The following is a 64,463-nucleotide window of genomic DNA, read 5'->3' as shown; positions in this document are numbered from 1 at the left end:
TATGTATTTTAAATATTTTTAGATTAAATAAATAGGAAGTCATAATTGTGAACCTCCCTAAAAGCAATTTACCTATCCTTAGGTTTTGTCAAAGTGATGGTGTGAAGGCATGCTGGTAGAACAAGAGACCATGTTTGAGGCACGTTACAAAGTGTTTGAGGACTTTGTCACACATTACTTTCTGAGACCTGTAGATTCATGTTGGAAAGAACACGTGTACGTATTGAATGGTGGCTTGGGTGCTGTTTTTTCCGTCTACGCTGCATGCGTAGGGAAGGTGATACATCATCTGGCAGCTAGCTTCATAACGTGAGAATGAAAAACATTTGGATCACCATTCACTTCTTTACTTTTCTCACTATTGAGACCACTTCATATATTACTTTTTCATACACAGAAATTTAATCTTTGTATAGGAAAAAGTATTTTGTAAAATGTGAAGGACAGTGGCTGCCCAGTCAGTATAAGCACTGTACAAGATCTACTCAGCCACTGTAATTACCTTTTTGTTTTGAGTGCCCTTTTGTCTGGGTCTTGGTTCAGGTGTGTATCCAACTTTGATGTGCTTATGGAAGGGGTATGCAAGTAGTGCCCCCCCAAGTGTGGAGGCTTGGACAAAGGTTGTGTTATGGAAAACCCAAGTCTGTGTGAAAGTACATATTTGGGAATGCCATCAGTGTAATCCTAAACACACTTAATAAATAATATCGAACTTGCATGTCACAAAATATATTACGGTCATGTCCATAAGCACCAGGAGGGTAGTCACCCAGGGGATCTTAGTCCCTCTGCTGTTTTGGAAGCAGGGTCCCTATGTCTCCAAGCATCCTACAGTCAGCATGAAAAGGGAGTGTGTTAGTCACTGAGAAGAGTCTTCTAATAGGCTTCCTTGCCTTTCCTGCTGATTGGAGCCAATCAGAGTGAAAGGAGGTGAGTCAGCCACTGAGAAGACTCTTCTCAATTGCTAACGCTCTCCACTTACATGCTGATTGGCTCCTAGAGAGGTTTGTTGTTGTGAGAGAATGCATTAACAAAGATCTCATTCTTAATCCAAGAGTAAAAAAGGGTGTATGTGGCTGCAACTATCATGAAGGGACTCTGCACTTCTGAATTTTCTACTAAACAACTGATAAATACCTATGTAACTTTGTGTCTGGAGACTTATTATTAAGAATCACTTTCCATAACTGTAAGGAGGTATGTCCACACGCATGCATCCCAGGCACCTAAATGAGGGGTGAGAGCAGCATAGGGACATAAGCAGATGTCTTACACCAGGGGTTCCCAAACTTTTCTTCATAGAATCATAGAGTTGGAAGGGGCCTTTTAGGCCATCGAGTCCAACCCCCTGCTCACAGCAGGAAATCCACAGCTACAGCATCTCCCGCAGATAGCTGTCCAGCCTCTGCTTGAAGACCTCCAGCGAAGGGGATCCCACCACCTCCCTAGGCAGTCGGTTCCATCGGTTCCATAGACCACTTGAAAATTGCTGAGGGTCTGAAAGTATCTGAAAATTTACTGTGGGCATATGCAAGATAATTAACTCCCATTAGTGATAAGAGCAAGAATTTGGGCTGTGCGTATGATATTGTAATTTAAAGGTGTAATTTTAATTTTGCTCGTTGTTTATGTCACTACTATTGCCATTACATTCAGTGATATACGGGAATTACGATTTATAAGTAACATTAGTACAAAAACATTACTAAGGATTCTGTATGGTCTGGGACGGGAGGAGTTCCATGGGGGTGACACCATGAGTTACCGCACCAGGTGACCCCAACCCTAGTGACGCCACTGGTACCTGCTCTAGATCTAGCTCTGTCAAATTGAAATCTGAAAAGAGGCTGTTCATCACTCTGTTCTAAGGTCCATAGAATCTATTACCCCCAAGGCCCTTTTCATACAAATATTGTTCTGCAGCCTCTGTCCTCCAGGTCCGCCATTTGTCTTCTAAGGGCCTGCTGTTCATTTGAAAAGCCATGGATTGTGACTTGGATTGATCCTTGGTTTCTTGAGCAGTCTGAGCTATCGCTTTGACCTGACTTGTGACTTCACTTTGCAGCGGCTGTAGAGATCTCACCCAGTCCTCAGCCATAGCTGCTCCAAATTTAGCTAGGAATCAGCCATTATTTCTTCATTGGTTTTTCTGCTTTCAGCATCATCCTTGAGTAGCACAACTGGAGGCCAGCAGTAGCCTCAGAAGCAACGGCAGCAGCAGGAAACCTCACACTGATGTGGTCCCTGCCTGTCCCAAGTCTCTCAGGCCAAGCTCTCAGCTGCAGCGGGGTCATTTCTGTCCCAGTTCTTCTTTCGGACTTGTTACAAGAAGTTACCTCATCCTGCCAGTGTTGTCTCCCAAATGGATTAGTTGCCCGGTGCGCAGTACAGCCAAATGACCACACCCAGGTTGAAGGGTCCAACAAGCTGTATTTCGTTCTGGCCAGATGAGGTGCAAGGCGATAATTCGCAAAACAAGCACAACCCTTATGGGGGGGGTGCTACACTTTTATACAATGCAAGCAAAAATTCATGACACATTCTAATTGGCCCCCTAATGCCATCCTGCCACCTTTCCATTGGTCCTTCTTCTAACTTATGCGTGCCCATCATTTCTTATGCACCCGGCACACTAATTCGCCGGGACTTAGACTCCAATATTATGGCAGTGGGATCTAATGAAGCATCCAGAACACGGTCTTGTCCTTGTTTATTGGATGAGTTTCAGTCTGTACAGCTTGAGGATGTTGACAAGATCCTTGGACTGGTGCGGGTGACCACATCTGTGCTGGACCCTTGCCCCTCTTGGCTGGTGAAAGCTGGCAGGACCGTAACCGCTGGCTGGGCCAAGGAGATAATAAACGCCTCTCTGAGAGAGGGAGTGGTCCCTGACTGCCTAAAAGAGGTGGTTGTGAGACTGCTCCTGAAGAAACCCTCTTTGGGCCCAGATAACCTGAACAACTATAGACCCGTGGCGAATGTTCCGTTCCTGGGCAAGATCCTGGAGCGGGTGGTTGCCGGCCAGCTCCAGGGGCTCTTGGATGACACTGATTATCTTGATCCATTTCAATCCGGTTTCAGGCCCGGTTTTGGCACCGAAACAGCCTTGGTCGCCCTGTACGATGACCTTTGTCGGGAGAGGGACAGGGGGAGTGTGACTCTGTTGATTCTCCTTGATCTCTCAGCTGCTTTTGATACCATCGACCATGGTATCCTTCTGGGGAGACTCGCGGAGTTGGGAGCTGGGGGCACTGCTTGGCAGCGGTTCTGCTCCTACTTAGCGGATCGTCGCCAGAGGGTAGTGCTTGGGGAACATTGCTCGACACCCTGGACTCTCCATTGTGGAGTCCCACAGGGATCGGTAGTGTCCCCCATGCTTTTCAACATCTACATGAAGCCGCTGGGTGTGGTCATCAGGAGTTTTGGGGAGCGTTGCCATCAGTACACTGATGACATGCAGCTCTATTTCTCCTTTTCATCCTCTTCAGGTGAGGCTGTTAACGTGCTAAACCGCTGCCTGGCCGCGATAATGGACTGGATGGGAGCTAACAGACTGAAGCTCAATCCAGACAAGACCGAGACGCTCTTGGTGAGTGCCTTCTCTGCCCAGATGGTGGATGTTCATCCTGTTCTTGATGGGGTTACACTCCCCTTGAAGGAACAGGTGCGTAGCTTGGGGGTTCTTTTTGATCCTTCCTTGTCACTTGAGGCCCAGGTGGCCTCGGTGGCACGGAATGCTTTCTACCATCTTCGCCTGGTAGCACAGCTACGTCCCTATCTGGACAGTGACGACCTCGCCTCAGTTGTTCATGCTCTGGTAACTTCTAGACTGGACTACTGCAATGCGCTCTACGTTGGGCTGCCCTTGAAGACTGTTCGGAAACTACAACTAGTCCAGAATGCAGCGGCCAGATTGCTGACGCGGACCAGAAGGTCCGCTCATATAACACCTGTTCTGGCCCGTCTGCATTGGCTTCCTGTTTGTTTCCGGGCTAGATTCAAAGTGCTGGTTTTGACCTATAAAGCCCTACACGGCATGGGACCGCAATACCTGGTGGACCGCCTCTCCCAATATGAACCTACCCGGACACTACGCTCAACATCTAAGGCCCTCCTCCGAGTGCCATCCCATCGAGAAGCTCGGAGGGTGGTGACTAGAACCAGGGCCTTTTCCGTGGTGGCCCCCGAACTGTGGAATAGCCTCCCCAATGAGGTGCAGCTGGCGCCGACGCTACTATCTTTTCGGCACCAGGTGAAAACCTTTTTATACTCCCAGGCATTTTAAAGTGTGTTTTAATAGCATTTTCATTATTATTTGTATTTTGGATGTTGTTTGGTTCTTTTATTGTTTGTTTGTTTTGTTTTCTTGATTTATTGTATTTATTGTATTTATACATTGCTTGTTTTTTATCTTTTTGTACACCGCCCAGAGAGCCTTCGGGCTTAGGGCGGTATATAAATAAATAAAATAAATAAATAAATAAATAAATAATTTCTCCACCCATATCTGCATTCCAAGCTAGCCATCACACAACAGCTTCCCAGCACGTATTCTTGCTGATAAGCTTCAGCAGGGCATGTAACTTCTCTAGGCCTTGTAACATTTAGTTTCTCTTCTGTGAGTTTTTCTTAAAAACGCTGGCTCTTGAGTCATCATGTCCCCCCTTTGAGACTCGAGTCCATTATTTAATGGATTCGCAGTTCTCGCTTATCTGGCCCATTCGTAAGAATGCTTCAGCTTCTTTATGATTTCTTTCCACTGGACCTTCCCGCTTGCAAACAAAACACGCTAGTATTCAAAACATTCTTTGCTAAAAACATCCATACATTCTGGTATTGTTCATAGGGAGTATAAAAGTACCCCATAACTTTCCCCAAACCAGTCCCAAAAAGACAACATACTGAAACCTTCAGCTCATGCTTGTTTTTTAAACAGGAACTTTAAGTCCTCCACAGGCTCTACTGTCCACCGCTGTCCTTTTTGGGACGGCTTCCAGTGCGTCACTCTCAGGGGGTCCTTCTCGTTCGGGTGGAGCTGCCTTCACTCGGGTGTAGTGGATCCACGGCTTGACACCTTGTACATTCACCGGTGCATAAGTGGCGAGTAAAACCATCACTGGTCCCCTCCACTTTGGCTTTAATGGCTCGTCTTTCCACGTCCTGATATACACCTGGTCTCCTGGCTGAAAAGAATGGACTGGCACCTCCAATGGCAACGGCAAACGGTCTTGAACGCATCTGTGGAGAGAAGATAACACAGCAGACAGAGAAGACAAATACTGCTGTACCCACAACCCCCCTGTTACATGCATTTGGGTACCCTGCATCACTATTGGATTTCTTGGATATGGTTTGCCATATAACAGCTCAAATGGGCTAACTGCTAACCTGGCCCTTGGTGACACCCTAACTCTCAACAATGCTAAAGGCAATGCATCTGGCCACTTCAAATTCCCTTCCTGACAAATCTTTGCCAATTGTCTTTTCAAAGTTTGGTTCATTTTTTCCACTTGCCCGCTGGATTGGGGTCTCCATGACGTGTGTAAATCCCATCTCAGCCCCAAAGCTTTGACTAGAGAGGTTGTAACTCCTGCTACAAAATGAGGTCCTCGGTCTGAGGTGAGTCCTTCTGGCACTCCAAATCTGGGAATTATTTCCTTCATCATCCATTTGACTACTTCTCTGGCTTGGTTAGTTCTACAAGGAAAAGCTTCTGGCCATCCTGTCAAGGTGTCCACGAATACCAATAGGTACTTGTACCGTTGAAATCTTGGTAATTCTGAAAAATCTACTTGCCAATATTCTCCAGCTGATGTTCCATGTCATCCTGTCCCCAGTGAAGGCTTAGGCTGTATCTTTGGATTGTTCTGACAGCATATCAGACACCTACGAGAAGCTTGCTCTGCCAAAGTTCACATTTTAGGTCCTACCAAGATCCTCTGTAAATTCTGAGTCATTGCATCAGCTCCCATGTGAGCGTCATTATGGTACTGATTAATCAAATGGACTAGAATTGTCTTTGGTACTAATATCTGTCCAGTAGGGACCCTCCACCATCCATCAACTTTCTCTTTAGCTCCTAATCTAGATGCCAATGTTTCTTCCTTCTCGGTATATTTTGGAGTTTCTGATGGTAACTTCACTTGTGGGACAAGAGCCATCTGCTTTCCGATTTCCTTTCACCACATCCTGATCTCCCTTCTGGTGGGCACGACAATGCATTACTGCCACTTCTGTAGGGTTGTTTACTGCTTCCAGAAGCTTAAAAACCTCCATTCCATGCTTTATTGGACTACCTGCAGAGGTTAACAAACCCCTCTCTTTCCATATAGCTCCATGGGGCTGCAACACTCCAAAAACAAATTTTGAGTCTGTATAAATATTAACCCTTTGTCCTTTTGCAAGCTCCAAGGCTCTAGTGAGGGCAATCAGCTCTGCCTTCTGAGCTGATGTATTGCTCAGCAAGGCTTTAGCCTCCAGCGCGGTCTATAAAGCAACCACTGCATAACCAGCCTTTCGCACTCCGTTCTCAATAAAACTGCTTCCATCTGTGTACAGTTCCAAGTCTGCATTTGCTAGAGGTTGATCCTTCAGGTCTGCTCTGCTCGAATAAACGCTTTCAATTGTAGCAAGGCAATCATGAACAAGTCCTTCCTCCTGTTCTATAGGCATCAGAGTAGCAGGGTTAAACACATTTGTTGTAACCAACTTCACATCCCCTTGGTTGAGAAGCAGGGCCTGATACTTTGTCAATCGACTGGCTGGAAGCCATGACCCTCCCTTAGCATCCATCACCGTCAGAACTGAATGCGGGGTATAAACAGTCAGATTGTCCCAAAGTCAGCTTCTTTGCCTCTTCCACCAGCAGAGCTGTTGCTGCTACTGCTCTTAGACATGCTGGCCATCCCTTGCTGGTCTAATCCAACTGCTTGGAAAAATATGCCACTGGACGTCGCTGTGTACCCAATGGCTGAGTCAGTACTCCACTTGCTACTCCTTGTCTCTCATGTATGAACAGATCAAACTGTTTTTCCAAATCCGGCAGTGGCAACTCCAGGTAAGGCTGGGAATATCCCCTGCCTGAAATCCTGGAGAGCTGCTGCCAGTCAGTGCAGACAATAACAAAATGGACCAATGGTTAGACTCAATGTGAGTCAACTTTCTCTCAAGGCCAGAGTTGGGAGCAAGAGCTTAACTTTCTCTCCCTCCCTCTCTTTCTCTCTGTCTCACTTTCGGACGGTCCTTTGTCCTCTTACCCCTCCCTGTTCTACCAAAGCTACTGCCAGCAAAGACGCCTTTGTTCTCATCTTCTCTTTTTGATCTTTTTTTCTTTCTTTTTTGCCTGGTCTCTGTTTGTGTATACTTTGTAAGCAATCTCAATCAACTAACTGATTGACATAGCCCCAGCCCCGTCCACCTTTTGCAACTTTCGTCTAATGTTTGCTGATGACACTAAATTGTTCAGGGTCGTTAAAACAAAAAGGGATTGCGAAGAGCTCCAAAAAGACCTCTCCAAACTGAGTGAATGGGCAGAAAAATGGCAAATGCAATTCAATATAAACAAGTGTAAAATTATGCATATTGGAGCAAAAAATCTGAATTTCACATATACGCTCATGGGGTCTGAACTGGCGGTGACCGACCAGGAGAGAGACCTCGGGGTTGTAGTGGACAGCACGATGAAAATGTCGACCCAGTGTGCGGCAGCTGTGAAAAAGGCAAATTCCATGCTAGCAATAATTAGGAAAGGTATTGAAAATAAAACAGCTGATATCATAATGCTGTTGTATAAATCTATGGTGCGGCCGCATTTGGAATACTGTATACAGTTCTGGTCGCCTCATCTCCAAAAGGATATTATAGAGTTGGAAAAGGTTCAGAAGAGGGCAACCAGAATGATCAAGGGGATGGAGCGACTCCCTTACGAAGAAAGGTTGCAGCATTTGGGGCTTATTAGTTTAGAGAAAAGGCGGGTCAGAGGAGACATGATAGAAGTGTATAAAATTATGCATGGCATTGAGAAAGTGGACAGAGAAAAGTTCTTCTCCCTCTCTCATAATACTAGAACTCGTGGACATTCAAAGAAGCTGAATGTTGGAAGATTCAGGACAGACAAAAGGAAGTACTTCTTTACTCAGCGCATAGTTAAACTATGGAATTTGCTCCCACAAGATGCAGTAATGGCCACCAGCTTGGATGGCTTTAAAAGAAGATTAGACAAATTCATGGAGGACAGGCCTATCAATGGCTACTAGCCGTGATGGCTGTGCTCTGCCACCCTAGTCAGAGGCAGCATGCTTCTGAAAACCAGTTGCCGGAAGCCTCAGGAGGGGAGAGTGTTCTTGCACTCGGGTTCTGCTTGCAGGCTTCCCCCAGGCACCTGGTTGGCCACTGTGAGAACAGGATGCTGGACTAGATGGGCCACTGGCCTGATCCAGCAGGCTCTTCTTATGTTCTTATGTTCTTATGACTTTGAGGGCAATGACCTGTTTACATATTTATTGAATTTGATCAACCTATCGTCACCCCAAACGGTTCAAAAGCACCTCTGATCAGTTCCATGATCAACAGTTGAAGGGCATAGATAATCAGGGTATCTAGAAATTTTCACCTCTTTGTCATGGCAGAAACATGCCTGCACTGTGTCTATGTGAGGGTAGCTGAAGTCACCTATTACTACAGCATTCCTCTTTTGGATGCCTCCTTGATCTCATTCTCCATCTCAAGAACTCCTTGAGCATTTTGGTCAGGGAAGGATGGCCTGTCTCCAGTACTATTGGAGCCCAGTATCACCAACTCACATCGGTTCTGTGATGGAGCCTCCCTATGGAGGAATTCTAGTTCGTTGGACTGTATGTCCTCATCATATGACATTTTAAAGACAAAAGAGGAAATGTGTTTGAGAAGTGCGTGAGCAGAAAAAAAGATTGCATTTTGCATGAAAGCACAAGAACGGGGATAAAAAACAAACTAATGGAACTTGCTACATAGCAATGTAAGAGTTTTAATGCAGCTATGCAAAGATCCTCTGTGGCGCAGAGTGGTAAGTGCGGTAACGCAGCTGAAGCTCTGCTCATGGCCGAAGTTCAATTCCAATGGTAGGAGGAAGTCGAATCTCCTGTAAGAGAAGTCGAGGTCCACTCAGCCTTCCATCCATCCGTGGTCAGTAAAATGAGTACCCGGCATATGCTGGGGGGTAAAGAAAGGCCGGGGAAGGAACTGGCAATCCCACCCCATATATATGGTCTGCCTAATAAACATCGCAAGACGTCACCCTGAGAGTCGGAAACGACTCGCACTATAAGTGCGGGGATACTTTTACCTTCATGCAAAGAAAGAGAAAATGGGGTGAGGGTAAAACCATTTGTGACATGTGGTCACAAATCCAAAGAACGTGAAACAGATCTGAGAATGAGCAAAGCACACTTTTTCAGAAACCAGCTTTAGCATGCTCATCATGGGTTGAAGACCAGTTCTGCTGCACAAATGCATGATCTCCACCCCCTTCTCTGAGAACTATGTGTGGAATATTTTATTTATTTATTTATCATTTGATTTATATCCCGCCCTTCCTCCCAGCAGGAGCCCAGGGCACCAAACAAAAGGACGAAAAACACTTTAAACATCATAAAAACAGACTTTAAAATACATTAAAACAAAACATCTTTAAAAACATTATTTAAAACGCTTTCAAGACTTTTTTTTAAAAAAAGGTTAAAAACATTGGTTTACATGTTTTTTAAAAAACATATTGAAAAGCAACACAGAAGCAGACTGGGATAAGGTCTCAACTTAAAAGGCTTGTGGAAAGAGGAAGGTCTTCAATAGGCTCCCAAAAGATAACAGAGATGGCATCTGTCTAATATTTAAGGGGAGGGAATTGCACAGGGTAGGTGCCATCACACTAAAGGTCCGTTTCCTATGTTGTACAGAATGGACTTCCTGATAAGATGGTATCTGCAGGAGGCCCTCACCTGCAGAGCACAGTGATCGACTGGGTATATAAGGGGTAAGACAATCTTTCAGGTATCCTGGTCCCAAGCTGTATAAAGCTTTGTATAGCAAAACTAGAACCTTGAACTTGGCCTGGGAGCAAATATGAGTTATAAACACTGGGAATCTCGCTGTGATAAAATGATGCATATAAATCTTGAACACCGAAGGACCTGTAATCATTCCAGGGTCACTAGACATTCCATCATTCATGACTACTTTCTTTCATAACTGAGTGCAAAAAGAGATCGGGTACATTTGCAGCATCTAAGGAGCTACATTCCAAAGAAAAGCACAAAGGTTTCATTACAGCTCTGCTGCACATTAGTAGTCAAAATATAAGATTATAGTTTAAGAATCAGATACCACCTTTCGTTTTTGTTGTTAAATGCTCCTTCATATTCAGGTCAGGTCTGAGTACAATAATATAGCATTTGGGGAGGAAGATGCAGCCCAGAAGGCCAGCGCTGGAGGCCAAGATAGAGAAGACCTGCACGGCTACCATGTATTTCCCCTTTGTGCTCAGGTAGGTGGGCACAAAGGAGATCCAAACACTGCAGAAGACCAGCATGCTGAAGGTGATCAGCTTGGCTTCATTGAAGGCCCCAGGCAGTTTCCTGGCTAGGAAAGCCACTGTGAAGCAAATAGCAGCCAGGAAGCCCATGTAGCCAAGGGCACCATAAAACATGGCAACCGACCCTTCATTGCATTGCAGGATGATGTGTCCAGGCTGGGAGTGCATGTCAGAGTCTGGGAATGGTGGAGAGACACCCAGCCAGATGGTGCAGATGACAACTTGGACACTGGAACAGGAAATGACAATGGAGTTGGACAAACCCTTCCCCAGCCATTTTCTCATTCTGTTCCCTGGTTTTGTGGCCAGGAAGGCCAGCACCACAGTGATGGTTTTGGCCAAGACAGAAGACACAGCGACTGAAAAGATGATGCTGAAGGCCATTTGTTGGAGAAGGCAGGTCACTTTCCTGGGCCGGCCGATGAACAGAAAGGGAGACAAAAAGCAAAGCAAGAGAGAGACAAGGAGGATGAATGATAGGTCCCGGTTGTTGGCTTTGACGATTGGAGTTTCTAGGTATTTAATGAAGATTCCTAACACAAAACCTGTTATTAAACACGAGAAGAGGGCAAAGGCAGCCACGATGATCCCCAAAGATTCTTCATGGGAGAAGTAGGTGACATTCTTGGAGATACATTGATCTCGGTCTTTGTTGGGATGTTGATCCTCTGGACATATGGTGCAATGCTCTGCATCTGAGAAGGAAAATGACTTCAGTATCATTCACAACACCCTTTCATGCATACTTGTTTATGTCGTAATCAGAGCTTGGAAATGTTACCTTTTTGAACTATAACTCCCATCAGCCCCAGCCAGTGACCACTGGATTGGGATGATGGGAGTTGGAGTTCAAAAAAGTAACTTTTCCAAGCTCTGGTCCTGATATGAGGATGAGTGAGCAGGACAAGGCAGTTTCTGATGGCACTGGAATGACATCACTGCTGTTTGCTGAACCTCCCAGGGGAGCCTAGTCACCAACAACCTCATTTTAGGTAGAAGGGCAATGGCAGAGAGCCTTCACTTATGAATGTTGCAGGAAGCCTCAAATATTTGTCCCATCCCCCTGCGGGCAGTTGCAGACTTTCCATAGCAGCATTGGGCTGACCACTGTGGGAACAAATACCAGACTAGGTAGACCTTTGCCCATATCCAGCAGCCAGGCTGTTCTTTCCTCTGGAGTCACCCACCTTCCTGAGTGGAGATGGTCCCTTCTGCACACGGAGCACAAGCATAGCAGCAAACCGGCTGGCCTTCCTGAATCTCCTTGGCATATCCAGGGCGACAGCTTTCAGTGCACCTTGAACGAGGCACAGTCTGAAAACAAAGATAAGGGGCATCAACAGCAATGCATTACAAGCATTTGCATCCAGGGAATTCATGCCTAGAGTCTTAGGCAACATCCTATATTCCTACCTTGTTAAACTTCCTGGGCCACACAATGGCTTCTGGGCTAATGGTGAACTTGATGTCGGAGGATGTCCGTCCCTCAATGCTCCCAACTTTCACAATGCCATGAGATTTATTGGGAAATAGGACCCAGTTCATGATATCAAAGTTGCCTATCAGCTCTCCTTTCTCTTCAAAATCCAATCCCCCCATGGAAGAATTTGAAGCACGAATTTGTCTTAAGAAAGTGTGAAACTAGAGTGACAGAGAGAAAGCCAGCATTTAGAAAACTTGATGATAGGGTTGCATAAAAATCCTGTCCTTTTGCACTCCACAGAGCACCACCACCACTCACACTGAGGGCACAATATAAACAAGGTGTGGGGCAACTCCGGCCCAGTGGCAAAAGGAGCATGCAACTCAAATGTGGAGATTTGAGACTTTGACACCAGGAAAAATTAACAAAGGGCAGGGATTGGTTACCTCTGGCCTCCAGGCCAACTATGGCCCTTCAAGGAGTCCCATATGGCCCTGAGGCCATTTTCACCCTTGTGACATCAGCAGTTGGGCAAGTGAAGAGGGTTTAGCAACTTGTACGCATATGCTACTTTGAAGAGGCTTTTCAAAGCGTTTAAGAGAGCTCCTGCACTCCTGTTTGCTCAAATGTGAGAGCGGTGTGTGTGTGTCTTAAAGCCTTTCCAATGTCTCCCTGCATGTTCCTTTTAATTCTCCACGATAGAAGACTTCAAGGGGGAGGGGGGAGAGATTTGGAAGAGGTTTTTCCAAGTTTGCCCCTCTTCAAGTCTGTCATCATGAAGACTTAAGAGGTGCTCAAGGGACTAGAAATCTTTTGACGCACACACACACACACCTCTGAGTCCAAATGGAAATGTGGAGGGACACTGAGAGCAGTGAAACTGACCTCCTTGGGAATTTATTCTGTCTAGTCTACGCAGAGTGCTGGCACGGAGGTACATTAGACTTTAATGGGAGGGAATTTGCATTTCTCTTCTAAGGCAAATGTTAGGTTGCAGCATCCTTCTGGTACAGAGACCCATACCCGCCCTGGCATGTGGACTTGGTTTCACATTCAGATGTGAATGTGATCTCTTTGACATGTAATCTTTCCCACGCTTGCAATGGATGGATGGATGGATGGATGGATGGATGGATGGATGGATGGATGGATGGATGGATGGATGGATGGATGGATGGATGGATGGATGGATGGATGGATGGGTGCATGGATGGATGGATGGGTGCATGGGTGCATGGGTGCATGGGTGCATGGGTGGGTGGGTGGGTCGATGGATGGATGGATGGATGGATGGATGGATGGATGGATGGATGGATGGATGGATGGATGGATGGATTAGAAAGTTAAGCTGCCACCTTGGGCCAAGTTGGAGAATAATTTCAACATGTGTATGTTATGTACCTTCAAGCTGATCATGACTTATGGCAACCCTATGAACCAGTAACCTTCAATTTCTTCAAACCACCCTGTTCAGATCTTGTAAGTTCAGGTCTGTGGCTTCCTTTATGGAATCAATCCATCTCTTGTTTGGTCTTCCTCTTTTTCTACTCCCTTCTGCTTTTCCCAGCATTATTGTCTTTTCTAGTAAATGGTGTCTTCTCATTATGAAAACCTATATATTGATCGTGTATTAATATGGGACTTTCCAAACCATGCACAGGAATAGCAGGCAGATTGGAACAAACATACTGTAAACCGCCCAGAGAGCTTCGGCTATGGGGCGGTATACAAGTATAATAAATAAATAAATAAACATCACTAGCAGTTCAATCTACATAAGATTAAACCACTTTTTTAAAAAAGCAAAATCCAGTGTCAAAATAAGTTTGGCCCCTTGGACAGCTCCCAGAGCAGATTCCACTGCCCCACTGACATGCAGCCACCAGCCATCACAGTACCACAGAGGACCCTCATAGTGTCTGCAGCTGCAGGTGAGCTAGAAGGATGAAAGTGACAGAAAGAGCCACTGAGATCTCCCCTGCCTAAAAGAACACATGTGAGCATGCAGCCTACCTCTCTTCGGGGGAGGGGTAGAAAAGAACCTTTGGAATTGGAACCACTGGAAATCACAAATGGGGAGAGTGTCATTGCACTCAGGTTCTGCTTAGGACCTCTAGAGGCATCTGGTTGGCCACAGTGAGAAGAGACTGGACTACATGGGCTTGTGATCTAATTCAGCAGGGTCTTCTTATATTCTACTGTCTCGAGGACTGAGGCTGCAATCCAATACCCACAGAAACTGCAGGAGGAGAGAGGGCTGTTGTACTCCGATCCTGCTTGCGGGCTTCCCATCGCGGCATCTTGTTGATCTGTGAGGAGAGGAGGCTGCTCTAGATCAGCCTTTGGCCAAATGCGGCAGCCAGGCTCTTCTTATGACCCAGCAGAGACAGAGTGGGTGTGAGCAGAGCTTGGAAAAGTTACTTTTTAAAACTACAACTCCTATCAGGCCCAGCCAGCATGGCCACTGGATTGGGCTGATGGGAGTTGTAGTTCAAAAAAAGTAACTTTTCTAAGCTCTGGTGATGAGGAAGTCCAACTTTAGCTAAGGCACCTGAATCTCTCTGAGAATATGGGGGAACAACCATTGGACAGCACTACATGTCCCCATGGCTGGGGGAGCCATGCTTGGTGACACCACCAAGAGCCTCACAAATTGGATTTGTATCAGGAAGAGGGAAAATTTCACCTCACTACTGGATCCAGGATAAGGGCTGAGTCTGGATCTAGGATAAGGATTTTCAAGTAGTATTGTTATTATTATTATTATTTGTTGTTGTTATGTGCCTTCAAGTCAATTACGACTTATGGCGACCCTTTGAATCAGTGACCTCCAAGAGCATCTGTCATGAACCACCCTGCTCAGATCTTGTAAGTCCAGGTCTGTGGCTTCCTTTATGGAATCAATCCATCTCTTATGATTTATAAATGGCTTCTACATTCATAGTTACTGAAGATAAAATGAGATAAAATATAATCCCATACTGGCTCTAAAAAGGATTCCAGATTGCAGTGGTGTTGCAAAAGACCAAAAAGGAAATACCTGCCATGGCTGTAACCTTTGAAGTCCCAACCCACTTTCTTCACCTGCTGTCAAAATCCGTTTTGATCTGGATGAATATGCAGCACTTAAGGCCTGAGCCACGAGGTGGACACTCTTGTAAGTGCTGTAGCTGTCTTCAGACCAGACCCTCTCAAGCTCCTCTTGGGGTAAAGTCTCTAGGTTCTCCTTCTCTGTACATCTTGTCCAACCTTCCTCAGGCATCACATCTTTTGAACATGAACATTTGAATGCTTTCCTCCAGAACTGCAGAGAAGCAAATGAGCCATACTTGTCATGTTTTCTCCTTTGGGGAGTCTTCATCACAAAGGACAAAGAACCATGGATATCCAGAAAGTCCTTAGTATCAACAAACAAGGTAGTGTGGATGCCCTGAAAAAATGTTGTGACCCAGACTTTTGCCCCAGTTTGTATCTTTCCAAGCATTCTTTGTATCGTGTGGATTGGACCAAAGTGGTATTCAGAGTCCCCATAGTAAACAAATGCATTGGCTTTTCTCCACGTGGCAGGTGGTTCACCCTGTAAAGACATTCTGTACAGAGTCTCTCGTTCTACTCTTTCTGAGAAGGCAACACAGATCCCACTGCTAATCATCAGAGATGTGAAGGCTGCCATGAACTTCTCTCCATTATCATTGTCTGGAGCAAAGAGGCCAATCCACGTCCATCCAAAATGCAGGAGCAACTTGATAATCCCCAAGTACTGGGTTCCTTCCTTCGGGACCATCCGGTAGACAAAAGGGAACTGGGTTTGATCACTAAGAGTATCAAAACCAAAACTGACCTGGTGAGCAAAGGAAGAGATTGGTTGTGGCTGTCTGTCTGCCTGCCTGTCTATGTTTCATGTTTTGGGGAAAAAAGATTTCTGTGACCTCTGTTCATGTCAGAGTGTGTCAAAGTCTGAAACCTTGTTCGGTTACTGTGTTTAGCAGGCGTGTCTAGTAGCAGCTATGTAGAGACAAGCTCTGAACGTGGGGAGATGGAGAGAAGGGACATTGTTTTGAGTAAGTATAGATGGGGCATGAATCTGGTAAAATTATTATGATTGTAGTGGGAAATTCATTCTGATTAATCTGGAGTTTCTAGTCAGTGCAGTAAGGGTAAGAAAGATGACAATCAGTTGGGAGAAATAACTGTTAGTTGGGAAAGTACTCTTGCATGAAATGATTATATCTGCCCATTCCAATCTGGGTTAGGGCCTGATTATGGGACTGAATCGGCCTTGATTGTCCTGTTTGATGACGTTTATTGAGAGAAGGACAGGGGGAGTGTGACCCTGTTATTCTTACTTGATCTCTCAATGGCTTTTGATACCATTCACCTGTCGGTGCGTGCGTATAGAGATCATACAAGGAAGAAATCCAAGTGTCGCATAGAACAGTAAATAAGCCAGGCCAGGCAAGTTTCTTGTAAGAGTCTTTACTTAGCAAAAGACATTAGACACAGTTCTCTCCACAAACGACTTTTCCCCCACACAGAGCTTCTGCAAGAGTCCCTTCTTATCTGCTTGCCAGCCAGCTGCTGACCTTGGCAAACCTGGCGCTCTGTTCTTCCAGCTTAACCCTTCTGCTTCAGGTTTTCCTTTCTCTGCTAAAAACCCTGTCTGTGAGTCTCACAGCATGCTTCACTAACCAACAGCCCCCACCTGAGACTCACAGATTACAAAACTTCATTGTTCATCATTACATTTCTACAATATTAACTTTTTCATTTCAATACATATCAGTACATGGTTTGTTTCCTTACAGTTTCTATTTACATTTTTAGTTCAGTTCTTGTTTCTTTGTTCCTTTATTCACACAAGTTTCAGAGAGTCATTTTGTTCACTTTTATTTGATAACACATTTATATTTCATTCTTCAATACAAAACTTCCACATGAGATCCATTGTTTCTTTATCTATTGGCCCTTCTTTTTCCCATTCTACAGGATATTCATCTGTCTCATCATTCTGTTGTGTGACATTAAATGTGAATCTCTGAGGTGGTTGTCCTTTCGTTTTTCTTTCTGATCTTCTAACAGTATCTATTTCCATTTCTTCCTCACTCTCAATTTTACTTGGACCTGCACCTGTGTGCACTTGTTCCTGCACTAGTACCTTGCACTTCTGTATCTTGCATTGCCATGTCTTCACTCCTCAATCTTTTTACAGTACGTTTGCCTCTGTGAATTAGATCAGTCAATGCAGTTCTTAATGGAATTTGATGCCCAAAAGGAACATCTGCTGCTTCCTGCTTGCTTGCACCTTCAAGGATAACTGTTTGACTGTCTCTCCAAGGTTTATCTATCACCTTTATGCTTCTGCTTAAAACTAATTGTTGTTTCTCAGGCAACCAAATTCTATAATATGAATTCTGAAATCCCAAAATGCGTCCTGCCTGAGCTCTTGAGCCTAATTTACCATGCCTTTTCTGTTTTGCAACATGTACCCAGCATTTTGCCCCAAAACGTTCTATGTGTTTCACCCTGGGCTTTCTTCCAGTCAACTTCTCATATGGAGACATGCCTATCACTCTGTGCACAAGACGGTTCTGAATGTATGTAGTGTACAGAATACATTCACCCCAATAGGTGTTATTCATATCTGCATCTGCTAGCATGGCTCTCATTGAATCCTGCAGTGACCGGTTCCTCCTCTCTGCAGTTCCGTTGGAGGATGGGCTGAAGGGTGCAGTGAGACTTTGTATTATTCCCTTCTTTTCCAAATATGTTTTAAATGAATTACTGGTAAATTCCCCACCTTGATCTGATTTGATATTTTTGATAACAACCCCATATTGTGTCTCTGTCCTCTGTATAAATGCCTTTAATTTCTCTTCTGCTTCACTTTTCTTTTTCAATAAGAATACATGTGTGAATCTGGAAAAATCATCCACAATCACTAAATAAAACCTTGCTCCACCTTTTGAGCACTGGAAAGGTCCAGCCAAATCCACATGTATGAGCTGATAGGGTTTAGTGGTCGTGCTTGCACAGCTCTTATTTACCGGAGTCACAGTCATTTTTGTTTTATAGCATACCTCACATTCATCTACATGCTCACAATGTGTTAATTCCAAATCTTGACTATGCTTTGGAGTATTTTTCACTTTTTCAAAATGTGCGTGTCCCAATTTTCTGTGCCATTCATGTATACAATTTTCATGTTTATTTTTATTTACTCCTATCCAGGCACACGTGGGTTTATCAAGCTTGCACTCAACCATAAACATTTGGTTCTGTAATTTCCCTTGCATACAGATTTCACCATCCTTTCTCACAAAACATCTATCCCCTTCAAATGTAATTTTGCAACCTATTTGAGCCAATTTTCTCACTGATAGAATGTTATATTTTAAACCAGAAACTAATAACACATTGTCAATATAGTTCCCAAATTACTCAACCTGAGCGTGCCTCTTGCAATTGCGTCCTGAGTCGATCCATCAGCCAGATAAATCTTCTCCTGCACTGGCTTTGAAGTGTAAAATAAACTAGAGTCTGTGATTAGGCAATTAGACGCTCCGCTGTCGAGAAGCCACTTAGAGTTAATTAGTTTATTGTCCTCCTTAGTAACAAAGTTCACGCTTGTTCTCTGACGTCCAAAGTCCCTGTTATTTCTCTTCTTACTTAAACAATGTCTCTGTATATGTCCTCGGGACCCACAAAAATAACATATTTTATTCTCTTGCCTGTTTCTTTGATATTGTTGTTGATGTACAGCCACAGTCTCTTTTAACTCAGTTTTCTTATTCTCTTGTCTTCTATTCCACTCTTGTTGAAGTTTCTGTTCTACAAAGTCCAGAGATAAAGTTCCGTCTGGTAAAGTCTCCAAACTAGAGACCAGTACATCCCATTTTTGATCAAATGCAGATAACAGTATATAGACCATCACTATGATGCACTCCTCTATCTTGCAGCTCAGCATTTAATCTACGAAATTCAGCCAGATGCTCTGTCATAGTCACTTCATCTGTAAAACGCATCTGATAAAGTTTCCGTGCTAAGCACAGCCTGCTCCCTGCAGTTTGCTGCACATGAGCGGCTCTTACCTTCTCCCACATCTGATTAACTGTCGGCTCATTACTCACCAGCAACAGTTGTGAATCAGACAGCCCCAGAGTAATAAAAGCCTTCGCTTTCTCATCTTTCTTCAACCACGCTGCTGAAGGAGCTGCCGGAGGGGGGTTTTCTACAACTTCATTCAAATCTTCTTTAATCAGAACTGCTCTCATTCTCCATTTCCAGCTGGAGTAGTTTACCGCATTCAGTCTCTCCATCGGCATCCCGGATGACAGGTTTACAGCCATGTTGTCCACTCTTACTTGCCTCTTTCTTGCACTTTCTTTTCTCTCTGCAACAACGTCACGTCAACGACTCTCGAACCCTTTACCTTGTATGATAAGCTGGGCCCATAACCCCTGTCGGTGCGTGCGTATAGAGATCATACAAGGAAGAAATCCAAGTGTCGCATAGAACAGTAAATAAGCCAGGCCAGGCAAGTTTCTTGTAAGAGTCTTTACTTAGCAAAAGACATTAGACACAGTTCTCTCCACAAATGACTTTTCCCCCACACAGAGCTTCTGCAAGAGTCCCTTCTTATCTGCTTGCCAGCCAGCTGCTGACCTTGGCAAACCTGGTGCTCTGTTCTTCCAGCTTAACCCTTCTGCTTCAGGTTTTCCTTTCTCTGCTAAAAACCCTGTCTGTGAGTCTCACAGCATGCTTCACTAACCAACATCACCATGGTATCTCTCTGGGCCAACTTGGTGAGATGGGTATTGGAGGCACTGTTTTACTGTGGTTCCAATCCTATCTTCAGGGTCATTTTCAGAGAATAGCATCGGGTGACTGTCTTTCAGCCTCCTGGCAGTTGTGCTGTGTGGTGCTGCAGGGTACCATCTTGTCCCCCATGCTGTTAAACATCTATATGAAGCCCTTGGGAGCAGTCATCAGGAGATTTGGGGTGAGGTGTCAGCAATACACTGATGATACCTAACTCTATTTCTCTATAACATCTGAATCGGGAGAGGCCATGCAAGCCCTGGACCAGTGCCTGGATGGTGGTGGGCTCAATGATGGCCAATAAACTGAGTCTGAATCCTAGCAAGACATAGGGTTGGTGGTTCCCGAGTTCAGATACTTGATCAGTTGACTGCTTTGGATAGGGTTGTACTCCCTCTGAAACAGCAGGGTCATAGTCTGGGGGTGCTCCTGGACCCATCTTTGTCGCTAGAGGCCCAGGTGACCTCAGTGCCTAGGAGTGCCTTTTACCAGCTTCGGCTGGTAAGACAGCTGCAGCTGTTTCTGGACTGGGAGAGCCTGACCACAGTTGTCCATGCACTGGTAACCTCTAGGCTAGATTACTGTAATGCACTCTATGTGGAGCTGTCCTTGAGGTTGGTCTGGAAGCTGCAGCTGGTGCCAAATGCAGGGGTGCAATTGCTTCACCACTGCTGAAAGAATTGCACTGGCTGCCCATTAGCTATTGGGTCAGGTTCAAGGTTTTGGATTTGGTGTACAAAGCTCTATGCAGCTTGGGACCAGAATATCTGAATACCTGAAAGATCATCTTACCTCTTATATACCCAGTCAATATCATCTTACCCCTTAGATACCCAGTCAATCATTGCTCTCTGCAGGTGAGGACTCCTGCAGATACCATCTTATCAGGATGTCCACTCTGCACAGCATAGGAAGCGGACCTTCAGTGTAGTGGCTCCTACCCTTTGGAATTCCCTCCGCTTAAATATTAGACAGGCACCATCTCTTTTGTCTTTTCGGCACCTAGTGAAGCAAGTCTGTCCTTTTTCAACAAGCCTTTTAAGTAGAGACATTATCCCAGTCTGTGTCTATGATGGAATTGCTTTTAAGATGTTTTTAAAGCTTTTATTAAAATATGTTTTTAAAGCTTTTTTTAAAAGATGCTTTTAAAGCTGTTTTGATTTATTTATATATTTATTTTAATATATTTTAAGATGTTTTAGTGTTTTTAGTGTTTTTGTTTGCCACCCTGGGTTCCTACTGGGAGGAAGGGTTGGATATAATACTAATACAAATACTAATAATCAGCAAGAAAAAGAAGAAGTTGATGAGAGAGATGTGGGGCAAAGGCCAGAGTAAACTCGGGGTGGAGTGGACACCCAAGACCTGAATATTAAGCCATTCATTCCCAGTGTCTTAATTTGTAGGGAAGATCAGAAAAATGGAGCCACTGGTTGAGTAGTTCTGAAAGGTTGCTGTGTATAAAGGCCTTACCAGAAGGAGGTTGCACATTTTTAAAATCAACTGGACTGCCCAAAGATTCAGAGATTCAACTGGAGAAGCTTTGAGGCCTGAAACAGATTGTCTCCAGGACCTGGACTGGGTTGGGAGGTGAATTTGGCCAGGGTGGAGGTTGAGGGAATTTGGCCTAAGGAAACAGCCACTTAAGGAGAGGCTGGAGTTAGCAATAGCATCTCTTGAGTCCTTAGAAACTGTCATCAAGGCACATTTAAGACCCCAAAGCAAATATCAATATCTCCTTCTGTACAAGATAGCTAATAATAGATCCTATCTCCAGTGTTGGTGTCCCTCTCATCCCTAATCCCATTCTACGAAGCTATTAGAAGGCTGTAAAGGCATTTTAAGGGAATAGGTGGCAACAGAAAAGGGTCACATTGAGAAGCTTTGAATTATTGTGGCAGGGAGTTCCATAGTACCTGACGTATAACAAATAGAGAAGCACCAATACCTGAACTTGTGTTTATAAAAGATGAGTCTGAGGAAAAGACTGGGCCAGCCCTGCCATGAGGCAAGGTGAGATCTCTGATGGAGGGTTTGAGGGGAGCAGCATATCGAGCCCTTGCACCCCCACTGCTGATGTCTGACATTGCCAAGGGGGGTGCCACAGTTACTGCCACAGCTAGAGCTGCACCTTGAAGGAGGAGAGAGAGGTGGAAAGACAGTGGTGGTAGCCCACACACCTCCCTCATGGGCCTGGCAGACTCTCACTGGAGAGCCTGCGCAAGAGGGGAAGGGAAGGCAAAAGCTCCAGTCCCCGGAGCTCATTCCCATTATCTGTTAACTACAAAGTCTTCCTTTCCCTGCTTCTCTCTCATTCCCTATTCTCGTCTGCCCTGTTTCTGGGGTCCTAAAGACCCATTTCCTTTCCCCTCATTTCCTTCCTCCCTTTGAGTGTTGCTCATCGGGAGAACATCTGGTGGTGGTAAGGTTCCATTTACAGGGATCTGGAGAACATCTTAGATTGCTCTTAGATGGGCCAGATTGGTCCATAATGACTTGATCCACAGAATATCTCATCCTAAGGATATCACTCTACTTGTGGGCATTGTTCTTGTTGCCAAGGGAGCTTATAGTTAAAGAATTCATAAAACTTGTTGATAACAATAAATATGTTTTCAGTTCATTTACTAACTGTAATTCAGAACATGCATATATATCATCATGTGCTATGCCCTAAACTGTATGTGCGGCATACCTCTCGAGCCCTGAGACTATGACTATGCATTTCATTCACCACCACCATTCCCTAGATGCTTTAAGATTTTTTGCACAAGAGCATATATAATGAGTTCCTTTTACAAGCAATTATTTTAACTGACTTAATGTTAAAAAGATTGCCAGGATATCATTGAGTTTCCTACTTAATCTTTTGGACCTATTTCTCAAGAAGTTGTTTGATATGTTACATTCCTTGATCTATTGTCTGTTATCAGCATAATAAGATTATGTGCAGTTTGACTCCTCTCCCCTCCTATTCCTACCTGTGGGATTTTGTAAACGCCAGACATGACTGAAATCTGGTTGGAAATTTCAGAATTCGTTCCTTCAAGGACTGCCAACAGGTTATTCCATCTTCCACAACGGTAGTTTGGAATGTTGTTTTCTCCACCAGCAAAGAAGTCTAGCATGGCATCGGAGGTCATCCTTGCATTGAAATAGGTCTCATAGATGTTGTAACCGAGGGTAATGTTGGGTAGGATCCTGGGATCCTGGTTGATCTCCTGGATGGCAAACAAGAAGGACAGGATCTGCCAGTAGTGCTTCGAACTCCACCTGCAAACAAAGAAACAAACAAACAGGGGTTTCCGGCTGCCTTCCTCCATTTAATGAAAACAATGTGTCACATTTTTAAGGACCATTCCTGGGCAGCTTCAATCAGAAGAGCTGATATCCATGATATCTTTATGTTTCTATGGGGTAGGGTGGGAAGAGACCAACCTTTGTTGCAAGATAAATATCTGTGTGTCACTTCAGAACAAAAATTGGGAGATGTGGGCTCCATTTCTATTTCCAATGCTATTTTAAATTAGAGTCATTTTTAATTATGTCTACAATTTTTAATTATATTTGTCTATATTTATCATTTATGTATTATATGCATTTAACTTTGGTAGGTTTTTAATTATTATTATTTCTGGAAAGGAGAAGCACACAATCTTTAAAGAACATTGTATTGAAAGGTTTGTGGAATATTGGCAAATAGCTGCCAAGGTTGCAGCAGCTTTGGTGGTCCTGGCAGCTTGAAAAAACGTGTGGAGCCCCTGGGCTGCTCCTGAGCACTCAGCCTCTTACACTGGAAGCAGAATAATTTAGGCTGCGATTCTAACCCCACTTACCTGAGAGTGTTGGGGGTAAAACTATGGCACCTTCCAAGTGTGAAAACTGTGTTTCATGATCATGAAAATGCCTAAACATTGGATAACTTTAGAGGAAGATACTTTGGGTTGAGGCCAATTGTGGGCACTGCCTTTTGGTCATATTTCAGTGTCATTACTGAACAAAGAGAAAAATCTATTTACTTCTAGCACATTTCAAGTCTGGAAGCACTGGCAACGCATGGTTGTAGCAACACAGGGGCAAATGAGGGCATTGCCCCTCAAATGATAATTCTGCCCCCCAGTTGAAATTTTCGTTCAGTCCCCAAATTTCTAGCATTGCAGTACTTAAAACTTCAGGTGAGCTTTTAGAAATACAATTTAGGCATCCAAAGAGAGGGGAGGGCAAAGTTACCAAGGGAAAGCCAACACAGCAAATATAAGAGTTAAAGATGTGAAAGAAGTGAGTACAAATCTTGATGGATGGGGGAGGGAGCTGACAAGGCTCAGGGTTTGCAATGGAAGAAGAAAAGGCAGGAAGGACAGTATTGTGATGCATTGCAGAACATCTCCCCCTCCCATGTAGTGCTCAGCCAGCCTCTGTGTTATGATTGCATCTGGCAGATGTGCCTAACCTTTTGGGCCTAAACATTGCAGCAATCTAGTCTAATCCTGGGCAGAACATGAGGAGAAGCAGAAAGGCAAGTGAGCTGGCTCTCCAAGGCCCAGGAAGCCTAATGAGACACCAGCCCCCAGCACAGCTCCGACCACCCCCACTCCAAAGTGGCCTTGGCTGTCAGCGCAGACATAACCTGAGGAAGGAGGGGGAGCCTCCTGAGGGGATCCATGGGAGTCACGGCCTGTGAATGGGCAGAGAGTCACATTCCTCACACACCCTTATTGGCTTTGGCCAGGCTCCGTGGCCTTGAGAGCACTGAGGAAGGCCTCTGCTTCCCTCTGGAGCCCTGCATGTGGGAGGCATGTGAGGCACCTACGGGGGCATTGTGGGACTGCTGGTGGAAGGCACTCTGTCGTGGGTGACCATGGCCTGGCTGGCAGCCACAGCTGGCATGAGCCCTGCTGGCATGTTGAGGAAAAAAACCGCCTGTACCAGCTAGTGGTGAGTGATGCTCCCACACTGCTCTGCACCTGGGAAGGGGGTGCTGGGAAGGAGCGGCCCTGCAGCTGGTTTGCCTCTCCCATGGCCAAGATCAATGCTCTAGGCAAGGCGGTGTGCACACCAGAGTCCCACCACAAGCCCTGAAACGACAGCTTCTCCAACACCCGCCACCATGCCAGGGAGCTCGTGCAAGGTGGTGTGCCCATCCAGGAGGCCATGGCTCAGGCTCTCGTCCCAAAGGAAGAGATCTTTGCCCCGATACTGCCAACTGAGACAATCTGAGGAATGGGAGTGATCCCTAACAGATGGCCATGAGCAACAGTGGGCTGGTGGGTGGTTGAGGGTGGCAGGTCGCCCGAGACATTGGCACAGGCCTGACCATCCTCTCCCTCCCCCCTCCATCTTTCAGCTCCCAATGTCCAACCTGCCCTAGAGGTGCCCGCTGATGGCAGCCGAGTGCAGCGGCCTCAGCCGACCGCTCCCACCAAGCACAAGGGAGCTCCCAGCGATGCACAGATGAGCATTCCAGGTGGGAAACACTGAGTAGTGCCAGTCTGTCCCTGAGGAGCAGCCGGACCAGGCGCCCCATGCCTGAGAGCCCGAGGGGGGATCTCTGCACCAGGACGTAGCTATGGAAGTTCCATAGCCCCTCCCACTGGCAGTGCCTGCCCAACCCACAGAAGCCACGCCTAGGTGCCCATTGCCCACCTGACGATCCCCATGCTGGCACCACTTTAGGACCACCCCTCCAACTGGGCCTGCCCCCAGGCAGTGAGTTGCACGTGGCTACCATCACCTGGAGGGGCTTCCCTAAAACCGTGGGCACTCAAGACATGCTGAGGCAGGCACCTCGGCGTGTCTCTGGGATGTGGTGTTGGCTTCATAGTGATGGTTGTTCCTCCCTCTCCCATCTCCCGCAGGTTCCACATGTTCCATGGCTCCCCAGAGATGGTGATGCTGCTGTGGCAGCTGCCACAGGAACCACTGCTGCTGGCTCTCCACATCCCTCCCGTGCCAGCTTCCACTGTGGGTAAAGACTACTACTTTTTTTGCTAAAGAAGATTGTTTCTTTATTCAGCTGGTGCAGGGAAGGTGAGCTATTTAATTCTCAATTCTGCTTCGCCAATTTTACTTGTCAAGGATTATCATCCAGACACAGAGAAACCACAATGTTTAGCAGTGCATGGATACCCTTAAGCAACTTGTTGGTTACCAGCTCTTGTTTTTGAAAATGAGAGAAGACTAGGTGCAGCACTTACCAAAACTTAATATTTTGATTTTATAGATATAAAATTAGAAAGGATTGGATTTCAAATCAGTATGGATAAGGAAAGGCCCCCACCAATAAATAAGTAAAGAAGAAGGTTATGCTGCAAGGAAATGAGATGGCAGGAAAGGCTTCATGAACACCAATTCATTCCTCCGCTCCCAGCATAGGATTAGGATTAATAGAGTATTTGACACCTTTATAATTTTTGTTAAATTTTCAAAAAACCCTCACCAGATCATATTGTAGTAGGAAACCTAACAAATGCATTCTAGCTATTACCACAGAAGCCAGCTGGGTACCACTGTGTTCAATTTGACAAAGATGGTAGGGGGAAAACCGTGCCAGATGATGTTGGAATAGACCCAGCTAAGGAGATGTGCTGAGCATAAAACCACAGTTGCTGTTTTCTTAGCTAAACCAGGGACAATAGAGACTTTCCAGGAAGATGGCTTAGGTGTTTGGTCAATGCATGACATTTTGCTCAGCAAGTGTGGACTTGAAGTCTAGGCTTCCTCATATAGTCATAAATCAAGGTGATCTCATAAATGATAAATAACAAAGACAGGATGATGGGTGCCCATAAAAGCAGGCACACAGTGGGAGTCAAGAAAAATCAGAATAACCTTGGACAGAGGTCCAGTGGTGTGTAAAGGACTTGGTGCCCGCAAAAGGCAAACATTAAGCTCAAGGAACACTTTGTGGGCAGGGTGTAGCAGACCGCCAATATTCTGAGAGGGGAGAGCCAGGAATCCCAAAGGGAAAGTACAATTAAACTGGTTAGAAATGCTTTGTAAGTTGAGCATTGTTTGTAAAATCTGCTATGGAGGTAAAGGAGGACCGTTTGTAACCACAAATCAAGAAGGGAAAATGGGGGCTATGTATACGGAGTCTTTGTGGTTAAAATTAGGGAAATAGTAGGTGATAGTCAACTGAGGTCACAGAGGGCAGATGTCAGGGTAAAAAGCCATCCTTCTCTTTCAGAATTAACCTCCCCGAACGCAGGACACCAAGGGGCCAGCTATGCACTCAGATGCTGCCTCTAAATCCCTAAATCTTTCTCTAGAGGCAACACAGGGACAAAGGATACAGAGTGTTTGGCCATAAATGAGAGGCTGTCCCTGGTAACTACAGAAAATCAGAAGTGCTGGTTGGGAAGCAGAAAGTCACTTACCCTATAATCCTGGTTAAGGGGGGTTGGGAAAAGTCATATGGACTATACCGAGCCACTCTTGCATCGATGACCCCACCAATGAGATGGTCCCCTGACCTGTAATAACTCACTGGATCATTTTGGCTGAATATATCCACTGGGCATTTTGCTTTCAGCATCCCACAGTCTCCATGGGGCATGAGCAACAGAAGCAGAAGCAATATCACCATTCTGGCCATGCAAGTGTTGCCCCCCCCTTCTGACAGCAGTGACTGTACTACCAGAACTGGAATCCAGCAGCAGCTTCAGAAGGAAAGGCAGCAATAGGGAACCTCCCACTGACGTGGCCCCTGCCTGCCCCAAATCTCTCAGGACCGGCTCTCGGTGGCACGGGGTGCATTTATATCCCAGTTCTTGTGTCAGGCTGGTCACAAGAAGTTACCTCATCCTTCTTGTGATGATGTTTATGCTCTCAGTCTCAGAGTCTTTGGGGAAATCCCAGGAGTAAACCAATAAATCACAGAGATTTTCATAATTATAAGGGGAAGAAACTTCTCTGCAACCTCCTGGGCTATGCATGGCTTGACGGGCAGATGCAGAGCTGGAGGAAAACAATGTTTGCAAGAACTCACTGACGTCCATGTCCATCTGGGTCCTGCTAGGCCTGAGGAACCGCCCGCTTTGAAAAGTTCAACAATGAGCAGCCATGATGGGCCAAGGTGATTGGGTGTAAGATTACGCACACAATGGAAAGGAAAGAGAGGACAGGGAGAAATGTGTCTCCCTCTCACAAAAGACTAGAACCCAATGGCGCCACCCAATGAATCTGAATGTTTAAAAAATTAGGACAGGCAAAAGCAAGTCTCTCTTCATACAGCAATAGCGATGTGCTAGAATTCTGTCCAATTCAGATTTGATACCAAATTATTCTCAATTGCTGAGGATTGATTTTTAATGTAGAGAATTTCCGCTGATATTTTTGAAAAAGAATGTTTTAAATAAGTATATGCCTCTAAAACCTCAATTGCAAGAATGATAATTTATGGATATTTTGAAATATCGATATTAACCTCAAGATATCAATATTTCCTTATTGATATAGATATTTTTTCCAAGCGTGAAAACCACAAATTGGTAAAAGCAGTGGTTAGCCGATACAGAACAAACTCAGATTGATGCAAGCCTATTAGGTCTACAGAATGCTTGGGAACTGGCACCAGCCCATGGATCCCATCCCTTCACAGCACATGGTTAAACTATGGAATTCACTCCCACAACACGTGGTGGTAGCCATCAACTTGGATGGCTTTCCAGGAGGGTTGGACAAATTTGTGGAGGGTCATGCAACATCAACAAAGTTCAGCAAACAGTACGGCAGCCATGATGGACCAAGACAAATAAGACGGGGCATGATAACGGCTTATAAGATTATGCACAGAATGCAGAGAGTGGATAGCAGGTTTGTCCCTCTCTCTAACATGCGAAGTTGGAGCCATCCAATGAGATGGATGGTTGGAAGATTCAGGACAGAAAAAAACAATGTATTTCTTCATGCAGCACATAGTTAAATGATGGCATTTGCTCCCACCGGAAGCAGTGATGGCCACCAACCTGGATTGCTTTAGGAGAGAATTAGACCAATATATGGAGGCTACTAGCCAGAATGGATGTTGCATGCTCCTTCGTATTTAGATCAGGCCTGAGTAGAATAATGTAGCACTTGGGCATGAAGATGCAGCCCAGAAGCCCAGCACTGGACGCCAAGATGGAGAAGACTTGCACGGCTTGCATTGCTAATCCCATATCTCCAGAGTAAATACCATTGAATTCAATAGGATTTACTGTTGAGTAGACATGGTTATGAATGTGCTGAAAATCAATGGGACTTTGGAGTGAATGTAAAAAATAATTGTGTTTGTGTTCTCTTTCTGTCCCCCCCCCCCAGTCCTATTTTAAAGCAAGTAGGCAGGGCTTACTTAGGTATTACAGTTTTTATTCTGTAGGAAACTAATACGGATTTTTTAAAACTAATAATGATTTTTCTGCAATGACCAACTGGTTTGACAATAAACTATTATATGGGCTGTATGTATTTATACATCTGCAGTGTGTGTGTGTGTGTAGTCTTTCCAACACCCCTGTGAGGTAGAGTTGGAAACCAAGGCAGCTCACAACAAGAAATAAAGCCATTTAAAATCCAATAACGATAAAGCAAGATTAAACAGTTGGAAAACAACCTAAAGAGGCATGATTCTGAATTTTAGGTTGGGTGAATGAAGTTTTTTTATTTATTATTTGATTTATATCCCGCCCTTCCTCCCAGTAGGAGCCCAGGGTGGCAAACAAAAGCACTAAAAGCACTTTAAAACATCATAAAAACAGACTTTAAAATATATTAAAACATCTTTGAAAATATTTTTTAAAAGCTTTAAAAAAACGTTTTAAAAAAAGCCTTAAAAACATATTAAAAAGCAATTCCAACACAGACTCAGACTTGGATAAGGTCTCAACTTAAAAGAACAAGTTGAAAGAACAAGTTCCTTATCACTTGAGGCTGGAGTTCTCTGCACACTTCCCAGTTTGAGTAAGCCCCATCGAATACATTGGGACTTGCTTCTGAGTAAACAAACATCGGATTGCACTATAAATATGTTTACAGATTGTGTCATTCATAAACATATTTGAGAGTCATGTTTATATAAATATTTCTTCATCCTGTGTCCCAATAAGTATTTGATTTCACACTATGGTTGTAGATGTTTTTTTCCTCTACATTATAAGTGTGCCCTTCTTCCTGGGGGTGGTCATGGTTCTCCATTGTTTTCATCCTGAGGGGAGGATAGGCTGAGAGATGGTGAGTAGCACATTTCAGGTCTCTTCACCTCTCCCCTTTTTAATTTGTATTTATTTTATATTTCTCCAATATCTTCCCCTGGCTGTTTTTATGTATTTTAAATATTTTTAGATTAAATCAATAGGAAATCATAATTGTGAACCTCCCTAAAAGCAATTTACCTATCCTTAGGTTTTGGCAAAGTGATGGTGTGAAGGCATGCTGGTAGAACAAGAGACCATGTTTGAGGCATGTTACAAAGTGTTTGAGGACTTTGTCACACATTACTTTTTGAGACCTGTAGATTCATGTTGGAAAGAACACGTGCACGTATTGAATGGTGGCTTGGGTGCTGTTTTTTCCGTCTACGCTGCATGCGTAGGGAAGGTGATACATCATCTGGCAGCTAGCTTCATGATGTGAGAATGAAAAACATTTGGATCACCATTATTTGTTTATTATTTAATTACTTTTCTCACTATTGAGACCACTTCATATATTACTTTTTCATACACAGAAATTTAATCTTTGTATAGGAAAAAGTATTTTGTAAAATGTGAAGGACAGTGGCTGCCCAGTCAGTAACCACTGTACAAGATCTACTCAGCCACTGTAATTACCTTTTTGTTTTGAGTGCCCTTTTGTCTGGGTCTTGGTTCAGGTGTGTATCCAACTTTGATGTTCTTATGGAAGGAGTATGCAAGTAGTGCCCCCCCAAGTGTGGAGGCTTGGACAAAGGTTGTGTTATGGAAAACCCAAGTCTGTGTGAAAGTACATATTTGGGAATGCCATCAGTGTAATCCTAAACACACTTAATAAATAATATCGAACTTGCATGTCACAAAATATATTACGGTCATGTCCATAAGCACCAGGAGGGTAGTCACCCAGGGGATCTTAGTCCCTCTGCTGTTTTGGAAGCAGGGTCCCTATGTCTCCAAGCATCCTACAGTCAGCATGAAAAGGGAGTGTGTTAGTCACTGAGAAGAGTCTTCTAATAGGCTTCCTTGCCTTTCCTGCTGATTGGAGACAATCAGAGTGAAAGGAGGTGAGTCAGCCACTGAGAAGACTCTTCTCAATTGCTAACGCTCTCCACTTACATGCTGATTGGCTCCTAGAGAGGTTTGTTGTTGTGAGAGAATGCATTAACAAAGATCTCATTCTTAATCCAGGAGTAAAAAAGGGTGTATGTGGCTGCAACTATCATGAAGGGACTCTGCACTTCTGAATTTTCTACTAAACAACTGATAAATACCTATGTAACTTTGTGTCTGGAGACTTATTATTAAGAATCACTTTCCATAACTGTAAGGAGGTATGTCCACACGCATGCATCCCAGGCACCTAAATGAGGGGTGAGAGCAGCATAGGGACATAAGCAGATGTCTTACACCAGGGGTTCCCAAACTTTTCTTCATAGAATCATAGAGTTGGAAGGGGCCTTTTAGGCCATCGAGTCCAACCCCCTGCTCACAGCAGGAAATCCACAGCTACAGCATCTCCCGCAGATAGCTGTCCAGCCTCTGCTTGAAGACCTCCAGCGAAGGGGATCCCACCACCTCCCTAGGCAGTCGGTTCCATCGGTTCCATAGACCACTTGAAAATTGCTGAGGGTCTGAAAGTATCTGAAAATTTACTGTGGGCATATGCAAGATAATTAACTCCCATTAGTGATAAGAGCAAGAATTTGGGCTGTGCGTATGATATTGTAATTTAAAGGTGTAATTTTAATTTTGCTCGTTGTTTATGTCACTACTATTGCCATTACATTCAGTGATATACGGGAATTACGATTTACGAGTAACATTAGTACAAAAATATTACTAAGGATTCTGTATGGTCTGGGACGGGAGGAGTTCCATGGGGGTGACACCATGAGTTACCGCACCAGGTGACCCCAACCCTAGTGACGCCACTGGTACCTGCTCTGGATCTAGCTCTGTCAAATTGAAATCTGAAAAGAGGCTGTTCATCACTCTGTTCTAAGGTCCATAGAATCTATTACCCCCAAGGCCCTTTTCATACAAATATTGTTCTGCAGCCTCTGTCCTCCAGGTCCGCCATTTGTCTTCTAAGGGCCTGCTGTTCATTTGAAAAGCCATGGATTGTGACTTGGATTGATCCTTGGTTTCTTGAGCAGTCTGAGCTATCACTTTGACCTGACTTGTGACTTCACTTTGCAGCGGCTGTAGAGATCTCACCCAGTCCTCAGCCATAGCTGCTCCAAATTTAGCTAGGAATCAGCCATTATTTCTTCATTGGTTTTTCTGCTTTCAGCATCATCCTTGAGTAGCACAACTGGAGGCCAGCAGTAGCCTCAGAAGCAACGGCAGCAGCAGGAAACCTCACACTGGTGTGGTCCCTGCCTGTCCCAAGCCTCTCAGGCCAAGCTCTCAGCTGCAGCGGGGGCATTTCTGTCCCAGTTCTTCTTTCGGACTTGTTACAAGAAGTTACCTCATCCTGCCAGTGTTGTCTCCCAAATGGGTTCGTTGCCCGGTGCGCAGTACAGCCAAATGACCACACCCAGGTTGAAGGGTCAACAAGCTTTATTTCGTTCTGGCCAGAAGAGGTACAAGGCGATAATTCGCAAAACAAGCACACCCCTTATGGGGGGGGGTGCTACACTTTTATGCAATGCAAGCAAAAATTCATGACACATTCTAATTGGCCCCCTAATGCCATCCTGCCACCTTTCCATTGATCCTTCTTCTAACTTATGCATGCCCATCATTTCTTATGCACCCGGCACATCAATTTCTCCGCCCATATCTGCATTCCAAGCTAGCCATCACACAACAGCTTCCCAGCACGTATTCTTGCTGATCAGCTTCAGCAGGGCATGTAACTTCTCTGGGCCTTGTAACCTTTAGTTTCTCTTCTGCGAGTTTTTCTTAGAAACGCTGGCTCTTGAGTCATCTCCAGTGCTTCTTCAAAAGCATCCCATCCACTTAACAGGCTGGCATCAATTCCAGTTCTGTCTTTATCGGCTAGCGGCTGCTTTTTCGGATCCATCGTTTTCCAGCTGAAAAACATATCAAGATATTAATCAAGATATTTTAAAGGAAATACTGATATTTTAAAAATCAATATTGCCTTTTAAAATATTGATATTTAAAGGAAATATCGATAGATTATCAAAAAATTGGAGAGACAGATTTTTTTCAATGCCGTTTTCAAAATTAGCCCTCTTACCTCTGATAGTTTCTTTCAATCTGCTAGTTAACCACACAGGCATCCTCTTGGTCCCAATGGCCCCTTTCTTGATCTGCGGCATACATCCTAGCTGAGCTTCTAACATGGTGGTTTTAAACAACTCCCAAGCATTTGGGAGAGCTTTGACTGCCTTGATTTTCCCATTCAATTTTCTTTATAGCCACTAATTAGGGGGAACTTTCATCTTTTCAAGTCACATGTGATATATTAGACTTTGAGGGCAATGACCTGTTTACATATTTATTGAATTTGATCAACCCATCATCTCCCCAAACGGTTCAAAAGCCCCTCTGATCAGTTCCATGATCAACAGTTGAAGGGCATAGATAATCAGGGTATCTAGAAATTGTCACCTCTTTGTCATGGCAGAAACATGCCTGCACTGTGTCTATGTGAGGGTAGCTGAAGTCACCTATTACTACAGCATTCCTCTTTTGGATGCCTCCTTGATCTCATTCTCCATCTCAAGAACTCCTTGAGCATTTTGGTCAGGGAAGGATGGCCTGTCTCCAGTACTATTGGAGCCCAGTATCACCAACTCACATCGGTTCTGTGATGGAGCCTCCCTATGGAGGAATTCTAGTTCGTTGGACTGTATGTCCTCATCATATGACATTTTAAAGACAAAAGAGGAAATGTGTTTGAGAAGTGCGTGAGCAGAAAAAAAGATTGCAGTTTGCATGAAAGCACAAGAACGGGGATAAAAAACAAACTAATGGAACTTGCTAAATAGGAATGTAAGAGTTTTAATGCAGCTATGCAAAGATCCTCTGTGGCGCAGAGTGGTAAGCGGCGGTAACGCAGCCGAAGCTCTGCTCATGGCCGAAGTTCAATTCCAACGGTAGGAGGAAGTTGAATCTCCTGTAAGAGAAGTCGAGGTCCACTCAGCCTTCCATCCATCCGTGGTCAGTGAAATGAGTACCCGGCATATGCTAGGGGGTAAAGAAAGGCCGGGGAAGGAACTGGCAATCCCACCCCATATATATGGTCTGCCTAGTAAACATCGCAAGACGTCACCCAGAGAGTCGGAAACGACTCGCACTACAAGTGCGGGGACAGACTTCCCGGAAGTGAGTGCTCAGCTGGTGGCCGTCTCTGAGAGATCTCTGTCTCAGAGGAAGCTTTTTTCAGATTAAAAACCAGTCAAGAGGAAACTTTGACTGGCTTAAATGTTCTCCAAGGCAAAGGTGAACCGAACAGGTTATCCACAGGACTTCGTTGAGCTGTCGGCGGCTGGAATTGATCAGGAATTTCCTGAGATAAGAAGGCATACCAATCGGCTAAAGACGAAGTCAGGACTTCCAACAAGCTGTACTGAAAAAAAGCGAGACTTTTTTTTCTTCTTAAAAATGTTCTATAACCAGCGAGCCTCCTTCTGTCTAAATCTTATCATTTGGCTTAAATTACTACAGTAAAAGGGATTTGTTTACGAATCAGCAATTGAGAAACTTGGGTGAGTCATACTTTTTCTCATTTAAATAAAATTAAGGAAGAAAATGTAAACAGCTTATATTTTTTTTAATGACAAAAAGCTGGCCTGAATTTGGAATTATAAAGATTAAAACAGAGGAGAGGCAACTTGATTATTTGATGGAAATATATTTGGGACTATTTTTTTTCTTGGATTACTTCTTTTTGGGCGAATCTGCTGTTCGTGTATGTTACTAATTGCTTGGTGTTGTGAACCAGAATTGTTTTGCATTCCTGGACGTAGATAAGAACTGTGCTGGCCGGACTATAATAACAGGCCTGGAATATTAACTCTTTTGTTGGTGGAGGAAAAAAAAAGAAATAGACTGCCTCTAGGTTTGGGAACAGTGGTTAATATCAGAAATTAAAGGCTTTTTTTGAGAATGACAACCAGAAAAGCAGCTAAGGCTCAGGAGCGAAGAGGTTCAATTGATGCACAGGATGGGGCTGTATCCCCAGATATGTTTCAAAAAATAATGGAAGGGATTAGTGATCTAAAACAAGAAATGAAAATGGAATTGAAAGATATAAAAAATCATATTAAAATACAAGTGGATGAGATTAAAGGGACAATTGGGCAAATAATAGAGGATGTAAAAAATACTAAAGAAAAGGTACAAATCTTGGAGAATAGAACAGATATATTAAATCTGGAATTAGAAAAAAAATTGGATTACATGGCGGTGATGGAAATGCGAAATAAAGAACATTGTTTGAGATTCCGTGCAATTCCTGAGGAAACAGGTGAAGATATCAGAGATAAAATTGTTAATGCCTTAGTAAAATTTTTGGATTGGAATGAAGATCGGATGGAATTTGAAATAGATAAAGTTTATAGAATTAATTCCAGATATGCAACAATGAAAAAAATTCCAAGAGATGTGCTTGTTCACTTTATAAAAAAGAGGACCAGAGATATGGTATTACAACAACACTTCAACAATAGCTTTAAAATTGATGGCAAGGAAATACTGGTGATGAAGGAAATTCCTATTAGACTTTTACGTAAGAGAAAAGAATATGCTTTCTTTACAGAAAAACTTAAGCAATGCAAAATTCAATTTAGATGGGATGTTCCAGAAGGAGTGATTTTTACATTCAGACAACAGAAATATCGATTGAATACTGTTCAAAAAGCAAGGGATTTCTTGAGAAAAGCTTCAGAAGACATGGAAGAAGATAAACTCAAAGATATGGATATAATTCCTGGGAAACAAAGTCAACAGGAACATGCAGAGGAGGGAAAGGAAGATGATGGATTAAAGGGAGCATCAGGTACATTTTAAAATACACGATTAAAGATGGATTACAAATATCTTACTTGGAATATAAATGGAGCCAACACGGCGCAGAAGAGAAAGAAAGTGTTTCATTATTTGAAAAAATTAAAATTGGATATAATTTGTTTACAAGAAACTCATATTAAGAAGAAAGATTCCAAATATTTGATTTGTAAAAATTTGGGTGAAGAATTTATTTCGGCTGGATTAAAAAAAAATGGTGTTGTTCTTTACATTAACCCACAATTGCTTCCTAAATTGATATTACTGGATGATAGTGGTAGATTTGTGGGAGTTGAAATTACTTTACAGGGCATAAAAACTTTGACAGTGGGCATTTATGCCCCTAATGAAGATAAAACAAGGTTTTACACAGGACTTATGGAAAAATTGTCAGAGTTTTCATATGATCATTGGTGTGTCATGGGTGATTGGAATGGGGTAATCTCACCAAAAATTGATAGACTTTCTGGAAAAAAATATTAAAGAGACACAGGGTAAACTACCGAAGATTTGCTTTGAATTGATGGAAAATTTAGAATTGGTGGATACCTGGAGATATATAAATGATAACGCAAAGGAATTTACTTATTTTTCAGAAAGACATAAAACATTCTCGAGGATTGATATGATTTGGATGTCTAAAAACTTAGTGAAAGATATTTTTAAAATGGATATATTACCAAAAACTTTTTCGGACCACAATCCTGTAATATTAACTTTCACAAAAAAAACACTTGGATTTAGATGGAGATTAAATGAATCCTTATTACAGAATGATAAAGTAGTACAAGAATGTAAGAAGAAATTAAAACAGTTTTTTGAACATAATTTACATAAAGGAACAAATGAAAATATTGTCTGGGATACAAGTAAGGCATTTATGAGGGGATATTTTATTAAATGTAACTCTGAATTAAAAAAAAAGAAACAACAGAAAATGCAATTAATTTTGGAAGAAATAAAACAAAAAGAGGAAGAATTGAAAAAGAATCCAACTAAAGTTTCTATTGTAAATCAAATTAAAATGTTACAGAATCAAGTATCAATGCTGACAGTTAGAGAAATGGAAAGGAAACTAAATTTTGCTAAACAAAGGACTTTTGAATTTGCAAATAAACCAGGGAAATGGTTAGCATATAAATTAAGAAAAGAACGTCAAAAAAATCTTATTTTAAAGATACAAGAAGGAGATGAGATGCTGACAGATAATGTAAAAATCAAAAAGGTTTTTCATCAATATTATTCAACATTGTACAAGTGTCAGGAAATCCCATCTGAAAAAATAGAAGAGTATATATCTAAACAGAATTTGCCTAAAATTACAGACTTTCAGAGACAAGTTATTAATGGTCCTATCACGTCAAGAGAGATATCTGAAGCTATAAGCAAAATTAAATCAGGAAAGGCGCCAGGACCGGATGGGTTATCAGCAGTGTATTATAAATGTTTGGAGGAAGAACTCTTGTTACCTTTACAGTATACAATGAATTCTATTTTGCAAGAGGGGAAGATACTGGATAGTTGGAAAAATGCTAACATAACATTAATACCTAAAGAGGAGCAAGATTTAACTAAAACAAAAAATTATCGGCCGATATCTCTATTGAATAATGACTATAAAATTTTTACAATGATTTTGGCAGAAAGAATGAAAATAATATTGCAACAATTTATCCAGGAAGACCAATCGGGGTTTTTACCTAAAAGACAATTACGTGACAACATCAGGAATGTTTTGAATGTGTTGGAATATTTAGAACAACGAAATGATAAACAAGCAGCTTTGATTTTCTTAGATGCTGAGAAAGCGTTTGATAATTTGAATTGGAAATTTATGTTTCAGGTTTTGGAGCAAATGGATTTTGGAGACAATTTTATAAAATGGATTAGATCGATTTATACATCTCAGAAGGCTCAGATAATTGTTAATGGAGATTTAACGGATTCATGTGAAATACAAAAGGGTACAAGACAGGGATGTCCATTATCTCCCCTTCTATTTATTCTGGTTTTAGAAGTGCTGCTTAGAGATATAAGGCAAGATAAAAGGATTTTGGGACTAAAGATAAAAAAAGAAGAATATAAACTGAGAGCATTTGCTGATGATTTGATAATTGTATTAGAAAACCCTTTGGAAGGAATTAATGCATTGATGGACAAATTAAAAGAATTTGGACCGTTAGCAGGATTTAAGATCAACAATCAAAAAACAAAGATGTTGGTGAAAAAATTATCTTTAAGGGAACAGAAAGAGTTAATGGACAAGACAGATTTTACAATAGAGAAAAAGTTGAAATATTTAGGTATTATTATGACAAATAAAAATTCAAAGTTGTTTCATAATAATTATGAAAAATTATGGACAGAGATTAAGAAAGATCTGCTAAAATGGGATAAACTACAATTGTCATTAATGGGTAGAATATCTGTGATAAAAATGAATGTATTACCAAGAATGTTTCTGTTTCAAACAATACCTGTAATATCCTCTGACTTACCTTTTAAACAATGGCAAAAAGATATCTCTAAATTTGTATGGCAAGGAAAAAAACCAAGAGTTAAATTTAAAGTACTACAAGACGCCAAAGAAAGAGGCGGACTGGGATTACCAAATCTGAGACTTTATTTTGCTGCCTGTTGTTTAGTCTGGATAAAGGAATGGATTTTATTGAGGAATAAAAGACTATTGGATTTGGAGGGCCATAACTTGAAGTGGGGATGGCATGGATATCTATGGTATGACAAAGTAAAAGTAAATGTAGACTTTAATAATCACTTTATAAGACGTCCTCTGTTGAAAATATGGAATAGATATAAACCAAGGTTCTATTCGAAAATACCATTATGTGTCTCAAGTCAAGAAGCTTTTTACAGAAGAGAAATGGCTGGAAAAGAGAAATGGTTAACTTATCAAGAACTATTAGAAAATGTACATGGAGAATATATAATGAAAGAGAGAGAACAACTGATAAAGGAAGGATAAAGTTCTCAATGGTTTGCCTATTTACAATTGTTAGAAAGATATAAAATGGATAAGAAAATGTATGGGTTTGAAATAAGTAAATCTGATTTTGAAATAGGATTGTGTACAAATGATGAAAATATAATTGCGAAAATGTATAAACTCTTGCTGAAAATGGATATGGAAGAAGAACAAGTAAAAGAGTGTATGGTAAAGTGGGCAATAACATACAAATGGATCAATGGGAAAATATGTGGAAAAAAGGCTTGAGATTTACATTATGCTATAATCTTAAAGAAAATGTCTATAAAATGATGTATCGTTGGTACATGACTCCAGAAAAGTTGTCAAAAATGTATAGTAATGTTTCTAATGTTTGTTGGAAATGTAAACAACAAGAAGGATCATTTTATCATATGTGGTGGTTGTGTAAAAAGGCAAAATCATTTTGGGCACAGATAGGTAGGATGATGCAAAAAATTCTAAAGATAAATATTCAGTCAAAACCAGAATTTTTTTTATTGGGTTTTATGGATAAACAAATAGAAATAAAAATGGAAGAATAATATTATATATGATTACGGCAGCAAGATTATTATATGCACAAAAGTAGAAAATGGAATCAACACCAACAACGGAAGAATGGCTATTGAAATTAATGGACTTAGTAGAGATGGAAAAATTGACATGCTTACTTAGAGAAAAATCGACAGATACATTTCTTAAGGAATGGAAGCCTCTCTTAGACTTTTTGTTGAAAGATCAAAATAAAACGATGATATTGGGATTTGACGATTAATTAAGATAACCTATGGAGAAAAGTGATCCTGTATTAAGGGACAGGTTTGATATATATTATATACTTATAGCTGATCTGCGACAAATCGGAAGTCAACTATTTTTTTTCTTTTGTTGTATTGTTATGTTTTTGTTGTTTGACTTTGTTTTGTTTGTCTTTTGAAAAATTTGAATAATAAAAAAAATTATATAAGTGCGGGGACACTTTTACCTTCATGCAAAGAAAGAGAAAATGGGGTGAGGGAAAAACCATTTGTGACATGTGGTCACAAATCCAAAGAACGTGAAACAGATCTGAGAATGAGCAAAGCACACTTTTTCAGAAACCAGCTTTAGCATGTTCATCATGGGTTGAAGCCCAGTTCTGCTTCACAAATGCATGATCTCCACCCCCTTCTCTGAGAACTATGTGTGGAATATTTTATTTATTTATTTATCATTTGATTTATATCCCGCCCTTCCTCCCAGCAGGAGCCCAGGGCGCCAAACAAAAGGACTAAAAACACTTTAAACATCATAAAAACAAACTTTAAAATACATTAAAACAAAACATCTTTAAAAACATTATTTAAAACGCTTTCAAGACTTTTTTTTAAAAAAAGGTTAAAAACATTGGTTTACATGTTTTTTAAAAAACATATTGAAAAGCAACACAGAAGCAGACTGGGATAAGGTCTCAACTTAAAAGGCTTGTGGAAAGAGGAAGGTCTTCAATAGGCTCCCAAAAGATAACATTTAATATTTAATATTTAAGGGGAGGGAATTGCACAGGGTAGGTGCCATTATACAAAAGGTCCGTTTCCTATGTTGTACAGAACGGACTTCCTGATAAGATGGTATCTGCAGGAGGTCCTCACCTGCAGAGCACAGTGATCAACTGGGTATATAAGGGGTAAGACAATATTTCAGGTATCCTGGTCCCAAACTGTATAAAGCTTTGCATAGCAAAATTAGAACCTGGAACTTGGCCTGGGAGCAAATATGAGTTATAAACACTGGGAATCTCGCTGTGATAAAATGATGCATATAAATCTTGAACACCGAAGGACCTGTAATCATTCCAGGGTCACTAGACATTCCATCATTCATGACTACTTTCTTTCATAACTGAGTGCAAAAAGAGATCTGGTACATTTGCAGCATCTAAGGAGCTACATTGCAAAGAAAAGCACAAAGGTTTCATTACAGCTCTGCTGGACATTAGTAGTCAAAATATAAGATTATAGTTTAAGAATCAGATACCACCTTTCGTTTTTGTTGTTAAATGCTCCTTCATATTCAGGTCAGGTCTGAGTACAATAATATAGCATTTGGGGAGGAAGATGCAGCCCAGAAGGCCAGCGCTGGAGGCCAAGATAGAGAAGACCTGCACGGCTACCATGTATTTCCCCTTTGTGCTCAGGTAGGTGGGCACAAAGGAGATCCAAACACTGCAGAAGACCAGCATGCTGAAGGTGATCAGCTTGGCTTCATTGAAGGCCCCAGGCAGTTTCCTGGCTAGGAAAGCCACTGTGAAGCAAATAGCAGCCAGGAAGCCCATGTAGCCAAGGGCACCATAAAACATGGCAACCGACCCTTCATTGCATTGCAGGATGATGTGTCCAGGCTGGGAGTGCATGTCAGAGTCTGGGAATGGTGGAGAGACACCCAGCCAGATGGTGCAGATGACAACTTGGACACTGGAACAGGAAATGACAATGGAGTTGGACAAACCCTTCCCCAGCCATTTTCTCATTCTGTTCCCTGGTTTTGTGGCCAGGAAGGCCAGCACCACAGTGATGGTTTTGGCCAAGACAGAAGACACAGTGACTGAAAAGATGATGCTGAAGGCCATTTGTTGGAGAAGGTAGGTCACTTTCCTGGGCCGGCCGATGAACAGAAAGGGAGACAAAAAGCAAAGCAAGAGAGAGACAAGGAGGATGAATGATAGGTCCCGGTTGTTGGCTTTGACGATTGGAGTTTCTAGGTATTTAATGAAGATTCCTAACACAAGGCCTGTTATTAAACACGAGAAGAGGGCAAAGGAAGCCACGATGATCCCCAAAGATTCTTCATGGGAGAAGTAGGTGACATTCTTGGGGATACATTGATCTCGGTCTTTGTTGGGATGTTGATCCTCTGGACATATGGTGCAATGCTCTGCATCTGAGAAGGAAAATGACTTCAGTATCATTCACAACACCCTTTCATGCATACTTGTTTATGTCGTAATCAGAGCTTGGAAATGTTACCTTTTTGAACTATAACTCCCATCAGCCCCAGCCAGCATGGCCACTGGATTGGGCTGATGGGAGTTGGAGTTCAAAAAAGTAACTTTTCCAAGCTCTGGTCCTGATATGAGGATGAGTGAGCAGGACAAGGCAGTTTCTGATGGCACTGGAATGACATCACTGCTGTTTGCTGAACCTCCCAGGGGAGCCTAGTCACCAACAACCTCATTTTAGGTAGCGGGGCAATGGCAGAGAGCCTTCACTTATGAATGTTCCAGGAAGCCTCAAATATTTGTCCCATCCCCCTGCGGGCAGTTGCAGACTTTCCATAGCAGCATTGGGCTGACCACTGTGGGAACAAATGCCAGACTAGATAGAAGTTTGGCCTGTTCCAGCAGCCAGGCTGTTCTTTCCTCTGGAGTCACCCACCTTCCTGAGTGGAGATGGTCCCTTCCGCACACGGAGCACAAGCATAGCAGCAAACCGGCTGGCCTTCCTGAATCTCCTTGGCATATCCAGGGCGACAGCTTTCAGTGCACCTGGAACGAGGCACAGTCTAAAAAGAAAGATAAGGGGCATCAACAGCAATGCGTTACAAGCATTTGCATCCAGGGAATTCATGCCTAGAGTCTTAGGCAACATCTTATATTCCTACCTTGTTAAACTTCCTGGGCCACACAATGGCTTCTGGGCTAATGGTGAACTTGATGTCGGAGGATGTCCGTCCCTCAATGCTCCCAACTTTCACAATGCCATGAGATTTATTGGGAAATAGGACCCAGTTCATGATATCAAAGTCGCCTATCAGCTCTCCTTTCTCTTCAAAATACAATCCCCCCATGGAAGAATTTGAAGCACAAATTTGTCTTAAGAAAGTGTGAAACTAGAGTGACAGAGAGAAAGCCAGCATTTAGAAAACTTGATGATAGGGTTGCATAAAAATCCTGTCCTTTTGCACTCCACAGAGCACCACCACCACTCACACTGAGGGCACAATATAAACAAGGTGTGGGGCAACTCCGGCCCAGTGGCAAAAGGAGCATGCAACTCAAATGTGGAGATTTGAGACTTTGAGACTAGGAAAAATTAACAAAGGGCAGGGATTGGTTATCTCCAGGCCAACCCATATGGCCCTGAGGCCATTTTCACCCTTGTGACACCAGCAGTTGGGCAAGTGAAGAGGGTTTAGCAACTTGTACGCATATGCTACTTTGAAGAGGCTTTTCAAAGCGTTTAAGAGAGCTCCTGCACTCCTGTTTGCTCAAATGTGAGAGAGGGGGTGTGTGTCTTAAAGCCTTTCCAATGTCTCCCTGCATGTTCTTTTTAATTCTCCACGGTAGAAGACTTCAAGTGGGAGGGGGGAGAGATTTGGAAGAGGTTTTTCCAAGTTTCCCCCTCTTCAAGTCTGTCATCATGAAGACTTAAGAGGTGCTCAAGAGACTAGAATACTTTTGACGCGCACGCGCACACACACACACACACACACCCCTCTGAGTCCAAATGTAAATGTGGAGGGACACTGAGAGCAGTGAAACTGACCTCATTGGGAATTTATTCTGTGTAGTCTATGCAGCATGCTGGCACGGAGGTACATTAAACTTTAATGGGAGGGAATTTGCATTTCTCTGCTAAGGCAAATGTTAGGTTGCAGCATCCTTCTGGTAGAGAGACCCATACCCGCCCTGGCATGTGGACTTGGTTTCACATTCATATATGAATGTGATCTCTTTGACATGTAATCTTTCCCATGCTTGCAATGGATGGATGGATGTGTGGAAAATGATTTTAATTTTGTTATAAGTTGTTTGTTAGGATATTGAAAGAAATAGACGCCCACATCGCCCTGGGAGAAATTCCTTGAAGTAGCCCTTGTAGAGAATCCTGTAGCATCAGGGAAGATGTGTGACAAGGTTCATGTAGTAAAGATCAATGTTTAACTTACTTAGGCATTGTATTCCTGTGTTAAAGAATGGCGCCTATACCCCCACCAACGCCCTAACCTAAAGAAGGAAAACAACACCATATAAGGAAAATGGAAACTAGACAGGGGTCTTCCATGAGGGGAGAACGAAACCACACGTATGGGATTTCCTGTAAATGGGCTGATTTTGGGGAAATGGGCGTGTGCTTATGTTATACTTTCTATACGTAACCTTCCTGTAAATAAAAAGGCTGGCTGCGTCCAGCTGAGGCAGAATCAGTTTGGCTGCTTCTCCACTTGCAAGTGTACTAATAAACTTTGGCATATTTTTACCTATACTTGTTTCGTCGCCTCCAGGTTTATTGGAACCTTGTGATCTGGGAGCGGGCCTTAGCCTTTCAATATTCAAAATATTGAGGCGTTGTTATTAACAAATTGGCGAGCCAGCCAGGAGATATCTTTCACGACCCTCCGCATTCCAGGCATGGTCCACGGAAGGTCGGGAAGAGTGCTCCGGGCTGTTTGGGTCCACCCCAAGGCCGTGAGAGCGACTTGGAGCATTGAGGCATTGCCACGATATCTCCCTTTGCAATCGAAACAAGTCAGAAGTTCTGGTGTGGGATACAGAGAGGTGAGTCGCCTAAGGGCTGAAGAAATGGTGTGAGAGTGCGTGACTGGGAGTGAATGAGACGGGACATAGTCCTGAAGCAAGAGTGGACCTCTAGTACTGCGTTTCCCTAATCCCATGAGGGACTGGGCCGGGAAACCAGGGAAGCGTGTGTCATACGTCACCTGTTTTACGTTCGTCTCAGACATCTCCCTAGGTAAACGGCTACCAAAGGAAATGGGGAAGAGTGCATCGAAATGTGTGAAAACAGGGGGGACTGGGCACAGAGTCAAGGAAGAGAAAGGGAGGGTGAGAATAAAGGAGCGACAGACACCTTTAGAATGTGTATTGAACAATTTTCTAGACTTTGAAATTGCAATTTCGTCCTTGGGAGGGAAGAAGCCTCAGCCGGAAACATTAAGAAAGTTTTGTAGGATCGACTGGGTGGAACTGGGCATTGGGTGGCCACCAGAGGGCTCATTTCGCCAAGTAACCATCCTTAGAATAGTCTCCGCGCTTGCAAACATGTTGCCTGATACTGCAGAATCATGGCAATATGCGCAGGCCTGGCAGACGGTCAGTCAGGACCCACCAGAAGATTGTGCACTGCAAATGGCCATGGCCCAATGTTCTATCCAGAAACTTAAAAAGAAGCCTCCAGTTCTGGAGGCGGAGGAGGATCCAGGGGCGGATCGGGCGTTTGCTGCGCCGCTCCCCTCAGCACCGCCTCCACCCTATGGCCCCTCCTCACCACCAGCCGTGTCATGGTCAATGGGATCTCAGACACCAGGAGGGGTGGGATCATCCATATTCTCCCCCCCTTCCTCCCTCCCCTTACCAGCTTCCAGTACACCCAGGGAAACAGGCTCAGCGGCAAGTGAACTCAGTAAAACTATTGAGATTATGGAACAGATTTCCAGACAAGCACATGATCAGTGGCAGGATGCACTGGATCAATATTCAGACTTGATTAGAATGAATAAAAGTCCCCAAAGCACGCCTGGTTTAACTTCCCAACGTTTGAGCTTTGTGGAAAGTGCAAGGAGGGAAAGAGTGGCCCCAGCCATTGACTTAACACCAATGACATTACGCAGTGGCACCACCCTGCCAGCACCAGCAGTAATTTGTCCTATGAGAGAAGTTATTGATGGAACTGGGGGACTGGCATATGCACATGTTCCCTTTACTACATCAGATTTGTTTAATTGGAAAAACAAAATGCCATCATTAAGGGAAGATCCAGACAAACATTATCAGCTTTGGGACTCTATCTTTGCCAGTCACCACCCCACCTGGGCTGATATACAGACTTTATTAAATACCCTTCTGAGCCAAGAGGAAAAGACATTAGTATTGAGCCAGGCAAGAAAAGTGGCAGAAGGAGACCAGAGGGCAGCACGCGGCCTTCAGGCTCTGGCTCCAGACTTAGTCCTTCCAATGAATGTGGACCCAAATTGGCCCTCTGTACCGGGACAGGCCGCTGCTTTAGAGCGATTTAAGAGACTAATCCTGGCAGGTATTAAGGACGCCATCCCAAAACCCACAAACATGTCTAAACTGTATGAGGTGAGACAGGAAAAGCAGGAATCTCCCTCCTCATTCCTTGAGCGCCTCACTAGCACCATGAGGAAGTACACCCCTCTAGATCCACAAGGAACCGATAATCAGCGCCTCCTCGTCACCCTGTTCATCGGACAGAGCTGCACAGATATCCGCAAGAAATTACAGAAAGTTGAAGGTGTGATGGGCATGGAACTAGGGCAGATTGTGGAAATTGCATACAAGGTATATGTAAATAGGGATGAAGCCAGTAAGAAAGAGGAAGGGAAGTTAATGAAGAAACAGTGTAGCATGATCGCAGCAGCAGTTACTGCAAGACAGGAGGGATTCTGGGAAAAAGGACCCAGAAGAAGGCTGGAGAAGGACCAGTGTGCAAGGTGCCTGAAACGGGGCCATTGGGCAAAGGATTGTAAAGGAGACCGAGTATTGCAGGTTCCCCGAGAATTTAGGGATGGAGATGAAATGATGTGGAGGGAAGGAAAGAAGAGTCAGAAGGGACCCAAGAAGGAGATGGCACAATGGACTGAAAGTGGGGAGGAATCCGAATGAAGGTGGATGGGATTTGAGGGGGACCCGGCAGAAGAACCATGTTTGCCATTAAAAGTCAAGGGAAAATGCATCACTGGATTAGTGGATACTGGAGCATCGTTCTCAATGTTGCTGCGGTCAAAATCCTGTCAATATAACCCCAGTTCAGAGACAGTCACAGTAATGGGAATTGAGGGGACCCAACAAAAATTACCCCTAACCAAAGCGATGGCAGTCCAAGCCGGCAGCAAGTATTTGACCCATCAGTTCTTATTGTCCAATGCTTGCCCTCTTCCAATCATAGGGCGAGATCTCTTGAGTAAATTACAAGCCCGTATTGAATTCGATGGTCAAAGCATGAAAGTTATACTGCCCAAAAGCCAAGAGTGTGCTTTCCAAATGATTGCCCAAGGCATCAAGGAAAAACAAAAGGCCCATTGGGAACCTGTGCATCTCCCCGTTCACCCTGATGTATGGGCACGAAAAGACAATCCAGCATGTGCCAGATATGCTGCACCAGTCAAAGTCACCCTAAAGCCAGGAGCTGCACCCACCCCAGTGAAGCAGTTTCCCTTGAGAGCAGCGGTCAGGAAGGGACTGCAGGAATTGATTGACCAGTTTAAAACATATGGATGGCTACATCAAACAACCAGCCCACACAATACCCCCATATTCGGGGTCCCCAAGGAAGGCCGCCCAGGGCAGTACAGATTGGTCCAAGACCTAAGGGTCATAAATGAAAAGGTATTGGAGGATGTGCCAGTGGTACCAAACCCACACACTTTACTAACCCGTGTTCCCCCCCAAGCCAAAGTGTTCACAGTACTGGACTTAAAAGATGCATTCTTTTCAATACCATTGCACAAAGACTGCCAGGACCTCTTCGCTTTCCAATGGGATGATTCTGAAATAGCTCGCAGTTGCCAACTTACCTGGTCCGTGTTGCCCCAAGGATTCATCAGCTCTCTGTCCGAATTTACTAAGGCACTACAGACAGACATGGCCGACTGGTACGGGTCCAAGAAGCAATCCACCTTATTGATTTATGTGAATGACTTGCTTTTATGCAGTCCAGACATGGAGATATGTGTGACAGAAGGAGTGGAATTGCTGAACTACATCCATGAAAAAGGATACCGAGTATCAAAAGATAAAGTCCAATGGGCCCAAGATACTGTCAAGTACCTGGGATACTTAATCTCAAAAGAAGGCCGTGTTCTCTCTCCTGAACGTAAGGCAGCAATCTGTGCACTCCCACCACCCCAGAATATGAAGGAGCTACGTACATTCTTGGGACTCACGGGATTCTGTCGACAATGGATTCCCAGATACAGTGAACTGGTGGACCCACTCTATGGCCTGTTAGGGAAGGAACATTTGGAAGGCAGAGTGGGAATAATTACGTGGAAATGGGGATAACAATGCCAATCTGCGTTTGAGAAACTAAAAATTGTCCTCCAGCAGGCACCACCGTTGGCACTTCCAGAAGGACAAAAACCCTACCGTCTTTATGTCTCAGAACGTAAGGGAGTGGCAGCGGGAGTCCTGACCCAAAAGGTGGGAATAAAGCAAGTACCTGTGGGATATTACTCCTCAAAATTGGACCCAGTGGCACAAGGATGGCCGGCCTGCCTTCGAATCGTGGCTGCAACATCCATCCTCCTAAAGAAGGCTGAGAAGATCATGATGGGAGCAAAGGTTGAAGTTTTTGGACCACATGATTTGAAGAGAATAGGTGGAGTGGCATCCAAAGTCCTCAGTCCAAGCCGACTAACCCAATATGAACAACAACTCTTGGCAAGGCCAGACCTGGAACTTAGGCCCTGCAACGTCCTCAACCCAGCTACGCTCCTACCTGAACCCGGGCCCTTACAACATGATTGTATCCAAACCATTGACCTAAACTTAAGGCCACAATCTGACCTTACAGATCTCCCAATTCCGGGAAGGGACCTTTACATCGACAGGAGCTCACGTGTAATAGATGGCAAGCGATATGCAGGATATGCAGTATGTGAACATAAACGGGCTCTCCACAAAATTAAACTCCCAGCACATTATTCGGCCCAGATGGCAGAATTAGCAGCAGCAATAACAGCACTCGAAGAATTAAGAGAAGTTGAAGGGAACATTTACACAGATTCGAAGTAGGTGTTCCAAACAGCTCACGCCTTTGCCATGATCTGGAAAGAAAGGGGTTTTTGTAAAAAGTGGGGGAAAACCTATAGAAAATAACGCCTTAATCAAGAACTTGCTTGAAGCCATATTATTGCCTGCAAAGGTGGCCATCATCCATGTACTAGCACATGGCAGAGAAAAGAACCCAGAGTGGAGAGAAGGGAATAGAATAGCAGATATGGAAGCAAAGGATGCAGCAGTCAATGGAACCGAACCAAGGCATGTCGTGGCCCTAACACTTTCCCTCCCCACAGCGGAACCAGTATATTCCCCGAAGGAGATGCAATCGGCAAAGGATCAGAATGCCGAAATGTTACCATCTGGGTGGCTACAGATACCGACAGGACAGATTGTGATTCCACGGCCCCTACTTCGACATATTGTCCATGACATGCACCAACAAACCCATTTAGGAGGCAATGCCCTGGGAGACCTCCTAATTAGACAAATTATCGCCCCAGGCCTATATGAGGAAACACGAAGAGCGGTAATCAGTTGCGAAGTTTGTGCCCAAGTGAACCCTAGTCCGCGACCACCCGCTCCAATGGGAGGAAGGCTTTGGTCTTATTATCCCTTTCAAAGACTACAGATAGACTTTGCAGAGTTACCACCAAAACAGGGCTATAAATATTTGCTTGTAATTGTAGACCAACTTACAGGATGGCCAGAAGCCTTTCCATGTAGACGGGCCACAGCCCTTATGGTTGCAAAAACCCTGTTGAGTATCCCTCGATACTCACTTCCAGAAACAATCGAGTCGGATCAAGGAACGCATTTTGTAAGTAAAATTATAGAAGGACTGGAACAAGCCCTCGGTATTAAATGGACATTACACACTCCATGGCATCCCCAGTCATCTGGCCAAGTTGAATGCGCTAACCGGACCCTGAAGACTTTACTCACCAAGATTTGTCGGGAAACTGCACTAAACTGGATCACAGCCCTACCTTTAGCCCTAACAGTCATGCGGAGTACGCCTCGAGGAAAAACTAAATTGACCCCCTTTGAGTCCCTTTTCGGACGACCCCCTGTTGGGCCATGGCCCCGGACAGAATCCGTAGAATTGAATCAGATAGTGGGGGACATACAATTGAAGGAATATGTTGTGGCTTTGCAGTCTGTTTTGTCTTCCATTCATAGGCACAATCGGGAATTCCAGAGACTTCCATTAGATGCGGCCATCCACAACTTCCAACCAGGCGATTGGGTACGCATTAAGAAGTGGAAAAAGGAACCATTACAGCCATCGTGGGGGCCTCCAGAACAGATCGTCTTGGTTACCGAGACAGCCGTAAAGACCTTTGGCAGCCACAAGTGGACGCATGTCTGTCATGTGAAAAAGACATCGGCTCCAGTAGAAACCAAGGAACCAGAGAAGGGAGTAGCCAAGGACTCCCCACCTGGAGGGGTGAAGGATCAGACGCCCGAAGCAAAGTGGCTCTCGGAGACAGTACTGGGTGTTGGCGTGTGCGTGTATAGATCATGCAAGGATGGAATCCAAGAGTCGTATAGAACAGGAATAAGCCAGGCCAGGCAAGTTTCTTGTAAGAGTCTTTACTAGGCAAAGACATTAGACACAGTTCTCTTCACAGACAGCTTTTCCCCCACACTGAGCTTTTCCAAGCATCCCACCTTATCAGGCTTCCTAGCCAGCTGCTGACCTTGGCAAACCTGGCGCTCTGTTCTCACAGCTTAACCCTTCTGCTTCAGGTTTCACTCTCTTTGCTAAAAACCCTGTCTGTGAGTCTCACAGAATGCTTCACTGACCAACAGCCCCCACCTGAGACTCACAGATTACAAAACTTCATTGTTCATTATTACATTTCTACAATATTAACTTTTCATTACAATACATATCAGTACATGGTTTGTTTTCTTACAGTTTCTATTTACATTTTTCAATTCAGTTCAGTTTCTTTATTTCTTTATTCACACAAGTTTTACAGAGTCATTTTTGTTCACTTTTATTTGATAATACATTTATATTTCATTCCTCAACACAAAACTTCCACATGAGATCCATTGTTTCTTTATCTATTGGTCCTTCTTTTTCCCATTCTACTGGATATTTATCTGTTTCATTATTCTGTTGTGTAACATTAAATGTGAATCTCTGAGGTGGTTGACCTTTCGTTTTTCTTTCTGACCTTCTAACATTATCTATTTCCATTTCTTCCTCACTTTCAATTTTACTTGGACCTGCACCTGTGTCTGCACTTGTACTTGGCACTTCTGTATCTTGCATTGCCATGTCTTCACTTCTCAGTCTTTTTACAGTACGTTTGCCACCGTGTATTAGATCAGTCAATGCAGTTCTTAATGGAATTTGCTGCCCAAATCTACTGCTTCCTGCTTGCTTGCACTATCTAGGATAACTGTTTGACTGTCACTCCAAGGTTTATCTATCACCTTTATGCTTCTGCTTAACACTACTTGTTGTTTCTCAGGCAACCAAACTCTATAATATGAATTCTGAAATCCCAAAATGCATCCTGCCTGAGCTCTTGAGCCTAATTTACCATGCCTTTTCTGTTTTGCAACATGTACCCAGCATTTTGCCCCAAAACGTTCTATGTGTTTCACCCTGGGCTTTCTACCAGTCAGTTTCTCATAGGGAGATATGCCTATTGTTCTGTGCATAAGGCGGTTCTGAATATAAACAGTGTACAGAATACATTCACCCCAATAAGTGTTATTCATATCAGCATCTGCTAGCATGGCTCTCATTGAATCCTGCAATGACCGGTTCCTCCTCTCTGCAGTTCCGTTGGAGGATGGGCTGAAGGGAGCAGTGAGACTCTGTATTATTCCCTTCTTTTCCAAATATGTTTTAACTGAATTACTGGTAAATTCCCCACCTTGATCTGATTTGATATTTTTGATAACAACCCCATATTGTGTCTCTGTCCTCTGTATAAATGCCTTCAATTTCTCTTCTGCTTCACTTTTCTTTTTCAATAAGAACACATGTGTAAATCTGGAGAAGTCATCCACAATCACTAAATAAAACCTTGCTCCACCTTTTGAGCACTGGAAAGGTCCAGCCAAATCCACATGTATGAGCTGATAGGGTTCAGTGGTCGTGCTTTCACAGCTCTTATTTACCGGAGTCACAGTCATTTTTGTTTTATAGCATACCTCACATTCATCCACATGCTCACAATGTGTTAATTTCAAATCTTGACTATGCTTTGGGGTGTTTTGTACCTTTTCGAAATGTGCGTGTGCTAATTTTCTGTGCCATTCATGTAAACAATTATCATGTTTATTTTTATTAACTCCTATCCAAGCACACGTGGGTTTATCAAGATTGCACTCAACCATAAACATTTGGTTCTGTAATTTCCCTTGCATGCATATTTCACCATCCTTTCTCACAAAACATCTATCCCCTTCAAATGTAACTTTACAACCTATTTGAGCCAATTTTCTTACTGATAGAATGTTATATTTTAAACCAGAAACCAATAACACATCTGTTAATATAGTTCCCAAATTACTCAACCTGAGCGTGCCTTTCGCAATCGCGTCCTGAGTCGATCCGTCAGCCAGATAAATCTTCTCCTGCGCCGGCTTTGAAGTGTAAAATAAACTAGAGTCTGTGATTAGGCAATTAGACGCTCCACTGTCGAGAAGCCACTTAGAGTTAATGAGTTTATTGTCCTCTTTAGTAACAAAGTTCCCGCTTGTTCTCTGACTTTCAAAGTCCCTGTTATTTCTCTTCTTTAAACAATGTCTCTGTATATGTCCACGGGACCCACAAAAGTAACATATTTTATTCTCTTGCCTGCTTCTTTGATTTTGTTGTTGTTGTACAGCCACAGTCTCTTTTAACTCTGTTTTCTTATTCTCTTGTCTTCTACTCCACTCTTGTTGAAGTTTCTGTTCTACAAAGTCCAAATTCAGATGTCCGTCAGGTAAAGTTTCCAGACTAGAGACCATGACATCCCATTTTTGATCAAATGCAGATAACAGTATATAGACCATCTGAATGTCACTATGATGCACTCCTCTATCTTGCAGCTCAGCATTTAATCTACGGAATTCAGCCAGATGCTCTGTCATAGTCACTTCATCTGTAAAACGCATCTGATAAAGTTTCCGTGCTAAACACAGCCTGCTCCCAGCAGTTTGCTGCACATGAGCGGCTCTTAGCTTCTCCCACATCTGATTAGCTGTCGGGTCATTACTCACCAGCAACAGTTGTGAATCAGACAGCCCCAGAGTAATAAAAGCCTTCGCTTTCTCGTCTTTCTTCAACCACGCTGCTGAAGGAGCTGCCGGAGGGGGGTTTTCTACAACATCATTCAAATCTTCTTTAATCAGAACTGCTCTCATTCTCCATTTCCAGCTGGAGTAGTTTACAGCATTCAGCCTCTCCATCGGCATCCCGGATAACAGGTTTACAGTCATGTTGTCCACTCTTACTTGCCACTTTCTTGCACTTTGTTTCTCTCTGCACCAACGTCACGTCAACGGCTCTCGAACCCGCTACCTTGTATGATAAGCTGGGCCCATAACCCCTGTTGGCGTGTGCGTGTATAGATCATGCAAGGATGGAATCCAAGAGTCGCATAGAACAGGAATAAGCCAGGCCAGGCAAGTTTCTTGTAAGAGTCTTTACTAGGCAAAGACATTAGACACAGTTCTCTTCACAGCCAGCTGTTCCCCCACACTGAGCTTTTCCAAGCATCCCACCTTATCAGGCTTCCTAGCCAGCTGCTGACCTTGGCAAACCTGGCGCTCTGTTCTCACAGCTTAACCCTTCTGCTTCAGGTTTCACTCTCTTTGCTAAAAACCCTGTCTGTGAGTCTCACAGAATGCTTCACTGACCAACACTGGGTCTTGGCCTGAAGCTACGTCTACGCAAAATCTGACTGATATCTTGGAGAGAGAACTGGGATGGGCAACTTGGGGTGCATTTTTTGGACTAGCTTTGGCAATTTGTTTATTTTTTACCTGTTGTTGGCTATATCATTCCATAAAACTTGGGAGGAGGGCACGGGGTTAGCGGAAGACTGTTCTGAATGTATTATTCAGGCGACTCAAGATACAAAAATGATTTTTACTCTGGTGTACCATACACAACTCCCCGAAGACTGTAGGCCAGATGGGACCACATGTGTTCATAATGGTACTATGTACCCTATCTGCAAGAAGGGTCTCACAGTTCAGTGTTATGACCCCGCTACCCCTGTACGATTAAATATCACTGTGTGGGCAGGACTTGGATTTAACAAGGGATCGGAAAGACCAGATCTATACTTTCTAAATCATATAATTGGCCTCTTAAAAGGGACACAGCCTCTCACAATAACCTTTAATGTCTGTGCAGCTATGGATAAGGTGGCATATAGATCTTGTGGATCCCAGGCATGGAGAAAACAATATGCTCAGGACCATAAGTATCTGTGTAATAAGGCCCCACCTGAACCGAAGGGAAGTCCATTCACTCATCCCTGTACAACTTGGGTGGAAGGAGGATGGCAGGGCATGTGTGATCACACTGGTGGAGGATATAAGGGATGCATGTATTTAACCAAGTTCCAAAGAGTGCCCCGGACAAACGCTGTCTCCCTAAATGTAGCTCGTAACCATCCACCCTCCAATAGTTACGGGATTGGAATAGATGGACCAGGGGCTGACCCCTTGACATACATAACAATAAAGGTAGAGAAAGTACATGATGGCCAAATTAGAAACCTCGGGTGGTCAGTTTACAACACCCTGCAGCGTATGGCCCAAGCTAATGACCAATTTGACATCTCACCTAAGGCGGAAAACATGTTTATAGCCATGGCCGAAGAAATCGCTGAAACCCTTATGGTACAAAACTGTTTTGTTTGCGGAGGGACTAAAATGGGTGAACAATGGCCATGGGAAGCCTTGGAGGCGACTCTGGAAATATATAATAATATGTCTTCGGCTGGAAATATTACCAAAAGGATAAAAAAGAATAATTTAATTTGGACCCTTACCACAAATTTAATCGGCCATAACTGTTTTACTCGAAACGGAACAATACAAGTAGGCCATCTCATTTGTTTAGGAACCTGGGATATACAATACTGTCAGTGGGTATCTCCAGGGAACCTTACCACTCCTCGTAAGTTCAACATAACCTTCCTGCCATATATAAATGAGACAAACAATCTCCCATGGCATGCCCCCGAGGGAATGTACTGGATATGCGGCACCTTTGCTTATGAAGAATTACCATTCAATTGGTCAGGGAGCTGTGTGTTAGGTTGGATAAAACCCTCATTCTTCTTGTTACCCATCCGGTCTCGCCAGGTGTTAGGGGTTCCTGTGTATCAACCAGTAGGGACACAACGACGCCGGCGAGAGATGGATACGACCTTCTCTGGCTTTCCCTGCAAGGAGGCTGATTGGTATGAAAAGCAGGGGGCTGTTTGGATCTCTGAACGCATTGTATGTGTTTATGGCCTTGCCACATGGGCAGAGGACGGAGCATATGGATATCGAACCCCTATATATATATGTTAAACCGCATCATCCGATTACAAGCAGTATTGGACTTGGCAGGACAAAGAATTGATAGGGCTTTAAATATCCTTGCAGAAACCACTGATAAGATACGAACTGCAGTTTATCAGAATAGATTAGCCTTGGACTACCTTTTGGCACAAGAAGGCGGAGTCTGTGGGAAATTCAATTTGTCAAATTGTTGTCTTCAGATATTTATTTATTTATTTATTAAATTTTTATACCGCCCCATAGCTGAAGCTCTCTGGGCGGTTCACAACAAGCAAGACAGCAAATTACAATTAAAACCACTTATAAAACAATTTAAACATACTAAAATACAAATATACTAGCATACTAAGATGCTAAAATAAGTTGAGATGTTAAAATGTTAAAATGTTAGAATTAAAATTATTAAATTATTAAATTTATTAAAATGCCTGGGAGAAAAGGAATGTTTTAACCTGGCGTCGAAAAGATAATAATGTTGGCGCCAGGCGTACCTCCACAGGGAGATCGTTCCATAATTTGGGGGCCACCACTGAGAAAGCCCTTTTTCTTGTTACCATCCTCCGGGCTTCCCTCTGAGTAGGCATCCGCAGGAGGGCCTTCAATGTTGAGCGAAGTGTACGGGTAGATAGATGAAACGGGACACGTAATCAAACAATTGCCAACAGAAATGCGACAATTGACCCATAACCCAGACCAAGAATGGAAGGGATTCAACATTAATAATCTGTTCAGCAGCTGGTTTCCTAAATTACTCGGGCTACAAGCCATAGTTGCCCTGATTGGGTTAATAGCTGCAGGATGTATTATTTTACCATGTGTAGTACCAATACTCATGAGAACTGTAAGAAATAGTTTATCCCTACTCGCAGAGAAAAAGGCCATACAAGCCTATGGGAAGATAATGTATCAACAAGTACATCAAGAAGAAGAAGCCATGTGAAAGTAAACTTTCAAAGGCATCTGAGGGGGGAATTGTGGAAAATGATTTTAATTTTGTTATAAGTTGTTTGTTAGGATATTGAAAGAAATAGACGCCCACATCGCCCTGGGAGAAATTCCTTGAAGTAGGAAGATGTTGATCCTCTGGACATATGGTGCAACTCTCTGCATCTGAGAAGGAAAATGACTTCAGTATCATTCACAACACCCTTTCATGCATACTTGTTTATGTCGTAATCAGAGCTTGGAAATGTTACCTTTTTGAACTATAACTCCCATCAGCCCCAGCCAGCATGGCCACTGGATTGGGCTGATGGGAGTTGGAGTTCAAAAAAGTAACTTTTCCAAGCTCTGGTCCTGATATGAGGATGAGTGAGCAGGACAAGGCAGTTTCTGATGGCACTGGAATGACATCACTGCTGTTTGCTGAACCTCCTAGGGGAGCCTAGTCACCAACAACCTCATTTTAGGTAGCGGGGCAATGGCAGAGAGCCTTCACTTATGAATGTTCCAGGAAGCCTCAAATATTTGTCCCATCCCCCTGCGGGCAGTTGCAGACTTTCCATAGCAGCATTGGGCTGACCACTGTGGGAACAAATGCCAGACTAGATAGAAGTTTGGCCTGTTCCAGCAGCCAGGCTGTTCTTTCCTCTGGAGTCACCCACCTTCCTGAGTGGAGATGGTCCCTTCTGCACACGGAGCACAAGCATAGCAGCAAACCGGCTGGCCTTCCTGAATCTCCTTGGCATATCCAGGGCGACAGCTTTCAGTGCACCTGGAACGAGGCACAGTCTAAAAAGAAAGATAAGGGGCATCAACAGCAATGCGTTACAAGCATTTGCATCCAGGGAATTCATGCCTAGAGTCTTAGGCAACATCCTATATTCCTACCTTGTTAAACTTCCTGGGCCACACAATGGCTTCTGGGCTAATGGTGAACTTGATGTCGGAGGATGTCTGTCCCTCAATGCTCCCAACTTTCACAATGCCATGAGATTTATTGGGAAATAGGACCCAGTTCATGATATCAAAGTTGCCTATCAGCTCTCCTTTCTCTTCAAAATCCAATCCCCCCATGGAAGAATTTGAAGCACGAATTTGTCTTAAAAAAGTGTGAAACTAGAGTGACAGAGAGAAAGCCAGCATTTAGAAAACTTGATGATAGGGTTGCATAAAAATCCTGTCCTTTTGCACTCCACAGAGCACCACCACCACTCACACTGAGGGCGCAATATAAACAAGGTGTGGGGCAACTCCGGCCCAGTGGCAAAAGGAGCATGCAACTCAAATGTGGAGATTTGAGACTTTGAGACTAGGAAAAATTAACAAAGGGCAGGGATTGGTTATCTCCAGGCCAACCATGGCCCTTCAAGGAGTCCCATATGGCCCTGAGGCCATTTTCACCCTTGTGACACCAGCAGTTGGGCAAGTGAAGAGGGTTTAGCAACTTGTACGCATATGCTACTTTGAAGAGGCTTTTCAAAGCGTTTAAGAGAGCTCCTGCACTCCTGTTTGCTCAAATGTGAGAGAGGGGGTGTGTGTCTTAAAGCCTTTCCAGTGTCTCCCTGCATGTTCCTTTTAATTCTCCACGATAGAAGACTTCAAGTGGGAGGGGGGAGAGATTTGGAAGAGGTTTTTCCAAGTTTCCCCCTCTTCAAGTCTGTCATCATGAAGACTTAAGAGGTGCTCAAGAGACTAGAATACTTTTGACGCACACACACACACCCCTCTGAGTCCAAATGTAAATGTGGAGGGACACTGAGAGCAGTGAAACTGACCTCCTTGGGAATTTATTCTGTCTAGTCTACGCAGAGTGCTGGCACGGAGGTACATTAGACTTTAATGGGAGGGAATTTGCATTTCTCTGCTAAGGCAAATGTTAGGTTGCAGCATCCTTCTGGTAGAGAGACCCATACCCGCCCTGGCATGTGGACTTGGTTTCACATTCATATATGAATGTGATCTCTTTGACATGTAATCTTTCCCATGCTTGCAATGGATGGATGGATGTGTGGAAAATGATTTTAATTTTGTTATAAGTTGTTTGTTAGGATATTGAAAGAAATAGACGCCCACATCGCCCTGGGAGAAATTCCTTGAAGTAGCCCTTGTAGAGAATCCTGTAGCATCAGGGAAGATGTGTGACAAGGTTCATGTAGTAAAGATCAATGTTTAACTTACTTAGGCATTGTATTCCTGTGTTAAAGAATGGCGCCTATACCCCCACCAACGCCCTAACCTAAAGAAGGAAAACAACACCATATAAGGAAAATGGAAACTAGACAGGGGTCTTCCATGAGGGGAGAACGAAACCACACGTATGGGATTTCCTGTAAATGGGCTGATTTTGGGGAAATGGGCGTGTGCTTATGTTATACTTTCTATACGTAACCTTCCTGTAAATAAAAAGGCTGGCTGCGTCCAGCTGAGGCAGAATCAGTTTGGCTGCTTCTCCACTTGCAAGTGTACTAATAAACTTTGGCATATTTTTACCTATACTTGTTTCGTCACCTCCAGGTTTATTGGAACCTTGTGATCTGGGAGCGGGCCTTAGCCTTTCAATATTCAAAATATTGAGGCGTTGTTGTTAACAGATGGATGGATGGATGGATGGATGGATGGATGGATGGATGGATGGATGGATGGATGGATGGATGGATGGATGGATGGATGGATGGATGGATGGATGGATGGATGGATGGATGGATGGATGGATGGATGGATGGATGGATGGATGGATGGATGGATGGATGGATGGATGGATGGATGGATGGATGGATGGATGGATGGATGGATGGATGGATGGATGGATGGATGGATGGATGGATGGATGGATGGATGGGTGCGTGGGTGCGTGGTTGGGTCGATGGATGGATGGATGGATGGATGGATGGATGGATGGATGGATGGATGGATGGATTAGAAAGTTAAGCTGCCACCTTGGGCCAAGTTGGAGAATAATTTCAACATGTGTATGTTATGTACCTTCAAGTTGATCATGACTTATGGCAACCCTATGAACCAGTAACCTTCAATAGCTGCAAACCACCCTGTTCAGATCTTGTAAGTTCAGGTCTGTGGCTTCCTTTATGGAATCAATCCATCTCTTGTTTGGTCTTCCTCTTTTTCTACTCCCTTCTGCTTTTCCCAGCATTATTGTCTTTTCTAGTAAATTGTGTCTTCTCATTATGAAAACCTATATATTGATCGTGTATTAATATGGGACTTTCCAAACCATGCACAGGAATAGCAGGCAGATTGGAACAAACATACTGTAAACTGCCCAGAGAGCTTCGGCTATGGGGCGGTATACAAGTATAATAAATGAATAAATAAATAAATAAATAATCATCACTAGCAGTTCAATCTACATAAGGTTAAACCACTTTTTTTAAAAGGTGAAATTTATTTTATTTTATTTTATTTATTTAGTTGCATTTCTAAACCACCCTATAGCTAGCAGGTCCCAGGGCGGTGTACAAAATCCGGTGTCAAAATAAGTTTGGCCCCTTGGACAGCTCTCAGAGCAGATTCCACTGCCCCACTGACATGCAGCCACCAGCCATCACAGTACCACAGTGGACCCTCATAGTGTCTGCAGCTGCAGGTGAGCTAGAAGGATGAAAGTGACAGAAAGAGCCACTGAGATCTCCCCTGCCTAAAAGAACACATGTGAGCATGCAGCCTACCTCTCTTCGGGGGAGGGGTAGAAAAGAACCTTTGGAATTGGAATCACTGGAAATCACAAATGGGGAGAGTGTCATTGCACTCAGGTTCTGCTTAGGGCCTCTAGAGGCATCTGGTTGGCCACAGTGAGAAGAGACTGGACTACATGGGCTTGTGATCTAATTCAGCAGGGTCTTCTTATATTCTACTGTCTCGAGGACTGAGGCTGCAATCCAATACCCACAGAAACTGCAGGAGGAGAGAGGGCTGTTGTACTCCGATCCTGCTTGCGGGCTTCCCATTGGGGCATCTTGTTGATCTGTGAGGAGAGGAGGCTGCTCTAGATCAGCCTTTGGCCAAATGCGGCAGCCAGGCTCTTCTTATGACCCAGCAGAGACAGAGTGGGTGTGAGCAGAGCTTGGAAAAGTTACTTTTTAAAACTACCACTCCTATCAGGCCCAGCCAGCATGGCCACTGGATTGGGCTGATGAGAGTTGTAGTTCAAAAAAAGTAACTTTTCTAAGCTCTGGTGATGAGGAAGTCCAACTTTAGATAAGGCACCTGAATCTCTCTGAGAATATGGGGGAACAACCATTGGACAGCACTACATATCCCCATGGCTGGGGGAGCCATGCTTGGTGACACTGTGATGTTCCTATATATTAGTGTATATATGGTAAGTGCTGGTTGTTTAGAGTATACATGGTAAGTAGTGAAAGAGGAGGGGGGGTGAATGGGCAATAGAATGCTTGATGATTGGCTGAATGTTTAAAATGGCTGACAGTATAAATGAAAGGATGACAGGTAAATCTGGGTGAATGTGAGGTGGTGAATTGTGGAATCCGGGGGGAGAAGAGAAAGAGTGAATTGCTTGGTGGGGTTTGAGAGAGTTGTTTGCCAGGAGAGAGTGAAGAAGGAGGGAGGTGGAGTTCGGATTAGTATTGAGTAAAACCATATGCTTATGTGCCTTAAGAAGAAATATTGTTAATCTTGTTAGCTTTGTTATCTGTAATAAATACTTAATTTGGTTTACCAAAGGCCTGATCCTTGGCTGGGGTTTCACAGACCAGAAGGGAGGGTAAGGTAATAACCAAGGCTGAAGGGGAACTGTAACAAATGGTGGCAGCGGTGAAGAGAATAACAATACCAGTATTCAGAGTCTCTGGGAATACTAGTATTGGGACGTTACTGGTGGTTGCCTAGCAGGGGGATCTGTTGAGATCTGTGCTAGAGCGGGGAGAGAAATCATAAGAGAGAGCAGTCTGGACTGGTGGAGTCCCTGGTGGTGCCTAGAGACAGGCAGTAACCACGAGGAGGTAGGAACCTGACAGGGAGAGCCAGGGAAGGACGCATCACATGTGGTGGCAGCGTTGGGATACGAACAACAGAGAATCCAGATACGAACCAAAGAGAGTCCCAAAGACACGTGGTGACAAAGGAGACTACGTCACAGGTGTTGGCTGTAGCAGTGAGATACGAATACTAGACAATCCCTAATAGTTGTGTGGCAAACAGAAATAACAAAACAAGATTTCTTGTGAGAGTGACTGGCAAAGAGTGTGTGGCAAAGAGTGAGTGAACTCAAACACCATGGCTGAATACATAAAAATGAAAAGAGAGGAGCTGGTGGAGAAGTGCATAACATTCAATTTACCTCATCAGGGTAAAGGGGTAGATGAATTGAGGGTAGCACTTATAGGATTTGCAACTGCCCAGCAAAAACAACCTGTCAGAGAAGAGACCCCAGAAGGATATTTAAGCAATCCCGCTTATATAGAGTACTTGAGAGAGAAGTTGAGGATGGAAGGTGCAGAGAAGGAAAAACAGAGAGAGTTGGAAGCTGAGAGATTGAGGATGGAGGCTGAGGAAAAAGATAAACAGCGGGAGTTGGAAGCTGAGAGATTGAGGATGGAAGGTGCAGAGAAGGAAAAACAGAGGGAGTTGGAAATTGAGAGAATGAGATTGGGGTTTGAGGAGAGGGAGAAGCAACGAGCATTGGATGCTGAATTACAAGTAAAAAAGTTAAAATTTGATAGAGAGAAATTTCACTCTGAGGAGACAAGGAAAGAGAGAGATGGAGCAAAAATAAAAATTACTCCAAAGGACTTTGCTGTCTCTGAGCCTGGTCAAGATCCTCAAATTTACCTCAGCACCTTTGAAAAAGCAGCTCAGTTGTGGGGGCTACCTGAAGATAAATACATGCAGTATTTATCAAACCTGATTAAAGGGGAATTGGCTGAGGTATACCAATATTTCCCCTCAGACAAGCCCGTCACCTATGCTGAATTCAAAGAAGCAGTGTTTAAAAGATTCAGACTGGGGCCTGATTATTTTAGAAAACTTTTCAGAAATTGCCAGATACAGACAGGGAGGTCTTTTGTGGAACTGGGAGCAAAGTTGATGGATATATTTGGAAAGTGGATGAGTAGTGCCAAAGCTCAGTCAGTGGAAGAGGTGAAAAGCCTCATGATACTGGATCAATTATACCATCAATTAACCCCAGAAATAAGGCTCCTGGTCAAAGACCGTTCCCCTACATCTGTGCAGGAGGCCGCAGAGATGGCGGATCACTTCGCCTCCAATAGAACTGGCTGGGTGGGGAAAACATCAAGAGAGTTTAAACCCAGACCATATAATGCTGGCAGAAAGGATGTGGTACCACAGCGAGTGAGTCCTCCATTAAAATCTGAAGGGCACAGGACACCCCAGAGTGGATCTGTGTACCCTAAAAGTGAGGAGAAATTATGCTACAAATGTGGTAGACCAGGGCACCTACATTTTCAATGTGAGGTTGCCAACCCCAGTAGTAATCCTGCTCATACAAGGGCAGTGAAAACAGAGCCCAAGGCTTTAGAAACAGCGAAAAAGGTTCAGTTTTGCCAGATAAACTGGACAGAAGTAACAGACCTTGATTCAAGTCTGAGAGAGGAAGTGAGTGTACAAGGGGCAAATTATTGGGCATTGCTTGACACTGGTGCCGCTCAGACGTTACTGAGGCCAGATTTAATAAAATCTGAAGAAATATTACCTCAGGAAACAGTGACTATCCAAGGAGTGAGGGGTCAACCAGAGAGTTTGCCTGTGGCCCTAGTGAAAATGGAATGGAGAGGCCGAAAGGGCCAATATAAAGTTGGTATTAATGCCCAGCAACAAGAACCAGTAATACTGGGAAGGGATGTAATGGGCGCCCGAGGAAAGATCTATGTAGTGACCAGACAGCAACTTGGCAGAGAAAAAGAAGCCATATTAAGGGGGGCTGAAACAAACAGGGTGGAATCTGTTAACCAGCCTCAGGTCACCATAGCAACCACTAGCAGGCCTGCTGAAGAAGACAAACTGTATCAAGTGGTCTCTGGGGAAGAAGCAGAGCAATTCAGGGAAGAGCTGCATAAAGATATCAGTTTGAAGCAGATAAAGGAACATGCCCTGACCCAACAGATTCCTTTCACTGACAAACTGAGGAATCAAGTTGTGTGTGAGAATGGGATTTTATATAGACTGTGGATGCCTGCTGAAAGAAAGGATGAATGCGAACCAGTGAAGCAATTGATAGTACCTAGCAAATACAGAACCAGATTGCTAGAGGTAGCCCACGATGTCCCATGTGCAGGACATCTGGGAATAAAAAAGACCAAGAGGAGATTGGCTGCACATTATTATTGGCCAAATATCTCCAAGGATGTAAAACAACATTGTCTATCTTGTGGAATATGCCAAAAGGTGGGAAAGAGTGGAGTAAAGACCAAGGCACCCTTAAAGCCCCTTCCTATAATTGGACAACCCTTTTATAGAGTGGGAATAGATTTGGTGGGCCCTTTTTCCAAACCCACAAGGCATGGCAAGAAATATCTAGTGGTGGTGGTGGATTTTGCCACCAGGTACCCAGACGCAGAAGCACTGAGATCTGTAGAAGCCCCTGTAGTGGCAGAGGCTTTATTAAAAATCTTTATGAGGCTGGGTTTCCCTCATGAAGTGCTGACAGATCAAGGCAGTGTATTCATGGGAGAAGTGATGCAATGTATGTGGAAATGTTGTGGTCTAAAACATCTAAAGACCACTACTTACCATCCCGCCACTAATGGGTTGAGAGATTCAATGGCGTTTTGAAGGGCATGATAAGAAGCTATGTGCAAGATCACCCACAAGACTGGGATGAACGGTTGGGATGCTTCTTATTTGCATACAGAGAAGTCCCTCAGGAGTCAACAGGCTTCTCACCCTTTGAACTAATGTTTACTAGAAAAGTGAGGGGACCTTTGGAACTGCTAAAAAATTCATGGGAAGGAACCCTGGGAGAGTACAAAACTTCTGTAGTAGATTTTGTATTGGAATTCCGCAATAAATTAACATCAATGATGGAAGTAGTGAAAGAGAATTTGAGTCATGCACAGGAGAAGCAAAGTTACTGGTATGACAGAACAGCCAGAGAACGTGTGTATGATGTGGGAGATATGGTTATGGCGTTCATACCCAGGAAACATGACAAATTACAGGCTAACTGGGAAGGACCATATACCATCAGAGAAAGGCTTGACACAGTGACATATGTAATCACCACAGACCAATTAAACAAAAGCAAAGTGGTTCATGTAAATATGTTGAAGCCTTACCATACCAGGGATGCACAGGTGTTG

At 43.6% G+C, this 64,463-nt stretch overlaps 1 protein-coding gene across 1 annotated transcript; it reads right to left on the bottom strand.

The window, feature by feature from the left end:
* Positions 1–10,351: 10,351 nt before the first annotated feature.
* LOC133378966 (vomeronasal type-2 receptor 26-like) lies at positions 10,352–42,773 on the bottom strand. Its single transcript, XM_061613578.1, has 8 exons — positions 42,588–42,773; positions 42,362–42,488; positions 24,865–25,021; positions 22,790–23,081; positions 15,604–15,831; positions 11,981–12,208; positions 11,755–11,881; positions 10,352–11,262 (listed from the first exon to the last, which is right to left on the bottom strand). The coding sequence occupies exons 1-8, from the start codon at positions 42,771–42,773 to the stop codon at positions 10,352–10,354; spliced, it is 2,256 nt and encodes a 751-aa protein (XP_061469562.1).
* Between the last annotated feature and the right edge of the window lie 21,690 nt (positions 42,774–64,463).

The sequence above is a fragment of the Rhineura floridana genome, chromosome 3 (genome assembly GCF_030035675.1).
Source record: "Rhineura floridana isolate rRhiFlo1 chromosome 3, rRhiFlo1.hap2, whole genome shotgun sequence".
Lineage (NCBI taxonomy): Eukaryota > Metazoa > Chordata > Lepidosauria > Squamata > Rhineuridae > Rhineura > Rhineura floridana.
The sequence above is the reverse complement of the archived record's forward strand: the minus strand, read 5'-3'. Positions and strand labels throughout refer to the sequence as shown.

Coding starts and splice junctions, on each gene's coding strand:
- LOC133378966 (XM_061613578.1), bottom strand. CDS start 42,773: ATGGGGGGATTGTATTTTGAAGAGAAAGGAGAGCTGATAGGCGACTTT. Junction 25,022..42,361: donor GACCATCTCCACTCAGGAAG/GTGGGTGACTCC, acceptor CCCATTCCTCAG/ATTGTCTCAGTTGGCAGTAT. Junction 15,832..22,789: donor GCGTTTACAAAATCCCACAG/GTAGGAATAGGA, acceptor TTTGCTCACCAG/GTCAGTTTTGGTTTTGATAC.